Here is a 72,089-nt window from a genome sequence, read left to right as displayed (position 1 = left end):
CACCAGACGGCAGATCATGAGCTTCCCTTAAGATTTCTTTGATTTCTGAACGATCTTTAATGCAGCGTGATGTTCCACCATCTTTGGTTTTGTGATAGAGGTAGTCACCTGCCAACGTACCAACAACAAAAAGTTTTTGTATTTTACATGGATATACACTTTTTAAATATACGTTAGTGGAAAATTAAAACAAAACAAAACATTTATAGATCCATGCTATTATAACAGCCTGGAATACAATTCCCGACAGAGAGAGGGGGTGGGGTGGGGGTGATATAAATTCAAATTGTTATTTTGGATATTAATTAAAGTTTTATAACGTCTATTGTCAATTTGGTTCGCCTTGCTAATCACAGCGTAAGAAAAAAAAGTTACCTTTTATTTCAAAAAGCTTGGCCTTTCTCCTCAAGAGGTTTTTTGCCGTTTTTGTGTATTCTGGTGGATACTCACCACTAAAGATATACTTGAAAATAGGTTCGTAGTCTTCCATCTCGAATTGTCGGAAAATGTGACAATCGTCCGACTTTTAATCCGTTATATACCAGTTATCTAAATGATTCATCGACCATCAAGGGATTTGGCGGTTAAACTTGATAAACGTAATTTCTTGTCTGTATGATAAATTACCTGAGTAACATTGTTGGACAGGAGGGACCACAGTGAATTTGGTTTACAGTTACATTTTTTTTAGAGCTGCTGCCTTTCAAAATAAAATAGAAAGTGGTAATGTTTTAGGGTGGTCACTAGCTTCCTCATTTTCAAGACACACCATCAAATATGAGTTTTTAGTCGCGTGGACGACTCTATAGTTCACTATGTCGGTCGGTCGGTCGGTCTGGTATCACTATGCGTTTTAGCACGCGACTTATGGCTGTTGGCCTTGTTAATGATAAATTATACAGAGTGCAATCTGTCACAGGGGTGCATAACATTCTAGGCAGTCCGTAATATATTGTATCCCCTAAAATAGATAGTAAATTAACTGTTATTATAGGGGGTGCAATCTGTCACGGGGGTACCTAATATTCTAGACAGTCCGTAATATATTGTATCCCCTAAAATAGATAGTAAATTAACTGTTATTATAGGGGGTGCAATCTGTCACGGGGTTACCTAATATTCTAGACAGTCCATAATATATTGCACCCCCTATAATATATAGTTATTAACTGTTATATTATAGGGGGTGCAATCTGTCACGGGGGTACCTAATATTCTAGACAGGCCGTAATATATTGCACCCCTTATAATATATAGTTATTAACTGTTTTATTATAATGGTGCAATCTGTCACGGGGTACCTATTATTCTAGACAGTCCATAATATATTGCACCCCCTATAATATATAGTTATTAACTGTTATATTATAAGGGTGCAATCTGTCACGGGGTACCTATTATTCTAGACAGTCCATAATATATTGCACCCCCTATAATGTATAGTTATTAACTGTTATATTATAAGGGTGCAATCTGTCACGGGGGTACCTAATATTCTAGATAGACAGTTCATAATGTATTGTATCCCCTAAAATAGATAGTAAATTAACTGTTATATTATAGGGGTGCAATCTGTCACGGGGGTACCTAATATTCTAGACAGTCCATGATATATTCTATCCCCTAAAATAAATAGGTATTAGCTGTTATATTATAGGGGTTCAAATCTGTCACGGAGGTGCATAATATTCTAGGCAGTCCGTAATATTGCACCCATTATCATATCAGTTATTTTCTATATTTCAAATTTTTCTTATTCAGATTTTTAGTCTTATATAATTAATTTTACTTTTCTGTTTTTGTTAATAAAATAAATAAATAAATATAATAGATAGTAAATAAACTGATTTTATAGAGGGTGCAATCCTTCAAGGGGGTACCTAATATTTTAGACAGCCCGTAATATATTGCACTCCCTACAATAGATAGTAATTAACTGTTATTATAGGGGGTGCAATCTGTTACGGGGGTACCTAATATTCTAGACAGTCCGTAATATATTTGTAATGTATTGAACTTGATTAATATTACCAATTATTTATACTTCCTTCACCTGTTACCATATATATTATGTTAACCCTTGGCTACTTATGGTCACTAATGGCTAAAGTAGACCCTCTGCTGAGACCACTAAACATTCCACCTTGACAGATAAGTTACCCATTACGGATATTGTTATTATATAGTAGATGTAGAATAAAGAATAAACATTCAGCTTTCAACTTCTCTTTCTCTCTCTCACTTATTTGTATTAAAAACCGGTACATTACAATATTGCTGCACCTCCTATAATAGTTAGTAATTAACTGTTATTATAGGGGGTGCAATCTGTTACGGGGGTACCTAATATTTTAGACAGTCCATAATATATTGCACCCCCTATAATAGATGGTAATTAACAGTTATTATAGGGGGTGCAATCTGTCACGGGGGTACCTAATATTTTAGACAGCCCGTAATATATTGCACCCTCTATAATACATAGTAAATTAACTGTTATTATAAGGGTGCAATCTGTCACGAGGGTACCTAATATTCTAGACAGTCCGTAATATATTGCACCCCCTATAATATAGTTATTATCCTGTTATATTATAGGGGGTGCAATCTGTCACGGGGGTACCTAATATTCTAGACAGTCCGTAATATATTGCACCCTCTATAATAAATAGTAAATTAACTGTTATTATAGGGGGTGCAATCTGTTACGGGGGTACCTAATATTCTAGACAGTCCGTAATATATTGCACCCTCTATAATAAATAGTAAATTAACTGTTATTATAGGGGGTGCAATCTGTTACGGGGGTACCTAATATTCTAGACAGTCCGTAATATATTGCACCCCCTATAATATAGTTATTATCCTGTTATATTATAGGGGGTGCAATCTGTCACGGGGGTACCTAATATTCTAGACAGTCCGTAATATATTGCACCCCCTATAATGTAGTTATTAACTGTTATATTATAGGGGATGCAATCTGTCACGAGGGTACCTAATATTCTAGATAGTCCGTAATATATTGCACCCTCTATAATAAATAGTAAATTAACTGTTATTATAGGGGGTGCAATCTGTTACGGGGGTACCTAATATTTTAGACAGTCCGTAATATATTGCACCCCCTATAATATAGTTATTATCCTGTTATATTATAGGGGGTGCAATCTGTCACGGGGGTACCTAATATTTTAGACAGTCCGTAATATATTGCACCCTCTATAATAAATAGTAAATTAACTGTTATTATAGGGGGTGCAATCTGTTACGGGGGTACCTAATATTTTAGACAGTCCGTAATATATTGCACCCCCTATAATATAGTTATTATCCTGTTATATTATAGGGGGTGCAATCTGTCACGGGGGTACCTAATATTTTAGACAGTCCGTAATATATTGCACCCCTATAATATAGTTATTAACTGTTATATTATAGGGGTGCAATCTGTCACGGGGGTACCTAATATTCTAGACAGTCCATAATATATTGTATCCCATAATATAGATGGTAATTAACTGTTATTATAGGGGTGCAATCTGTCACGGGGGTACCTAATATTTTAGACAGTCCATAATATATTGCACCCCCTATAATATAGTTATTAACTGTTATATTATAGGGGGTGCAATCTGTTACGAGGGTTCCTAATATTCTAGATAGTCCGTAATATATTGCACCCCCTATAATATATAGTTATTAACTGTTATATTATAGGGGGTGCAATCTGTTACGGGGGTACCTAATATTCTCAGACAGTCCATAATATATTGCACCCCCTATAATAGTTAGGAAGTAACTGTTATTATAGGGGGTGCAATCTGTTACGGGGGTACCTAATATTCTAGACAGTCCATAATATATTGCACCCCCTATATATAGTTATTAACTGTTATATTATAGGGGGTGCAATCTGTTACGGGGGTACCTAATATTTTAGACAGTCCGTAATATATTGCACCCCCTATAATATGTAGTTATTAACTGTTATATTATAGGGGGTGCAATCTGTCACGAGGGTACCTAATAATCTAGACAGTCCGTAATATATTGTATCCCCTAAAATAGATAGTAAATTAACTGTTATTATAGGGGGTGCAATCTGTCACGAGGGTACCTAATATTTTAGACAGTCCGTAATATATTGCACCCCCTATAATATAGTTATTAACTGTTATATTATAGGGGGTGCAATCTGTTACGGGGGTTCCTAATATTCTAGACAGTCCGTAATATATTGCACCCCCTATAATATAGTTATTAACTGTTATATTATAGGGGGTGCAATCTGTTACGGGGGTACCTAATATTTTAGACAGTCCGTAATATATTGCACCCCCTATAAATATAGTTATTAACTGCTATATTATAGGGGGTGCAATCTGTCACGAGGGTTCCTAATATTCTAGACAGTCCATAATATATTGCACCCCCTATAATATGTAGTTATTAACTGTTATATTATAGGGGGTGCAATCTGTCAAGAGGGTACCTAATAATCTAGACAGTCCGTAATATATTGTATCCCCTAAAATAGATAGTAAATTAACTGTTATTATAGGGGGTGCAATCTGTCACGAGGGTACCTAATATTTTAGACAGTCCGTAATATATTGCACCCCCTATAATATAGTTATTAACTGTTATATTATAGGGGGTGCAATCTGTTACGGGGGTTCCTAATATTCTAGACAGTCCGTAATATATTGCACCCCCTATAATATAGTTATTAACTGTTATATTATAGGGGGTGCAATCTGTTACGGGGGTACCTAATATTTTAGACAGTCCGTAATATATTGCACCCCCTATAAATATAGTTATTAACTGCTATATTATAGGGGGTGCAATCTGTCACGAGGGTTCCTAATATTCTAGACAGTCCATAATATATTGTATTCCCTATAATATATAGTTATTAACTGTTATATTATAGGGGGTGCAATCTGTTACGGGGGTACCTAATATTCTAGACAGTCCATAATATATTGCACCCCCTATAATAGTTAGGAAGTAACTGTTATTATAGGGGGTGCAATCTGTTACGGGGGTACCTAATATTCTAGACAGTCCATAATATATTGCACCCCCTATAATATATAGTTATTAACTGTTATAATATAGGGGGTGCAATCTGTCACGGGGTACCTAATATTCTAGACAGTCCGTAATATATTGCACCCCCTATAATATATAGTTATTAACTGTTATATTATAGGGGGTGCAATCTGTTACGGGGGTACCTAATATTCTAGACAGTCCATAATATATTGTATTCCCTATAATATATAGTTATTAACTGTTATATTATAGGGGGTGCAATCTGTTACGGGGGTACCTAATATTTTAGACAGTCCGTAATATATTGCACCCCTTATAATATAGTTATTATCCTGTTATATTATAGGGGTGCAATCTGTTACGGGGGTACCTAATATTTTAGATAGTCCGTAATATATTGCACCCCCTATAATAAAGTTATTATCCTGTTATATTATAGGGGGTGCAATCTGTTACGGGGGTACCTAATATTTTAGAAAGTACGTAATATATTGCACCCCCTATAATATAGTTATTATCCTGTTATATTATAGGGGGTGCAATCTGTCACGGGGGTACCTAATATTCTAGATAGTCCGTATTGCACCCCCTATAATAAAGTTATTATCCTGTTATATTATAGGGGGTGCAATCTGTTACGGGGGTACCTAATATTTTAGACAGTCCGTAATATATTGCACCCCCTATAATGTAGTTATTAACTGTTATATTATAGGGGATGCAATCTGTCACGAGGGTACCTAATATTCTAGATAGTCCGTAATATGCACCCTCTATAATAAATAGTAAATTAACTGTTATTATAGGGGGTGCAATCTGTCACGAGGGTACCTAATATTCTAGACAGTCCGTAATATATTGCACCCCTAGAATATAGTTATTAACTGTTATATTATAGGGGTGCAATCTGTCACGGGGGTACCTAATATTCTAGACAGTCCATAATATATTGTATCCCATAATATAGATGGTAATTAACTGTTATTATAGGGGGTGCAATCTGTCACGGGGGTACCTAATATTTTAGACAGCCCGTAATATATTGCACCCTCTATAATACATAGTAAATTAACTGTTATTATAGGGGGTGCAATCTGTTACGGGGGTACCTAATATTCTAGACAGTCCGTAATATAATTATTGCACCCCCTATAATATAGTTATTATCCTGTTATATTATAGGGGGTGCAATCTGTTACGGGGGTACCTAATATTTTAGACAGCCCGTAATATATTGCACCCTCTATAATACATAGTAAATTAACTGTTATTATAGGGGGTGCAATCTGTTACGGGGGTACCTAATATTCTAGACAGTCCGTAATATAATTATTGCACCCCCTATAATATAGTTATTATCCTGTTATATTATAGGGGGTGCAATCTGTTACGGGGGTACCTAATATTTTAGACAGTCCGTAATATATTGCACCCCTATAATATAGTTATTAACTGTTATATTATAGGGGTGCAATCTGTTACGGGGGTACCTAATATTCTAGACAGTCCGTAATATATTGCACCCCTATAATATAGTTATTAACTGTTATATTATAGGGGTGCAATCTGTCACGGGGGTACCTAATATTCTAGACAGTCCATAATATATTGTATCCCATAATATAGATGGTAACTGTTATTATAGGGGGTGCAATCTGTCACGACACGGGGGTACCTAATATTTTAGACAGCCCGTAATATATTGCACCCTCTATAATACATAGTAAATTAACTGTTTTTATAGGGGGTGCAATCTGTTACGGGGGTACCTAATATTTTAGACAGTCCGTAATATATTGCACCCCCTATAATATAGTTATTAACTGTTATATTATAGGGGGTGCAATCTGTCACGAGGGTACCTAATATTCTAGATAGTCCGTAATATATTGCACCCCTTATAATAAAGTTATTATCCTGTTATATTATAGGGGTGCAATCTGTTATGGGGGTACCTAATATTCTAGACAGTCCGTAATATATTGCACCCCCTGTAATATGTAGTTATTAACTGTTATATTATAGGGGGTGCAATCTGTCACGAGGGTACCTAATAATCTAGACAGTCCGTAATATATTGTATCCCCTAAAATAGATAGTAAATTAACTGTTATTATAGGGGGTGCAATCTGTCACGGGGGTACCTAATATTCTAGACAGTACGTAATATATTGCACCCCTATAGTAATTAACTGTTAGTATAGCGGGTCCAATCTCTCACGGGGGTGCATATTCTAGGCAGTCCGAAATATATTTCACCCCTATAATAGATAGTTATTAACTGTTATATTGTAGGGGGTACAATCTGTCACGGGGTACCTCTGACAGTCCGAAATATATTTATTCTTTTATTGTATTATTAACTAGGAGTGAATCAGACGTTCGAAAAAAAATAAATAAATATACAATAATAATTCAATTCAACTTTTATTTTAGACAAACTTTCCATAGCAACAAATGAAATGACAGTACATTTGATTCTGTATCCATAACAACAAAATTATAATAAATTATTCATTGAAGTGAAGTGTGAAGTTTTCTGTGGTCCATCAGTTACACCGTCTGTTATCTGACGAATTAGGAATATTATTAATATTATCATTATAATAAACAAGTAAAGATATAGGCCTAACCTTTTAATACAAGAACTACAATATAGTAGGTTTATTATAGTAAATTTGAATATTCTGTATAGTAAAATACCCGTTGATTTCATTGGGTACGTAGACTACCTATCTAGCCCGAAAAATTATTATCGTATCCTCCTAAATAGGCCTACTAACAGTTATTCCAAGGTGTATGGTGTCACGGGTGGGCCTCCAAATAGCTGTGTATCCCCATATTATTATATTTCTCTAAACGTGTGTGATGCCTTTAATGTTTTGGGCCTGGTTCCTGTTCAATTGGCGTGTGTCCGATTTCCTTCGTAAAATAAAAAAAACAAAAAAAAAAACAATAATGTTATATGGGCCTAAAACAACTTCAGATTAAACATATCATCACAAATCATATAATATATTATAGATAAAATTAGGAGAGCGCTAGGGTGCTTAGAACAGTGCTACTAACATTCAAATCAAAGTCATTGATTTATATAAAAAATAAACAGTAGGCATATACTGTATAACCGTAGTATAGGGCATGACTTCATTAATTATTAATAAATAAATAATAGTGAATAATCATTGTATCATAAATGTATAGGCTATATAGTCCAAGGATCGAGTACAATACAAAGACAATTACTGAACTGAATAAGAGATATAAATGTGCATATATATATTATTATTATATTTATAACAGAGAACTATAATAAAAGTGGGACGAACCCACACAAGACAAAAAAAAGACAATTACTGAACTGTTGTGGGTTTCAGTGACATGATCTCAATGGATACAAAATAAAATAAAGAAAAAGGTAAATCAAAACGATAAAGTAACAGCCAGAACATTTAGCAGAGCTTTTGGAAAACACTACGCCTTCATCAAGTAGGGGGTGCAATTTGTCACGGGGTACTGAAAATTTTAACTAAGCTAAAATATTCTGTATCCCGGAAGCGATTTTTTTTTTCGTACATAAGTTGGGGACCCCATCATGAAACGTCACAAAATAAACATGAATAATTCATCAGTTAAATTTTCTTGTTCCGTGTGCACCCAAGCGTATAGCAACAAGAAGTGATTACACAAGTGCGGTACGATTCTAGGCCTATCTCCGCTGATTTCATAATAGAATAGCGGAGTTTTGTGTGGATTGTCGAAATAATCAGCCTTTAGTTTATGGTGTTTTTAATATAGTTTATTACTAAAGAATTACGTGTTAAAATTATAGTTTCTATTGATACTATTAGGCCTAATTACTAGTCTCTAAACCCCTGTATATTCTAGTAGTAGTAGCTGTGTGGGTGTGTGTGACTTGTGTCTTTGGGCTATGTCCAATTACTACTTAGTTTAATGTTTTGCCTAGCTGTCGATTAGCCTCGACAAATTTTGCATAGTGGACGTGTGTGTGAAGAAGAGTGCGCGAAGGCAATCACGTGAATTGACCTAGAATCCTAGGCCTATTATTGTAGAAAGAATCGTATCGCAGTTGTTGTTCCGTGTGCACCCAAGCGTTCTTGGACATAGCCCAAAGAAAGCTTAGACCCACAAGAATAAAGAATGTGTATAATTTTTGTACTGTATTTTTTTAATTCTGCTATCAATTATCAAACAATATGCAATGTACTCAAAGGAACTTTAAAAATGCGCGTATATGAACACATGAGATGGGAAGATTTGACCCACGAGAATAAAAAATGTATTTTTGTGTAATGTTTATTGTTTAATTTTGCTGACTTATTACTCGGATTGTGTCATACCAAAGATAGTGTAACTATCTTTGGTCATACCTAACACACACACACGTCACACACATCCACACAGCTACTACTAGAATAGACATGGGTTTAGAGACTAATAATTAGGCCTAATAGTATTAATAGAAACTATAATTTTAACACGTAATTCTTTAGTAATAAATTATATTAAAAACACCATAAACTAAAGGCCGATTATTTCGACAATCCACACAAAACGCCGCTATTCTTCAACAGCGGAGATAGGCCTAGAATCGTACCGCACTTGTGTAATCACTTCTTGTTGCTATACGCTTGGGTGCACACGGAACAAGAAAATTTAACTGATGAATTATTCATGTTTATTTTGTGACGTTTCATGAGGGGGTCCCCAACTTATGTACGAAAAAAAAAATCGCATCCCGGAAAAGAAGCGAGAGTTAGTGATGCATAAAATTCGTTGAATAAACATAAAGTAGGCGGAGCATGCAACCCGTTACTGTTGTAATTCGATAGGGGGTGCACTCTGTTACGGGGGTACCTAAAATTTTAGAACATCGTCACGCCCATCGTGATTTGTTCTTGGTTCTCATGACGCAACGGAAGGACATAAACATGTATTGTCCCATTAGACTTTGAATATGATATTTTGTAATTTTAATAAAGTTAATCACTTCTGTAGAAAAAAAACCCGAAAAAAATAATGTTTTTACTTATTAAATGACAAAATAAATGGTTAAATTCAACCAAAAATCCACTGTTGGCTGGCAGCCATTTTGTTTGCTTTAAATTACAGGTTTTTCAGGTATATAATTTTTTTGTCGATCTAAATTTGTTGTCAAAGTGGATAACTATTATGTGACATTAAAATGGCATGTTCAACAACAACAAAAATGTAAAAATTATTTTTCAGGGGGACAATACATCTTAATTTAAAAACAAACATTTTCCTATTTCTACATCCTAAACTACTTTGTCGTATTAACTAATAGTATATATCATAGTATACGATGTTTAATTATATTAGTGTAAATAGTTTGGTAATTTGTTGGATCTAATGATTTTGTACATAGATTAAATATAAAAAAGACAATGATGTGTTAAATAAAACATAATAATTTAACATTATAAAAAGTGTATATAAGGAAGAAAAGCAAAGAGATTATGGAGCGGCTATTCCAGAATATACAATACTAAGTATCGTAGTTTACATTTATACATTTTAGACGATCTTGATAAAGGTCAAGCCTACCACGTTTCGATATTCAATTCAATTAAACTTGACCTTTTTTCTTTCTGTTATTTTTTGTCACGTGTATCTCTAAAATGTGTAAACATAACATTTCGTAACTTTGTCAACATATGGAGATTCACATGAAGTTGTGTGCCTCCTATTTTTTAATGATGTCAGAGTGGCACAATTTGAGTTGCATTCATTTCTATGAATTTCAATTATTGATCATAGAATAAAAACTAAAAGACACTTAGTAAAACTTTAATTCATATCAAGGGCCAACTTTCAGTGAAGTAAAAAAGTTACGCGTTAAAAATTGAATAACTTGGGTCACTTATTTTCATCTTTACAGTAAATGTTAATCTGTTAAAGCTTAGAGTGAAAAGTGATACTCATAAATAAAAAATGTTCTGGAAGGTGTTGAATAGTAGATATGAATTATAAAAGTCGTATTTTTACATCATAGTTCATTACATTCAAAATAGCGCGCATCTATATGCTACGTATCCGAATGTTTTTCCTAAACTGCTATACATCTTCGTGTTTCATTTTGAAATTTGAAATTAATTTCTAATAAACTGTTTCACAATAATGCCGTCACTCTCACAGTACTAAAATAAGAAAGAATTATTGATACATATTATGCATGGTGATTCTTTAATAAGTTTGAACAGAAAACAAAATAATGTGCTACTACGCTATGATAACTATGAATGAAATAGAAAAGAACGTTAGACTACAAGGTCTGAGGACCGGAAGTGGCGTCGTCAAAGCTCCACTAAACAGTATACATAATGAATGTTTAAGCGTGGTTCCCACTAGAACGTAACGCAAGGACGTAAACGCAACGCAAGCGTTTTAACCAATGACAAACTAAGTTATAGACAGTTAACAATCACAAGCGAATAAGTCATCGCTTGTGATTGGTCAATTCATTTGTGTTGCGTTACGTCCTTGCGTTCCGTCGCTAGTGGGAACCACGCTTTATGAGTTGAATGGTGACATAAACCAATTTAAGACAGTTCTATTTAATATTAGAGAGACCTGTCTTTGTCGTATGATTGTCCATCTTCAGCAACCATACTCGTCAATACCACCCCTACAATTGTCATCACCATCGCATTGCAACGTTAAATCAATACATGAATGATCAGGACACTCGTATTTCCCTGGACATCCCCTACATACACTGCTCATCTGACTCATCTGAACCATCTAAACAGTCATCATCTCCATCGCACACCCATATTGTTTTGATGCAGTTATTATTTCCACACAGGAATCCTGAACAATTTTCTTCTGAGCAGTTTCTTTCGTCTGACTCATCATCACAATCAGGGAAGCCATTGCATATGAGATCGCTTGAGATACAGTTATTGTTTGAACATTCAAATGATCCATCGGGGCATGTAGAACATTCTCCGTCATCCTTACATTGGCAAATAAATCGATCAACAACCGATAAGATGTTTGGTCTCGGAAGACATAAACTATTCATGTAACACGTATTATCAGGAGGACATACATTGTCAAATTCTGAAAGAAATATTCATTTTTAAGTTAAAGTAGTATAAGTATGTTACAGTGAGGAAAAAAATAACAGTTATTAAATGAGCAAAGGAGTGAGATACTTTTACCAACAAAACTAAACAGTTGTTTTTGTAAAACATGATGTATGAGTTCTTCTTCTCTCGTCTCGATACAGGTTATTTAAAGTGCACAAGATCCTTTTGTGTACACTAGACCTACGTTTATAGTCTTTATCAGTGAAGACTAATATTGTTCTACCATCATAACCATAGAGCGAGTAAAACTTGGTTCCCACTAGAGACGGACGTAACGCAACGTAAGTGATTTGACCAATCGATGGATTGTTCGAACAATCTCTTGTGATTGGTCAACTTGCTTGCGTTGCGTCTACGTCATGCGTTGCGTCTCTAGTGAGAACCAAGCTTAAGTTTCGAACCCTTATTGATAATAGCTTACGTTTCATTACTGCCCTAACCTTTCTACCACTAACTCACAATTTACAACACATTTCTAGGAAATAGCCGTTCTCTCTAATCTCTAATTGCGACATCTTTACTGGTGATATTCTTTCACAGAATAATATGATGGTGCTGGGTACTCTTCGTTAAGCTTGGTTCCCACCAGGATGCAACGCAACGACGTAAGCATAAACCGAGCGAGTTGACCAATGTCTTTTGTGATTGGTCAAATTACTTGCGTTGAGTTTACGGCATTGCGTCTGCATAGTGGGAACCAATCTTTAGGCATGATTAATTTAATTAATGATTACGTAATGTATACAATATAAAATACAGTCTTTCATTGTTGGTATATTGATGGATTAGTGTAATGTCATATACACAGGACATCATGGTTGTAAATTAAAGTATGAATGAATTTAACTTTTTGTCGTTACTTATAGTACTTTTTGTCGTAAGTGAAAATTCAGAACGGTATAATATGAGATTAAATTTAATGAATTGTCCATCTTCCTAAGTCTAGATAAATAATATTAATAACATCATTGATTACCTGGCTGACGCAATGGGTGAACGATTTTCAAGTCCATTACACTATTCAAATTTGTAATGAATTGTGTAGCCGTCGCAGAAGGATCTAACTTATCTGCAATTACAATACTTTGCAGTGTCCAATCAGTCCAGTACAAAACATTTCCAAAGACTGTGATCGAGAATGGATTTTGTAGGAAATCTTGAGAGGAAAACACTGTCTGTACGTTGCCACCTTCGAAATCGCTAATTCGTATAAACAAATTAGCATCGACCCAATAAAGAGTGGACGCAGGGAAGTCGATGGTCAATGCGTTTGGCCAGGTCAGGTTGCTGACAATTGTCTGTCTAATCGACCCATCAAGTCCAGACTTTTCTATTTTACCAGTTCCCCAGTCTGTCCAGAACATGTATCTAGAGAGAGATTTTGAATAAAATGTTATGTTTCTAATTATTTAAGCGACACGCTAATACTGGCATGCATCGTGCAGGTGTAATTCGTTTGATCACCCACTGTCAATCGTGAAGAAAACAAATGGAAGAGCCAAGTCTATTTTTCAACAGATTCTGCCAAAAACTAAATAAATAACCAAGGAACGTACATTCAATACATACACACTCAATGACATTATTTTCACAAAACATTACAAATTACAGAAACGCATTAATAAATTTGTTATTTCATCCTGTTGCTTAAAATACAGTGTAGTGTATTCAATTCATGACTATACCATATAACCGACTATCAATCAATTTGGTGAATACAATTATGTATTTACCCAATTCCTGGATGTACAACGATCGCTCTGGGCTCAGACAATCCTTCATCTATTAAGGTAACTTTGTTCAAACTATCAAGATCGACCACACCGATGATTTCATTATCCACATCCGTGTAGTACATATTATTGTGTATCCAATCGATGGCAATACTGTGGCTTTTTGTGTTAGTTAGTATGACTGCTGACTCCGAGTTTTCATTAAAGTCAAGTGAAAATCTGTAAAAATAAAAACTGGTTTAATAAAAAAACTAAGAAAAAGGTAACGCTATTAATGAAGGTTGAAAATACGGTAGGTTGCATATGGCCTACTGGAGGTATCATCTCTAGAGGTCAAACAAAACCGGCCTTGGTGGGAAATTTCACTTAGCTTAGACAACAGTGGTGTTGGAGATTCTCGCGGTGAAAGAGTAAAAGCGCTGGTGATCTGCATGTGAGCAGATTAATGGTAGCAAGGCGTGTGCCATGAGTGTTGCTGTTCAGCTTGGTTCTCATGTTACGCTCTAGAACGCAACGCATGTACGTACGCGCAACGCAAGTGAGTTGACAGTTTTCGGATGATCCATTGCGTAGCGATTGGTCAGATTACTTTACGCCCTTAATTGTGTTGCGTCATGGGAGGGAACTAAGCTTATCTGCTAATTAATTTTTGTGTTTTGGTGAAAGTAAGGTTTAGTCGCAGATTTCAAAACTACAATTTTGCTACAATATCGTACATTAAACGCAGAATCTAAATTGAACTGATTGATAACAAATTGAGAATTAATGATATTGACTTGAATGAACCTTAAAATTAAACATAGGCCTACATATAACATCCTAACAATAAACATACCTAAAAATAGATTCACGTGAAACGTCTGACAAATACATATAATTCTGTCTGATGTCATAATCAATTAAGACAATGTTGGAAGCACCCTCAAAAGTCATGTTGTTTATTACAGTATTCTGAGTAGAATCGCCGTCGAAACCTGGATATTCCGATACATTGTTTGTATCTGTAACAACGATTAACTTTGGCTGGACATCGCTGATAATTTCACAAGTTCGATGGTCATTTGCCAGAGTGTACCCTTCGGTGCAAACACACTTCGCCACCCCCTCATCGTCATTGCAAAGCTGGCTACATTCATATCCATTATCTTTACATGATTTTGCCACACATAAGTGTCCGTCTTCCGCTAGTGAAAAGTGAGGTGAACAGCTGCATTTGACTTGGAAATTGGAAAGAGTACAAATGTCCGCACACCCTCCATTATCAATGTCACATGGGCCTGTAAAAAATAAATTTAATTGAAACGATACCGAATCTTAATCACAGTTAGGTCATTCCATGCCAACAACCCAACCTTTCTCCAATTGAAACTAACATCTAATTTCCAATTTCCAGTCTCAAAAACAAACTATATATTTTTTTTAATGTATTAAATTTTTAATAAAGCCATATTTAAAAAAAATACAGATAATAATCTGAATATTTATATGACGACATAATTTTGCTCATAGTTTAATTATTCTATTTATTGTTTGTTTATATAGGTTAGATGAATACTTCCAAGCCGGGTTTCAAGCCTGTCGATGAACATTTAAGAATCGAAATTGGGTGATAGTATGAAAGATCAGATGTGATGCCAGATTTTTTTAGTGTAGAAACTAATGTATTGGTCTAAAGCTGTAGCCGAATCACACTTTCTTGTTAATGATCAGTTTTGCTGCACTATTTTGAAGATTTTTATTTAATTTTCCACCCATATTAATGTGTCTTGATCAAAAGTGTATTTCAAATCAAAATCCACATTGTCACGTTATCTGTCCTGTATATAATATCTGTATTTTGAGAGTACTCTACTCTTAGCTCAGAGGAATGCCTTAAAAATAAAATGTTTTTGAAAGAGAATTGTTTCAGCAATGACATTGAAACTTGCTAAAAAAATCAGATATTTTTTTTCATTTAGGTGCAGAACATTATACGTCCATAATATGCTAGCCATGTTACATCACCATAACTCCATTTACCGTGCTAGAGAACTACGACAAACAATTATTTAGTATTGGCCTTAAAGTGTTTTGTAGTATTCCACCAAAATGAGCTTTAATGTTTAATATATATAGAGGATATATAATATAATCAGATGAGAAAACACTGTTCTGATTTATAGTTTACAAATGTATCAAAAAAGAATCTGGCATTATTTAAAACACATTTTGGTACCTTTGGTAGTCGTTTTAATTATGGAATTCAATATCTGTAAATATTTGTCAACCTACTTCTTTCATAATAGTCGTAAAAATCATCTTCAGTAAATTCTGGTTCATCATTTTCAGTGTAGAGAGTACATTTACTCCATTTTTTTATATAATGAAAATATCGACAAACGAACGATGATTCATCAGTACATAATCTAGCACATTCTTCTGGTGAAAAGTTATATATTTCTTTAGAACTTCCACTGTAAGAAGAACCGTGTCCTGTGCTTCTCTTTAAGTCTGGAAATTTTTTGTATGCTGATAAAGCTAAATCGAAAAAAAAAAATGTTTTCTTCAGTAGAACAAAACGACAGTATGTGGCCTACATGTACTTGTCAATAATTTTTCGGATTGTTTACAATTGAAATAAATCAATGAGTTATCAACAAATTTAACAAATTGTACACCTGATACTACTGACTGAGTTGGTGCTTATGTGACTGACACTAAAAGTATGGAATTGTGACTGGATTGGTAGCAAGCATCTAAACCATCAGACACAATTCCACCACATCATTGTGAATTGGTAGAAAACAAACAAATATTAAATCAGATTTAACCTACCACAATTTTCATATGATCGTCCAACTGTTTCATCACAGTTGTCCCATCTGTCTGTTGTTGTGTAACACCAAGGGTTACCGTAATCATCAGGGTTACGGCAGAAGTTGTGTTTTCCCAAACCTCTATTTGGGTAGTTTTGTGGTGTTCTTGAATGTTCATTAGGCGATTGTGATGTCCATTTTTGGCAAGTTTTTCCAGTATTTGTGGTACTAACTAAACCTCTATAATCTTCACCATCTGAACTTAAATAACATTCTGAAAAAACAAGAGACAAAATAAATGTTATACAAAAAGAACATGGAAGGCAAAAAAAAATTATGGCAAATTAAAGTAAAACAATCTTTCAATAATTTGATGTAATGTTTCGTAAGGCACAATGCATAATCCCTGATATTCAGTACCGTAGGCCTTATCTGACATCCCTCTATAATCAGAACAATCTTTTAAACAGACACTGTCTAACACGCATCATTTTATAAAAATTACACACGCGTCATCGTGTAGTCTAGGGTCTAGACTGCATTTCGACTTAGGCCTAATATTGGTAAAAAGATAAACTGACTGAACCTCTATAATCAGCACCATTTGAAATTTCATAATAATCTGTAAAAAAAACAAGAGATAACGTTTATACAAAAAGAAAAATGGAAAGCAATACAAAAATAATTAAGCAAAAATGTAAAAAAAATATTTCAATCATTTAATGTAAGGGCAATGTGGTGCAATGTGTCGGGTGTTGAACTATTGATCGTGAGTATAGTATTTCAAATTGCTTGCAACCTATATACGCAAGGCATTTCCACGCAGGTACGGTGTACAAAGGCACAACTTTGCGCTTTTACAGCTGCATTATGGGTACGCTTGATCCAAAAATAACCGAGGTAATAATATGTACAGCACTTGAGGTTTCACAATATTAGGCGCTTCATAATGGCAGTATATTATTACAGTATTATTATTATTATTGATGTTTCGTTTTAAGCAAATTTCTGATGTTCAGTATATATCTGGCAATGAACAACCCCTCCCCCGTAATAATGCTTTATTGAGGGAGACTATAGAGTACAGAAATGCAAAGTATATACTGAATGCAAAATATACACTAATTGAAATGTAAACGGTATATATATTTTGTATCTGTTGGCAGATGTGCATTTTAACTAAAAGATAAGATACCAAGTGAGAAAATACTGTAGCATAGCATACTATAATACATTGTAATTGCGCACGCACAAACAATATTTTGACAACTGCTGGATGAGGTAAGATGGTTTTAGCCTAAAAATGGTCACTTGTTTACTATTGTTTTTATTTTCATTTTACATTTTGACGAGTATTGGGAAAACTTTCCAAAAATATTACGTAAGCATCTTACAAATGTGAGAACTATACACAATTTTTCTTTTCAAATTCTGCTACCCTGCATATTTGGTAGACTTGGCTTGTCAAATATACCAAGATGCGTTAACATTTTGGTTAGAAAGATGGATTTCTGCGATTGATTATGTTGGAAAGACAAAATGAAGAGATAAGTTATCTTAATTTTTTTTCTCCAAAATGTATTTGAAACAACGGCCACAACAAATTTGAACAAATTTGAACGACTACGACTAGTACGATTGTACAACCATACCCTTCCGCAATGGAATCTCAGCTTGTATATGGGCGCATATTATAAATAAGACTAACTAAACAAATCCAAATAAATAAAGGGCACACGCACAAATGAAGAAGTTAAGGCAACATCTTAAAACCTCCGTATTTGATTATGAAATTAAATATACGTCAACTTACCTCTTTCATAATGAACAAAAGATTCATCCTGATCATTTCGTCTTGATCCACCAGCAGCCATATCGTTATTTGCATTAATTAAAAAACACGTAGCACCTTTGTCGATATCAGCCACACGCATGTAACCGTCTTTGTAATAATCAAAAGATCGACAAACAAATGATGATTTAAATTTACAGCGTTCAGCACATTCTTCTAGTGAAATGCCATCCACACTAGCCACGTCATAATCGGAACGATAAAGTAAAGAGTCTGATAGTGAATATGCCAATAAAGCTGAATCGAAAATAAAAGAAATGAATCAAAATCAATAAAAAAAAATTGTGATGAAAATAAATTGCCCAGTGACTAAAGCATGTTCCATAGCTTATTTATAGTCCATAACTCGCTGTTGTATAAAAAAAAACTGAACTGAACTAATAACAAGGCCAACAGCCATTAAGTCGCGTGCTACAATGCATAGTGATACCGGACCGACAGACAAACAGACCGACAGACAGACAGACCGACAGACAGACAGACCGACAGACAGACGGACCGACCGACATAGTGAACTATACTGACCGAAATTACTGAACATGTTTAAAAATGTTGAAATGTTTAAAAACATTTATATTTTTTTAATTTACACGTGCGTAGCCTGTCACTTTTGACGTGCTCGTATAACGTAATTTCGAGTTGAAAAGTAAGTCAAGAAAACAGAAATTGGGCAAAAAGAGTGCGCAATAACATTTATCGCGCAGTGCGCGCGCAAAATCTGCGCACTCATGGCAATTTTGTAAACGCTTAAAATTGCCTGAAACGTACTCTTATTTCATCGAAAATAAATTTTGAAAATTTTAAGCGCGCGTACGCATGCGTTACATGCGCTACGCACGTAATTGTATTGCCATATGATGATTTATGCCCTGAAATTTATGAGTACCAACTTTTATTTAATTGTGATTCATGGTTGTTAAGATATGATTACAAACGTGATTTCGTTAAATCGTGCGTAGACCACGTAATTTTTTATTGCGCACCGTGAAAACATAACCACATCGATTCCTGGCCATAAGGAATATTCTGTGAAAAATTGACTTAGCTAGATTAAACTGATATCAAGATAAGGTCAGAAAGCGATAAAACGCATAGTGATACCGGACCGACAGACAGACAGATAGACCGACAGACAGACCGACAGACAGACCGACCGACCGACATAGTGAACTATAGAGTCGCTTCCACGCGACTAAAAATAGAAAATACATGACTTAGCCCTAATAAAATGTGATAATGCATTTGTTTTCGAGTTAAAATTTCAAAAATAAAGCTATGCTGGGGAACCTCGTATTTCACATATTTCAACGAAAACTCCTTAGAACAAGGCCAACAGCCATTAAGTCGCGTGCTACAATGCATAGTGATACCGGACCGACGGACAGACCGACAGACCGACAGACAGACCGACCGACCGACATAGTGAACTATACTGACCGAAATTACTGAACATGTTTAAAAATGTGGAAATGTTTAAAAACATTTATATTTTTTTAATTTACACGTGCGTAGCCTGTCACTTTTGACGTGCTCGTATAACGTGATTTCGAGTTGAAAAGTAAGTCAAGAAAACAGAAATCGGGCAAAAACAGTGCGCAATAACATTTAACGCGCGCAAAAATATGCGCACTCTTAACGCACGCTTAAAATTGCCTGAAACGTACTCTTATTTCATCGAAAATAAATTTTGAAAATTTTAAACGCGCGTACGCATGCGTTACATGCGCTACGCACGTAATTGTATTGCCATATGATGATTTATGCCCTGAAATTTATGAGTACCAAATTTTATTTAATTGTGATTCATGGTTGTGAAGATATGATTACAAACATGATTTCGTTAAATCGTGCGTAGACCGCGTAATTTTTTATTGCGCACCGTGAAAACATAACCACATTGATTCCTGGCCATAAGGAATATACTGTGAAAAATTGACCTAGCTAGATTAAACTGATATCAAGATAAGGTCAGAAAGCGATAAAACGCATAGTGATACCGGACCGACAGACAGACAGACAGACAGACAGACAGACCGACAGACAGACCGACCGACCGACATAGTGAACTATAGCGTCGCTTCCACGCGACTAAAAACTGAACTGAACTAATAACAAGGCCAACAGCCATTAAGTCGCGTGCTACAATGCATAGTGATACCGGACCGACAGACAAACAGACCGACAGACAGACAGACCGACAGACAGACGGACCGACCGACATAGTGAACTATACTGACCGAAATTACTGAACATGTTTAAAAATGTTGAAATGTTTAAAAACATTTATATTTTTTTAATTTACACGTGCGTAGCCTGTCACTTTTGACGTGCTCGTATAACGTAATTTCGAGTTGAAAAGTAAGTCAAGAAAACAGAAATCGGGCAAAAAGAGTGCGCAATAACATTTAACGCGCAGTGCGCGCGCAAAATCTGCGCACTCATGGCAATTTTGTAAACGCTTAAAATTGCCTGAAACGTACTCTTATTTCATCGAAAATAAATTTTGAAAATTTTAAGCGCGCGTACGCATGCGTTACATGCGCTACGCACGTAATTGTATTGCCATATGATGATTTATGCCCTGAAATTTATGAGTACCAACTTTTATTTAATTGTGATTCATGGTTGTTAAGATATGATTACAAACGTGATTTCGTTAAATCGTGCGTAGACCGCGTAATTTTTTATTGCGCACCGTGAAAACATAACCACATCGATTCCTGGCCATAAGGAATATTCTGTGAAAAATTGACTTAGCTAGATTAAACTGATATCAAGATAAGGTCAGAAAGCGATAAAACGCATAGTGATACCGGACCGACAGACCGACAGACCGACCGACCGACCGACATAGTGAACAAATGAAGAAATGTTTAGGATGTTAAAACTGGAAAAATGGAAAAAGGCTAAACTGGTACGGTCATCTAAAAAGACTCACAGATAAATACACCTGCAAAATTTGATCTTAAAGGAATTAAATATAACAAGAAAGTTAAAAGACCCGTTGTAAGACCAAAACAAATATGGACAAAAAATGATACAGGACTTGAAAACAGTATTAAATTACACTAGCCCACTTAAGGCACAGCCGGCCCACAACAGGGATAAATTGCAGAAAGTAATAAACGCCCTATGTCTAACGACGATGTTAATAAAAGCATGTTCATGATAAACAAGTTTGATTAATTCATTTGTAGAACAAAGAGATGAGGCATACATGTACTTGCCAATGAGTTTTCATTGCTTACCATTTTAAATAAATCAGTTATCCAAAAATTTACCTGATGCTACTGACTGAGCTGGTGCCTCTGTTGTGATAGCGTCTGTAACAAAACATCATATTCTTTAATACAAATTACAATATTAGGTAAGTAAAGTAAAAATCTATATTAAATTGAATAATTACACCTAAGTTGGTATCTATGTAAAACAAACAAAAACAACATTGGTGTAGACTGCTTCTGTATGTACACATGATATTATTAGGTAAATATAGGAAAAGATGGGAAGACAATTGTGAAGCCAAGGGGCGAGACCATCCCTATCGTATAGTAGGGTCTCCTTTTTTGTATTGTCTCTAAGTTTATACTAAAGTCTATATAGAAATTGAATAGGTTTACCTGCTGAAGTTGGTGCCTCTGCTGGTATAGAATCTGTAATAATTAAAAATTGTGAAAAAGATTTGAAAAGCATCTAAGGGTAGCGGGACGAATGTTTAACCATAGGATATATTCTGATGAGAAAAACGATTTGTTTGTTTCCCAATGTTTATCCAAAAAAAAACCCGACAACATTAGGCTTATTGTCCTAAACCTCTGTCGGCAGTTTTTGAATAATTATAAAATATTTGTCAACCTACCTCTTTCATAATGGTCAAAAGAATCATCCTGATGATGTTGTCTTAATCCACCAACAACCATATTGTTATTTGTATTAATTAAAACACACTTAGCATCTTTTTTATAATAATCAAAACATCGACAAAGAAACGATGATTCTTTAATACATCGTTCAGCACATTCTTCTGGTGAAACGTCGTACAGACGAATCATGACATAATCAGCGTAATGATAAAAGCCATTGCCTTGTAGTAAAGAGTCTGATATTGTGTATGCTGATAAAGCTTAATAAAAAAATTAATTTTAGTAGAAATTGTGATGAAAATAAATGGAAAGAAGAAAAAATACTGAACTATAATATCTCTATGATGAGGCGTACACGTGGAGTCACTATCTCCAATTATTATCTCTCAAACTTTAATTTGCATGCGCCTCTAGTGCTGTGAAATATTTATGAGGTGTTTGTGTTTTTGTGATGGCATTTGTTGCTTCTCAACCAACAAGTAATACACTTTAACAAGGGCAACATGATTTAAAGAGCATGGTCTCTCATTTTGTATCCAGGTCTGTAGTTTTGAATTACTTAATCATTAATGTAGGCCTGTATATCAAAATTAAATATTACCTGCTGAAGTTGGTGCCTCGGTTGGTGTCTCAGTTGGTGCCTCTGTTGGGATTGAATCTGTGAACATATTTTGATTGTTGATTATTACAATTTGTAAATAATACAATAATGTTTTGTAGTATGCTATCAAAATGAGCTTTTATGTTAAGGAAATTATTAAGACGAGAAAGGAAAAACAAATTGTTCTGTTCTCAGTTGTGTCTGAAAACCGACCTGTAAAAGCATGTTTACTTTTTTTTGCCCTTTGCAATTGTGTCTATTATTCATTGTTAATCTTCATTTGTATTGAAATTAAAAGAATAATTGTTTAGTTAATTTTATTTCTCTGGAAAACTAACTCCAGTTGAAAGAGTAGGGTCGAAAATGGAATTTATTTGCTTTACTATGAAAGTCGTCATTCATTTGTTCGTTCGTTTGTTCGTTCATTCATTCATATGAATTGTATATTTATCAAAATAATCTTCATAGTAAAATTGAATTGTGATAATTTACATGATAATACTTGCAACAACGTAAACAAATATAAATTTAAAAATAGAAAAAAAGACCAATTAACATCAAAACTACAATTGAAATGCCTAGTCACACGGTATGATATATTTGTTTCTAATTTCAACCTACCACAGTTATCTGATGGTGGCCCAACATGACAGTATCTAAAAATTACATCTGAATCTGTTATGAAACACCAAGGGTGAATATCTTCATCCGGGTTACGGCAGAAATTATGATCTCCCAAACCTGTGTTTTGATACTCCTCTGGTGTTATGCCATTTTCATGAGCTATTTGTGATGTCCAGTTTTGGCAAGTGTGTCCACTATTGGTGGTACTAACTGAACCTCTATAATCAGCACCATCTTTTCTTTCATAACATTCTGAAAAAAAAGGAAGCTTTCACTTGCAACAAGTTCATTTCACCATAACTTTTTTTCCCTCATAATTTTGAATGAAATGTTTATGGTTATAATGTTGCATGTTAATATAATCAATGTTAATATAATTCTGAAGAGGCAACTGGAATATTCCATCTAATCTAAACTTTATTTGCAACAAGTTCTTTTCTAAAATTGTCGTTTCCTCATAATTTTGAATGCGCAGCAGTATTTAAAATAATTTAGTTATTGATAGACAAGACCATAATGAATTGTAATGAAAATAAATAAAAAGGAGTTAAATTGCCCAGTCAACTGAAACACGTTTATAAACAATTTATAATTTTTTACGATTTTTTCTCTGTAGAACAAAATGACAGTATTACACTTTTACGTTTCAATAATTTATCAGATTGTTTACACTTTAGGCCTGAAGTGAATTGTAATTGTAAATTATTTACCTGATACTACTAACGGAATTGGTGCCTCTGCTGTGGTAATACCTGTAACAACAAAACATATTTAAACCTTAAAATCTTTAAATTACAATATTCCTCAATTGTCTTTCTTTAGTGAGAAAATATGTTCATTGGTGTGCTGCTCAACAGTAATACGCGTAACGTAAAGGATAACCCGATTTAAAGGGCATGGTCTCTCATTTTGTATCCAGGACTCTAGTTTTTAATTACTTAATCATTAATGTAGGCCTGAATATCAATTGAAATACTACCTGCTGAAGTTGGTGCCTCTGTTGGTGCCGCTGTTGGTGCCTTTGTTGGTGCTTCTGATGGGATTGAATCTGTGAACACATTTTGGTTGTTAATTATTACATCAATGTATGTGAATATGCAGGCGCTGTTTTGTAGTATGCTACCAAAATGAGCTTTTATGCTAGATACATTATTATATAAGACGAGAAAGAAAAACAAATTATTCTGTTGTGTCTGAAAACCGGACTGTACACAGAAGCATTTTCTGTATAACTTAAAAAAAGAAGATAACATTGGAATTGTTGGTGCCTGAACATTTGGAGTGGAAACTATGATGAAAATAAAACAAAACAAGTGTCACCGCAATTATGGTGATAAACTATTATTAATAATTAAATTTCGACTGTTTTTTTTAAAACTTAGAAGGGGGCAACATGATATGAAAGGCAGAATCTCCCTTTTCGTATTAGGTCTCTAGTTTTGAATACTTAAAGATGTATTGTCTCCCAAAAACATGAAAAATGAAGATTACTTAAATCAGACTTTGAATTAGTTATTTTGTTGTAATCGAGTTAATCACTTCCATAGAAAAAAAAAACCAAAAACAAACAATGATACAATATTTGGTTAAATTCAACCAAAAACCATTGGCTGGCAGCCAATTTGACAATTTTTTGATTTACATTACAGTTTTTTCAGGTAAATACATTTTTTTTTCGATCGAATTTTTGGTCAAAGTGGATAACTATTTTGTTACATTAAAATGGCATACAACAAAAAAATTTTTTTTTCAGGGGGACAATACATCTTTATTCATTAAAGATATTGTCCCCTGAAAAACTAATGTTTATTAGATGTTTTAGTTGAAAAAATTTGAACTAAAAATAAATCCGAATTTATTGTTGTATTTTTATAGATTTTTTTTTCTCCATATTTTTATTGTAATACAAACATTATTAACTGTGTGCTATTGCTTTTGTACGTAAAATGCAGGGCCTCAATGGAAACCAGTCCTTAACTGTTTGGGCTACCCTGCTGGGTAAATAAATGTAAATAAAATAAATAAATAAACAGAACCTGAACTACGGTTGGTAGTCTTTGAATAAATATAAATGCAACCTACCTCTTTGATAATTGTCAACTGCACCAGAAGTATAAAAATAATCATATACCGGTGATAAATATCCGCCAGCTATATCTTTATTTCTATCAGTTAGAGTACACTCAGAAGATTCTGGGTAATAATCAAAAGATCGACAAACAAAAGAAGATATTTCAATACAGCTTCTAGCACATTCCTCTGGTGTAACGTCGTCCAGATTAACCTTGTTAAAATCATAATCTTCATAAAAATCATCTGCCATTGAATGGCCCTCATGTTTCGTGAATGATGACACAGCTGAATCGAAAACAACAAATAGAAAAGCCTATATTACAGTTTTTAGTGGAAATTAATGTTTCTTCTGAAGAATATAATATTGGATTGTTTACAATTTAAGTAAATCTTCAGTTATAAATGTTAACAGATTATTAATGCTAATACTAAATAGGGAGCTTTCCATATCCGACAACCACCTACCAACTACACGTCATGTTAATTCAACTACGGCATGCGGAGATATTGGGACGTGTGTGCCTTTCCCCATCCCACATGGCATGGATTTAGACCATGCGATGGACATCTAACAGCAAAACACAGGATAGGAATTCATCACTAAACCCAATTTTAATTGGCTGAAAAAGTATGGAATTGTGATGCATAGATATGAACCAAAGACCCTGGCCACAATGTCACCCAATTTAAATTGTAAATTGGTTAAAAAAAGATGTTAAATCACATATATAACCTACCACATTGTTCATATGGTCGTCCGATTTTTTCACCACAGTAGTCCCATCTTTCGTCTGGATCTGTTGTGTAGCACCAAGGTGAAGGTTCTCCATCCGGGTTACGGCAGAAATTGTGATCCCCCAAACCTTTCCCTCTGTAGTTATCTGGTGTTCTTGAATGTGAATGAGGTGTTTGTGATGTCCATTTTTGGCAAGTTTTTCCAGTATTTGTGGTACTAACTGAACCTCTATAATCGTAACCATCTGTATACATATAACATTCTGAAAAAACAAGATATGAATTTTGATTTTAAAAAGATCATGAACGGCAATAACATATTATTTAAAGCAAAAAATAAAAAAATCTGTCAATAATTTGATTTAATGTTCATAATGTGCAAATGCGGAGCATGCCTTAAACAAAATCTCCATGAATTGAAATTATGGAAAGAAGTAAATATAGACGCTACATACGTCTTCTAACTTCTTCCATTGTATATAAAACTGTTTATTTTTGGTGGAACAAAAATCAACATCGGAATTGTCTAAACATTTTTGCGCGATTTGTAAAGTCTAAACTACTTAAAATTTAGACCTAAACTAGCATGCCATCACATTTGTTTTTATTATTTGTATCGTCACATCATTAAAACAAATGAATATGCAATATTGCAAAAATTAATACATATGAATGGAATAAAGTAAAAAATAAACACCACACCTTTAAATAAAAGTAACTCCTAAAATACTGTCGGTACGAAAAAAAAAGAAGAAATACTTACCGTTAAAGCTACTAGCACAGCATTTACAAATGAACAGATATAACAATGTAGACGCCAAGTAACTCGCCATCGTAGACATGTCCTTCCAAAGAACACTCTTTGGTCCTACTAATCATATAATGTATAATTCCATATTTATAGACCAGTGTGCTGGTCACTGGTCAAAGGTTTATAAAATAACTATCCACTGACCAATGAAAACTTTGGATTTTGTAAAAGCAAGCAATAAAAGGAACAAATAAAAAAACATTTTAAAAATCTAAACCCGTATTTTCCATCCAGGTAGCTTTTTCAGGTGGTTTTTGTAATTACGTAGGCCTAATCCCTTTCTATTTATATACACCAACCTATGAATTATATGGAATTAAAATTAAATCAAATATTTGATCCAAAATAAAAGAACCTCGACCTTATTATATTAACAACCGAGTACATCGGACAGTTTAACGAGAAAAAATAAAAAAACAAATAAAAAAACATTTTAAAAATCTAAACCCGTATTTTCCATACGTATAACTATATTATAACAGTATATATATAACAGTATATATATATAACAGTTTATATAACACCTATATAAATTCCTGTCATTTGATTGGACGAATGTGGGTCACATGGCGTGCAATAGTACGCACTATTCAACGATCGTTAAATAGTACTTTTTGAAACATTTTTGTTTGTTATTTAGATGTTATATAAAACAAATAATGAATGTTTTGTATTCGTGTAATGGTACAAATAATGGCACTTGGTGAATGATGAAAGGTTATATCAACTCGGCTTTGCCTCGTTGATATAACCTTTCATCATTCACCTCGTGCCATTATTTGTACCATTGCACTCATAAACATTCATTATTTGTATAATATTACATAGTCTATGTAAATACGCGAACGTGATTGGTTGAAACTGCATCACATGACTACCGCTGCGAGGATCGTAAATCGTATATATCCTCGAGAACGATGATATTGACTGTGTAATTTTCGCGTAATAATCGTGTCCCCTGTCATTAATCATATAAATTCTCAAGTACGATGATATTGACTGTGTAATTTTCATGTGCAACACTCGAGTTTGCCGATAAATAAACAAAAGTCATCTACTCGATCTTGAACTCGGGTGAAATTGTCACTCTATCGCAAGACAACGTTTCATCCGCTGGGCCACGGAATTTGCTTGAAGAAATTAATCTTCTAAATTTTATTTATTTATTTGGAATTACACCTTTAGATCGGTGGCACACTTAGCACAAAGGTGCATCCTTCACAATATAAAATATAACAATTAACAGAAAAGTAAAAAAAGGCAAAAGCAACTATCAACCCCTATCTTACCCCCCCCCCCCCCCCAATTTACATCGATACATACAGTAGATCATTACTTTACACAATGAATACAAAACAAGATATAGTAAAAGTGTATAAAATAAAATAAAATCAACTGATAAACACAGCTTATTACGAGAAACCCCCAACTCCTCCCCCCCCCCCCCCCCCTTCAATTTACTTAATGTAGCAATGTAGATAACATAGTTATTGAGTCATGGAATTCAGTGAATCATTTCGAAATTGCCATGCTTGTTTTAGGTATCTTTTACAAAAACTATCCAAAATATTTTCACACTCTTCATCAATTAAATTATCTGAGTATCCCAAAATATATTTCAGTTTGTCATTTTCAGGAGAAGTATAAAAAGTATCAAACATATCTTTGCTGCCATTTCTATACATATCCACATATAAATTAAATAATTCCTGATTACGTATATTATTTAAAGCTGGACAATTAAGGATGAAATGATGGATGTCTTCGTCCGAATTGGTACCGCACAATTTACATTTTTTATTATTATCAATATTCCAATTTGCAGTTCTATCATTCAAAGGTAGAGTATTTGAACGAGCTTTAAATTTTAATGCAGCACCTTCAAAATTAGTTTTATCAATTAAGTAATTTTCAAGTCCAGGTTTTGATTTTAATGTTTCATAGATGTGGAGACTAAACTATTTAAAGCAGAAATGTCAACACCTATTTGAGTATTTGTGATGATTGTTTAGGTATAATAAAATATATATTAGGTTTTTTGAAATTTTTTATGCAATTTTTACCGCTAAAATCGACGTTTGAAAATACGATTTTTCCGACCAGTCAGCGTTTAGAGCCAACTCATTAACTTTACAGTCGTGACGTCATATCGGGTTTCGCTATCTTCCCTGAAAACCAGGGAAGAGTTAAATTAATTTAAGTCAGTAAATTTAAGTCAGTAAATTAATTTAACTCTTCCCTGTGAAAACGATCACGCTTGATGAGTACATGAAAAAGCCAATCCTCGCAAAATGTATTCCGATTCCGAAGAAGAAACTTTTCCGTTAGAAATTCAGCCATTCCTATGGAACGCCGTTTACGCAACATTTCGATGATATGAATTTTATGACGCGATATGTGAATGAAATGCATCGATATGAATTAAATGGTGCGATATATGAATGAAATGTTTTGAATTGAATGCTTTGAATTGAATATTTTGAATGAAATGTTTTGAATGAAATGTTTTGAATGAAATGTTTTGAATGAAATGTTTTGAATGAAATGTTTTGAATGAAATGTTTTAAATGAAATGTTTTGAATGAAATGTTTGAATTGAATTGAAAAGTCAAACTATTAGTGGCGTATGTCATTCTCGCTCGCGATTATTTTGCCAGAAAGTGGCAGTTTTTATCTCCAATTATATGGAATGTATTATAAACATGAAATAACAACATAAGACTCATTGTTAATGTTTTTTTTTCAATTTTTTTAATTATTTATTATCAGTGATTGATGTACTTTTTATTAAGATATATAATTCTAAAATTAGTTTAAGCTCTCATCACCAAAATTACCAATATTAGTAAATATAATTACAATCTGATTTAAACAATTTTTAAACTATTAAAAAAAAACATTCCTTTTTAGTATAGTACCGTATATAACAGGTTTCTATTTATCAATTATATTGACTATAATAACCATATAATTATTCGTTGAGCATAACACCAATTAAAATAAAACGAGGTATGAATAATATATTCTGTTAAAATAAACCTTAAGAACATTATTGTAATAAATAAGAAAATAAAAAAAGTTTAAAAAAAACACCAACCAGATATTCATATGTACTTTCAGTACAAGTGGCGAACAGTAGTAATTACTTGTTTACAAAAAGGACATTCCTTGGTGTTAGTTTCCTCAAAGTATGTTGCGCATGGCAAACAAATTGTATGTCCACATGTGATAAAAAAACAACTTTTTTGCCTATCACAGTATATGCCACATAAGTCCTCAGGAGATGTCTTGAAAATAACCTGTATAAATGAAATAAAAGTTGCATATCTTAAGTAAAACGAAAAAAATTTAGAGCTGGTTAAAATGTAAAAAAAAACAAAATTAAATAAACAACATAGCCTTTAATAGTGTCGTTTAATGATTTAAACCATTTTGGTAAAATTTGAAATATCTTTTACCAAATGCATAGAATATACCTTGCCAATGAGGTATTCAAAATAGAATATACTGAAAAAAAATGTTTTATAGAATGTATTTTCGTGCCGCTTCTTTAGGCAGTTATATTCATGAGAACAAAAGCATTAGGAAACAGGTACAATGCGGTAGCTTATAGTTTACTAAGGCTAAAAAAAGGAGTATTTGGATGTGCATCTGGGAATAGAGAGTCTATCTGAAAGAGTGTGCACTTCACTATAGTTAAGTAAAATACAGTGTATATGTTTCTCTTTCGTAGTTTAGTTTTTAAACTGATATTTCTAAATAATGTTGAAATTCATATAAGAGTTTCTTTGCTTAGCAGATATATGGTTATATAAAGATTGCAATATTAGCGTGGATTAATGTAAAACATGTAATACTTTTTTTTTAAATTCAATAATAATGCATTTTATAGGTAGGTCCATGGCCTGGGTAAACACTTAGCAATAAGAAATGTTATAACAATATACATAGGACCTAAAGATGATATTATATTATATTATTTGGGTACATTTTTATACCATGGTGCAGGTGATTTTTTACCAGACTACATGGGAAGGCCTAGACCTATACTTTTCTTAGTTTTGGTTGGTGATCCACACTTTTCATTTGCGTTATGTTTTTAATAATATTAAATAATGCAAAATAAATTTGCCTTATAACAGTATTAATTAGTGTTAAAAGAGGAGTTTAGTTTTTTGGTAAGTCAAATGTCATGTTGTAATTAATTTTGTATATTACTTATGTGTAATGCTGTAAATATTCAAGCGGCGTTTTTTGTAAGAAAAATTTCTTATTGATACTGTATTATCAAGATAAAACAATAAATTTACAATAAAGTTTTACCTTTAACATCAAATCAAATTATCACAACCAAATATGTCATGGCCTAAATTGTGACATGCTAAACAACTCAATTTAAATGAAAATACATACTGTTGGTGTTCCGGCTGGTTGAGTTTCAAGAGGTTGTGGCTTGCAAGTTTCAAGAGGTTGTGGAGTACGAGTTTCAAGCGGTTGTGGAGATTCTGGAGTACGAGTTTCAAGCGGTTGTGGAGATTCTGGAGTGGAGAAAGAACTTGATGGTCCGGCTACAGGAAGATATATAAAATGCATATGCAGATAAGCAACATTTTATGGAAATAAGTAGAAACACAGTTCCTGCATCTTTTAATTAAATATTAGGATTTGACTACAGTAATAGTTAACTTCAATTTAATTAAAAGTAATTATTGGTTCATTTTTGACAATGTATCAAAAGATTTCTATTTCACAATGATACATAGCATAAAGTACGTCCCACCAGACAAATAAGAAAGACAACCCTGAGACAGTCAAATGATTCTCCATCAAATGAGTCAGTTTTGGAAACCTTGATATTTTTTCCATTGCGATTTTTTATGTGCGACTTTTATACTTATACTGTTCATTTTAACAATTTGTAAATGAATGTCCCAAATCAAATTATTGTACTATATTATTGCTGCATTCTGAAAACAAAGATATCGGTTTATATATATAGATACTGCATAAAATATCTAATACAAAACAAGAAGAAAACAAACATCGTGCTATTCAATGTTTCAAACTGTACCCCTGCTATTATTTTGGAAAAAAAGTACACACATGTATTATAATATTTTTTGTTTTTGTATCATATGAAATGAATTAAAAAAATTACCTAATAATCCTGGATCGGGCAGTTCGCTACTGTCACTGCAGCTGCCATCGGATGTTTCAACCTTAAAGGTTAAGCATAAAAATGTATGTAAAATAACTGAAAACTATAATATTGTATGCTATTAAAATGTTTAAATAGATATATATTTCGCACTGAGAAAAGGTAGTGTTCTTACCAATCTCTGCAATTTCGTTCTGGCTGTTTTACTTTATCGTTTTGATTTAGCTTTATTATATAATATATATAACATGTGTTTATTTATATATATTATATTTATTTATTTTTTATTAATTATTCCAAAGGCAAATTACTGAAAAAAATGACAATGCTGTGGGTATCAGTAGCTGGACATAATGAATACAAATAAAATAACCAAAAAACTAAATTAAAACAAAAAAGTCATAATAATAATATATATTATGCTGATAAAAGCACACACATGTATCAACTTGCCAGGTGGAAGAATACATTGTATGGGAAGGCAAGGGAATATTGTATACAAATAGATCATACACATAATTATGATTCTTACCTTTATAAGTTTAGAACAGAGATACAGGCGTACTTTTACACCTGCTTCCAAAATGTTATCTAGCCTCCAATCTTCTGTATCTATAACATTTGCACGATAATCTGCTAAATGGACGGACATTTGATCAAGTTTTCCAAATATGGAATTTCCATTTTGAAAGAACATGTTTGTACCCAACTCAATCATTTCTTGAATCGTTGAATATCTGTTGGTGCGTACGGTTGTAGTTCCTCCCCCTTTGATTGCTCCTTCTTTTTTATGTTGAAATGCAACCAGCCCATTTGTACTGTTACGTCCACAGGTTTTGTTTTTTTGGGTTTTGTTGATTGCTTTGTCTTAAATTTTTTTTTGATATTAGAAATTTTTTGCAGCAGACTCTTTCCTGTAAATAAAAAATGAATGAATAAATAATTAAATGTTACACTAATATTCTCTTAAATGTGTGTTTGATTTATTGATACTTGAAATTGTATATTTAATTATCATTTTAACTTTTTGTTCTGGATGCGTAAGGTTGATAAGCAAGCAATATTTTTATTGCTTTTTTGTCTTTTTAATTTGTTTGGTTTTACAAGATATTATGTATTTCAATGAAGAATGAAAATAAATTAACATTTTCCTGTTCTGAATATACATTATATAATAGTTATTATAGTAACCAACACTAGAACATTTTTAAAGTTTAGACTAATATTTAAATAAACATCTTATGGTTACCTCTTTCATCATCAGAGGATGATGATGCTCCTGCTGCTCTTTTACTGGGTCTTTCTTCTGTAATTTACAACAATAATAAACAGACAAGTTAATAACATGTAGGCCTACACACACATTGGTGATTGGTTTGGTAACCTCTTGGGTTCACTTTTGTGTCATGGTTTATTCCTCTGATTCCTGAATTTTATGTTACAGTTACTGATTGAAGAAGGCCATTCATTTTTCCATTTGTAATGCCTACCTGAACTGATGAGTGATGAAATTTGTATATTTTATGTTTTATGATATAACTTCTCATCACATTAAAATTTATTAATGTTTAGGTTCTTACCCTTTTCAAACATTTTCAGGACTGTCTTTTTGACAATTAAGGTTGTGTCACCTATATCAACCCATTCTTCAAACTCATCATCAAAAATTTGAAGAAAAAAGCTTTCTGTCTCAGGAAATAACTGAAATAAAAAACATAAAATAAATGAAAATAATATTAATAATTAAATAATTGTTACCCAACAACTTTTGATTTGGCTGTTAATTTAATTTCTTTCCCCATTTATCTATATATACCTGTTTACATGTTATCAATTGTACATCATATGCAATTCAGTTTTACTAACTGCCAGTTGTGATTTAAATGAATGAATTGCATCAATTTACTAATGTATTAGCCCTCTTCCCTCTTGATTGACTGTATGATTGTTTATGTTACCATGAAAATTTAATTTGGGTAACCAGAAGAAGAAAAAAATGAATAATACAGTATCTCTATTAATAATAGGAAATCAGTACAAACAATAAAGTACAGGGCAAGCTAGCCATGGTACACAGAAGGTGGCCTACGGTTGTTTAAAGTTGTTTTCAGTTAGACCTGGGAGGATAGGGTCACCCAGGATAGATAGAGTATAGCCTAGGCTAGCTAGGCCTAGGCCTCCTAGTTAAGTGAGAAATTGCAAATAACAAAACAAAACATAATCAAGAATAAGCAACAAAAGACGCTTAAATTTTTCCTTACGTACCTCAGCACATTTCTCCAATATCTCCATTTTCCCACTACTTTTTTTTACAAACATTTTTTTGGCATGCTGGCCAAAATGCACAAGGACAGGGATGTCTTCACCTTCCATCATGGTGGTTGGTTGTCAATGTGGTGGCGAGTAAAAAGATTTTCCCACGTGTGTCGCGCGTTGAGCATCAACTTGCCAAGACATGTTCTGCTTGGCGGCAACGTATCTTTATTCTGCTGTTGTTTCTATACCTATGTCGATATACACTCTTGTGTGAAGTCAACTTAGCAAGATAGTCTAGCATGTCATGTCGACATAAACTCTTTGGAAAAGTCAACTTGGCAAGATAATCTAGATGTCGTCATGTCGACATGTATTTATGAGGAAATCAAGTTGGCAAGATAATGTATCTCGTCATGTCGACATATGGTTATTATGTCGACATAATAGCCATATTTATGTCGACTTGACAAGATAAATTATCTCGACAAGTCGCCAAATGGATGGCACTTGGACGCTCCAAGTGTCGAAGTATAGTCAACTTGGCAAGTTAATCTATCTAGTCTAGTCGATATGTAGTTATTAGGAAGTCAACTTGGCAAGATAAACTATCTCGCCATGTAGACATATAATGGTTACTATGTCGACATAATAGTCATATTTATGTCGACTTGGCAAGATAAAATATCTCGACAAGTCGCCAAGTGAATGGCACTTTAACGCTTCCGTAACATTCGTTATTGTACAGTTTGAAGGTTGTGTCGTTGTGAATTATTTTACAGTGTCCTCTTTTGACGCGATTCCTTTGATTTCCTCGTTCAGTTTATCTACTCTACCTTGATGTTCCATAACATCTTGTCTAGGACATATTGTTGATAATATAATGGATGTGCTGGGCGATTTCGTTTTAACATCCTGTATTATTTGTGCGAACTCGTTTGGGGCGTTGTTTGGGATACCAGGTTAGATATATATAAGAAATTACCAACATTACCCCAATAATTAGCCTATTTGGCTTTTACATTGATAAACTAGTTTATTTGCTTATCTAACTTCAAATACATATAAACATATAATTATTTGTGTTTATCTCGATTTTTGTAAAAATAATCACGATTATGTATTATTTATACTTTTGACCTATTGTATCGTTATACTGTTATCCAATTGTTTTTTAGTTTTATTTTCTATGTATAAGTTTGTTTTTTTTTTTTGTTTTTTTTTCAGTCAGACATTTTAGCTTATTTAGTTTATACATTGATAGACCAGTTAGATATACCAATAACTAATCATTAAACAAATAAAATCTTGTACTTGCTGTTTGCTATATCTATAATTTCAAGTACATAAACATATAGTTGTGCTTATTTCGATTTATGTAGTAATTTTATCATGATTATGTATTATTTATACTGTTCACCTATTGTATCTTTATTCTGTTTTTTTTTTTTTTTTTTTTTTTTTTTTTTTAGTTTTTTTTATTTACTATGTATAAGTATTATTTTTTTTCTGTCTGACATTTTGTAAGTAGGCCCAAATGTGTATTTACTACTGACCTATTGCATCGATTTATTGATTTGCTCGTTATACAATTGTTTTTAAGTATCTACTCAAGTGTGCAATTACTACTGTACATTTGTTTTTGTCTTGTTTTTTTTTTTTCAATGTAAGTTAATTATGTAAGTTTTATCATCATTTACCTTTTATATGTTGTTGTTTATATTTGTATGGACGCACCACCGAAAGGTGTGTGCCACTGATTCGAAAGTGAGTACCAATAAATACTGAAATACTGAAATAGTTATAAGTCCATCCTAAATGTGATGAAACACCGTTTATGATTGGTCAATACTCACGGTAGTAACCTAGTAACTAGTACGCGCTGAACATCCGGTGATTCGGCTCCTCGAAGATCGAGAAGAAGACGAATTGTTTATTTGGCCTACCTGATTATAATATTATTATTAATAGGCTTATTGATGGAAATTCTTCTGTTAATTTAAACGACCTAGGCCTAAGTGAATATTTTATTGCCAAGGAATCATTAATTATCTGTTTTTATTTTTGTTTTTCATATATATATATATATTTTTATGTTTTTTTTGTAATTATTATTTTATGTTTATTGCCGAAATGAATAAAATAAAAATAAATAAAATAAAATCTGTATATTATTCTTCGCAAATACTATAGGAGGCCTAGGCCTATAGGCTAGCCTAGCTTCACCCAACCCAGCAGACTTGTTCTTGGCTATATAATATAACAGATATTGCCTTTTATATCGGTTATTGGCGCTTCGGGAAATATTTATTCCCTCGAACTTAATATCATTCCCTCGGGGATGTCAAATCTTATATTTAACCTCTAAGCAGTCAATATCTGTATAATATAATTATATAACAGATGAGGGCGTATCAATTTGATCTCTGTTGCGCGTGCGTACAACTGAGGACTAGTGCTGTTCCGCCGTACCACGCCGAGAATGTTAAAGAGTCGTTATCCAATCGAGTTCGAACAATACCATGAAAGCCCCAGTGGTCTAATGGTTAGGACATCTGCATATCAAGCAGGCGGTCCGAGTTCGAGTCTCGGTTGGAGCGACTTTTTCTCATTCTCACAGATTTCCTCATCTATATCGTTTCAAATTAATTAATTAAAAATTTCAGTATATCACCGGGCGGTTTAGAATTAATGTTCTTTGCCTCTTGTGTTTACTGTTATATATACTGTTATGTATACTGTTATGATATCCAATGACGACAGCAGGTACGCTTTAAGTACGTTAACGCAACTCTAATAATATGCAGACGAGTAGAATGTTGACGTCATACGTTTACGTGCTCATGCGAAATTCATGAGATTTTCGCGCTAACCAAACATTCCTTTACCCTACGGGTGTAATCCGTTGCCCGATGTTTTTGGGAATCAACCTCGAAACAGACCCTGGACAAACATTTGAACTCGGAGGACGGAAATCATCATGGACAGAATAAAAAAGTGATGACCAATAATTAAATAAATAAACCACTCTGGCCAGACTGAGGTATTAAAGTAATCCGTGAATAAACCCATCGATACGGCGGGGGTGTATTTTATTATATATTTTTTCTCGTTAAACTGTCCGATGTACTCGGTTGTTAATATAATAAGGTCGAGGTTCTTTTATTTTGGATCAAATATTTGATTTAATTTTAATTCCATATAATTCATAGGTTGGTGTATATAAATAGAAAGGGATTAGGCCTACGTAATTACAAAACCACCTGAAAAAGCTACCTGGATGGAAAATACGGGTTTAGATTTTTAAAATGTTTTTTTATTTGTTCCTTTTATTGCTTGCTTTTACAAAATCCAAAGTTTTCATTGGTCAGTGGATAGTTATTTTATAAACCTTTGACCAGTGACCAGCACACTGGTCTATAAATATGGAATTATACATTATATGATTAGTAGTATACTGTTATATATACTGTTATATATAACAGTATACATAACAGTATACATAACAGTATACATAACAGTATATATAACAGTATATATAACAGTATACATAACAGTATATATAACAGTATATATAACAGTATATATAACAGTATATATAACAGTATATATAACAGTATATATATAACAGTATATATAACAGTATATATAACAGTATATATATAACAGTATATATATATAACAGTATATAATTATATAACAGTATATATATATAACAGTATATATAAATCAATTTTATAAACGTACTGTATTGCATTAATTTATAAGCATATTGTACATAAATAGCATTTAAATAAATAGCATTTACAATAAAGTTATTATTATAAATGGTCCATAATTACAATGCCACATTAAGGGACAAAAATGCAAATTGAATACTGATAATAAAGTCCACGTTTGAAATGTAACGGTATATCTCGTGGCTGTTGCAACGTGGACTTGGCAGATGGGCATTTTCAGTATAGATAAGATAGCAAGTGAGAACACATATAAAACAGTATACACAACGTGGACTTAGCAGATGGGCATTTTCACTATAAGATAAGATTATAAGTAAGAACAAATATAAAACAATACATTACAATTTCGCGCACACATAATAACATGTTGGGGATCGTATTGTTGGTAACATTGACAGTAACACTGTCATTTAATTTGGCGACTGCTAGTGGAGGTAAGATTCAAAACGGTCACTTAATGTTCTTATTTCCATTCTTATAAATGTGACAATTGGCTATTTTTTTGTTATTTCTTACTACCTCATTTCTCTGAAATGTCAACGATCATTGGACACTACGCAAGTAAAGGACGTGCGCGCAACGCAACTCTTCAAAGTTTTTTACATGTAGTTCAGGAGAATGCATCAACAAAGAGTAGGCTTTTCATTGTTTTCCCCCTTTCTTGTTCGTAATTTTAGTCTAACACGTTTAATTCGTTCTTTAGTAGGCCTCTCTAGCAACTGTCCAGACAACTACTTTCAGTGTGCCAGTGGCCCAGTTTCTTGCGTGCCAGACATTTGGGTTTGTGATGGGGATGATGACTGCTGGGATGGTGGAAGCGATGAGATGAATTGCAACGGTGGTGGCGGCGGCGGTAACAACACTCCACCACCGAGCGGATGTGACTCTTCAAAGTTTTTTACATGTAGTTCAGGAGAATGCATCAACAAAGAGTAGGCTTTTCATTGTTTTCCCCCTTTTTTGTGTCTATTCAGACAAAAAAAAATGGGAATAATTAAACCGATTGGAAGTTTTTATAAAAGCATATCTAAACTATAGATGGCGCTATACTATTTTATAAAAAAATAAATCAAACCAGAGGACGCTATTAAAATAATTATAATTCCCTTTTGAAATATCTTCGTACGGCGCAAACTTGTATGTCTGAAAAGTAGTGTTATCATTTCCGTCAATTTTACTTTTGTTTTAGTTACGTATGTGATGCGGAGAAAGATTGCCCGGATAACTCAGACGAGGGCGCTACGCTATGTAAAGATTGTTATGAGGATCAACATAAGTGTGACGTTGGAGTGTGCATTCCGCGATCGTGGGTGTGCGACGGCGAGAACGACTGTAAAGACGGTACGGATGAACGAAGATGTTTTGGATAAAGAGAACGTTACTTGGATAACTTAGGCAACTATACAATAATTTGAATAATTTACTTCAGTAATACAGTTACAACAAAATAAATATGTTAGGCCTACAAACAATTGATTTCAATATTTTGCTATGACAAATTTAAATGAAATTGGCATGTCAACATTTCGAATGCTATTAATTAGCAAATATAAATATTAATATCATTAAAGTAAATAAAATTAATACGAATAGGTACCATAGGGCTTATCATAAAAATACAGTTGAATGTTTTCAACTGTTTAAATTTCTGATTATTTTAAAATGAGGTGTACTAGTCTAGAGAGTTCATTCAATAAAATAGTAGGCCTAGGCCTATACAAAAAATGAATGTTTAGTAGTTGGATGGTGAGAATATTTTATGAGTTGAAAGACCGACTGCTCTATTTTTAACGAGGTGGAATTAATATTATAATGCATGATATTTATTGTTCGTATTAATATCCAATACTAGTCTCCTTACTATTTACATGCCTGTGTACATGTATTTTGTACTGTGGCGTGAGAAGAAAACCTATTTGTGTTTTTAAAGGAAGAAATAGTCAATTCACCCAAGGTTGATTTGATTTGGAATAGATATCATTTATATGAACGGGAAGTTATCTTGCTTAAAACGCCATAACAACATAATCATGTAATCGCTATTATTATTATTAGTGTTATTATTATTATTATTATTATTATCATGGAGGATATATTTCCTCCATGTTATTATTAACTTAACCGCCTCAGCACCTCAAATCAAATCAAGAGAAATCAAAGATTTTTCCGCCAAGAGCTTACTTCCAAAATTAAAAATGATTAGCTTCCCAGCGTACTTCTAACGTTGAATGTACGTTTGTACTTTAACGGTTCTATGGGAAACGTTGAATCGTGAAGTTCTACAAACATGTATACAAACATTCAGTTTACGTTATTTATACGTTTGCACTACAAAACGTTTGTAAATGTCAAAACAACGTTATAACAACGTTATCAACATAACGGTCATAAAACAACGGATCCAATCAAACGTTTACTTGCTATCTGGGTAATCCTCTCTCTTGAACGATTTCCACGATTTGTTTCCATAATTTTGTTTTGACAGGATGGTTTCTAATTGTGCATGCTAAATGTTTTTATTTTGTCTAATGTATTAATGTGTATATTGTTTATATATAAACATTATGTAGTTTCCGTTGAGAAGGAAAAAGTCATTTCATCATCTTCCCCCGGCCTAAAAATGGTCCAGAATTGGGATCTGGTCCGGATTGCCTCCACAATGTCTTCCGTGACCATATCAGTGCAGGTGGCGCCTGGCCAAACAACCCTGATGGGGAGGGGTGGGGGCATGCGCGGGTGGGGTCGGGAAGCGTTAAACATAGCTCTTACCATGGACCTCTTACTACACTACCAAACGTTATGTGACAACCAAATGTGACGATGATGTCATAGCATACGATACTACCATATTTGGGCATATCACACTTTTTGTCAACTGATAGATAATTGGGTTGTTAGGCCTATTTAGTTCTCTAGTATCGGTATGTTGTAAGTTTAATCCCCATCATTTTACTAAATTCTAATCCTTGCATGATGCATACAAAGAAATAAGGTAAATACAGGTGGTACCAGATTGTGTGCGTGTCTTCTTTTTTTTTATTGATCTTCACCACCTTTGTTTCACCCCACACAAAAGGTGACCTTTTACTTATTTAAAACATTATTTAACCTTCGGAGCATCCTTCGTACCCTGCCGCGCTGAAAAACAGGTAGAACCAGGCACCAAGAGGATGCAATGTAACCGGATCATGAGTATCGAACGGTTATAAGCAGACGATTCACTGAAGATCAGACGATACAGTAATTCGACATTATAGGACATGATGCCTAAGATGAGTTACCTGGCGTCTACATTACTATTATTACTTGCGCTAATTTACCAATGTAGTGCTAGATTTGTTTATTACCGTAAGTATTATTTCTTTTGATTTTATTCTTACCGACAGAATTTCATATTTAATGCAGTAATTCTATAAGAAAACAGTTCTTATGAAGAAAGCAAACACATATACCTATTCCGGGGTAAGATGATGACCGGCATTGAGACCATTAGGTACCACCAAGTTTATGTAAAATGTTGCAAACATTAAAACAATCTCAGCTATGAAGAAGGAAGTAATTTACAGATTGTTATAAAGATGATGATCTCACAATATGTCAATTTGAAAAAGATATTTATATATTTTTAAAAGTGATTAGTAATTAGTGATAATCGGTTATTACTACCGTAAATCTTCTAATTGTAACCCTGTATTCTTTGATTGTTTTTTAGGGTGGGTTACTATTAGAGTAGTGGGTTATACTATATATTATATTATATATCACTATTACTAATCTTAAATTAGGTACCTGGAAATAGTAACCCACCCCCAACTTTTCCGGTCAGCAACTCATAACAAAATAATAAAACAGTACGAATAAATAAATTTGGTTGAACTCTAACTTTATTTTATATACTCAAAAACACTCAATCCTCCACCACTCTGATCAACATGCATTATCTCCTTATTTTCAAAATACGGCTGCATCATAAGTTTGTGTGACTCTATAATAGTAACCCCCATGGGTTACTATTAGAGTAGTGGGTTATTATTATAGATTGACTTATAAGGTGGGTTACTATTAGAAGATTTAAGATTTACGGTATCTGGAAGCAATGGCTATTGAGTTGTATAATTAGAAATAGGCATAGGCCTACATATATTTTTTTTCCTATTTCTTTACGTTGTTGCTTCATAATTATTATAATTGTTTTAGTCTTAATGTAAATTTTATTTATTGTAAATTTTATTTATAATTTATTTTATCATTTACATATATACTATATCCTTAATATAATAAAGTAATTCTTTTAATATTTTAACTTTAAGTCATCATCTATATTATTTATATTATTAGTTATTTAGTAGTCACTGGTTGGAGATACACACCTAATTGGTAACAGTGGCTTAGGCTGCTTTTGTGCTTTCCTGGCAGCTAGTGACTATGGTTTTATATTTCTTCTTGAGTCGTGTTTGTTTAATTTGTTGATTTGTATTATATTTTGTAAAATGCATCTTTTGCCTGAATAAATAATAATAATGCTTTTAATTTTTAATTTTAATGATAGACTATGTACTGTAATTATAGTTGTAGCCTATATTTATTTATTATATTATATATTACAACTGACGTACAGTACGATAGATTTAAGATATATGATTTAGGTCCCATAATGCAATGCAAGAAAAGAAACAAAAACAGCAATTTCAGTTTTAAAGAAATGTTTATTGAAATAATATATGCAACATATAGGCCTAATTATGATAAAGTACGATGAGGCATTATCACTACCATATTTGGGCACATCACACTTTTTTTTGTCAAACTAGTTTGATAGTGTAGACAGAGCTTAATTCTCTTTCGATGCGTCGTTACGTTGCGATGCGTCGTTACGTTGCGATGCGGCATGATTTTGTATGAAACTGAGTTTTTCAAAGTTGACTGGTTTACACTGGCATAAGTTGGAACACCTGGCTCGAGATTAAAAACTAAATCAGAGTAGACTAGGCTTAACATAATAAACAAGACAAAGTAGACAGGATTAATAAACATAAAGTTTGCAGTTATTAAAATACTTTTATATTCAGAGTGTTTTGAAAGAGAAGATGGTTCCGATTATAGAGGATATGCCAGATATACAAGGTCTGGGATTTTGTGTCAAGAATGGTCGTCACAAACGCCTCACGCGCATTCCGAAACGCGGGAAAACTACCCGGATGACAGTCTAACATCTAATGAATGCCGTAATCCAGATGGGAAGGACACCGTGTGGTGTTACACAACAGACCCATCTGTAGTGTGGGAGTACTGTAACATCGGAAACCCTCGTGATAGTTGTGGTAAGTAAATATATTTTCTAAATTTTAATAAAAATTTGTTAAGTTGAATCACAATTTGTATTTCTCTGAGTTATTAAAATCATATCATATGTAGGCCGCCTATTTATGTTAAAAGAAAACTCTTTTTGCAGTTGCTATGTTTGGTTTTACAGTTATTGCCATTTCGTTTAACTGTATTGTTTTGTATGTCATTTTTGTGCCGAAATTGTTATACGGGATAGTTTTTGTAAAACTAATTTACATCATAAACATACATTTAGGCCTACTACCATGAGAATTCCTTCTTTTTATGATTTTTTAAAGAAAATTGATACATGGCCTGATGATGTGTAGATTTAAATTCTCAACGATAAGTAGATAATGATACTCGTAATACAAATATACTCCCCGGGTGGAATAGCACCCGGATGATCGAGAACGCGTATTATTGTATATTGGTCACTATTAGAGTACCGTACGCTAACTTATAACATCTATCTACCGATTCTCGGTATTGTGTCTATTTCCGTGTTTCACATATATCAGTAACCTAACCCTCAACCTAACCTTACATGATAAAGACGCTAAATGTGATGTAAATGAGAACTTGTACTGTGTTACCAAATATTCCTATGATACCTTGGAAATAGATAGTATGTGGAGCTACAGCTTGTGACCGGACTAAAAAATAATAACGTTTTTTCTCGCGCATCTCTATGCGTTTCTTCGTGAAGTCACGACAAAATACAAGTTTGATTTGTTGCGTATTTCAGATTTGTCGTCCTGGTCGCTCAGCAGCAGCCCAGACTTTTTGGAAAGAGGTAAGTTATGGACAAAATAGGGTGATGAGGCAGCATAATGCTATGACTGTCTTCTTTCAGGAGATGGTATTAATCTAGTAATTAAGCAATGAATGTTTCTTGTATTGAAGAACTGTTCGTATAAGATGTGAAGTCACTGTGTCATATACGGCGATTGGTTGATGCTCAGATGATCCGCATGTTATTTAGCATATGATTCGTTTTTGTTAAAAACTATATCATTGTTTTAAATTATCCACAAAAGTAGTAATTATAGTAGTAAAGATAATATATCAATTTCAGTTTAAAAAATTAGTTCAAAAGATAGGTCATTAGGTCTTTAGCCTATATTTTATATTGCTTGATCAGTTGTAAAGTTCCATGTTGATCACGAATGTAAATATTATGTGTGTATTGTTTTGCTTGTGTTTTTCTGCCAAGAAAACAATTATTATTATACTATGTATGAATGACTTAATAAATCGAATCTGAATCTGAAACTATCATCTTCTGGTAGAATGCTACGACAGAGTAGATGCTTCTGATTATAGAGGTACGGTTGGCGTGACCAAATCTGGCACTGCTTGCAAGAAATGGACGTCAGCATGGAACTTCGATATCGAAGACTATCCCTACGGAGGTTTGGGAGATCACAATTATTGCCGTAATCCAGATGGAAAAGCTTTCGCTTGGTGTTATTCAACCGATTATTATATTACGTGGGAATTCTGCTTTCTCGGGATACAGAAAGATGACTGTAGAAGTCTAGCAGCAACAGTATCAGGTAATATTTGGGTTGATAAGTTTACCTATTTAAACATTGAGTTTATGAAACATTATGGTATGAACAAAGATTATATCACGATTCTTAAGACAACTAGATGATGAAGATTGATTTGCGATCGTGATCTGTTTCGTAAACTCATTGTATTTTAAAGTATATTAAAAATAGTAAGGAAAAAATAGCTATAAGTTAACTCACCGTAACTCAAATGTATTTTTCTAATGATAGTAGTCAATGTTATTATTTTGTATGTATTTTCTAAATGATTTTTCAAATCAAAGATTCAATTTAAAGTGAATTCTTCCACTTTTTGAACCGATGTATACACTACAGGCTAACAAGGATATTAGGCAGTCATAAACACAATTGTATCAACATTACACCTCCCTCATTCACTCACTCTATGTAAATTAGTTTTTGGAAAATTGGCCGCGTTTACCTAGTATACAATTAATTTAGTTTCCATTTTTTAGATACCATTTTATTAGATTATACAAAACACCCGTACGCTGCAATATACGGCTATAACAACCTACATTACTACGATGTTCTACCAGAAGAATGTGCCCAACACTGCAACCAAGAGACGTCGTTTGTTTGTCGATCGTTTGATTATGACGTCAATAATAAGGAATGTAACTTAAGTGAAAAGGATAAGGACATGGTTGGTGGTTTAAAGACAGATTATGTTTCTAGCCATTATGACTATTACGAAAGAGGTAATTAGCAGCATGCAGCGTATACATTTACTTGGACCAAAACAAAACCAAATTAATAAATTGACTCGTTTAAAGTCTCCTTTTAACTGTTCGTCTTTCTTTATGTACCCCTTTACAAATTCAGTTGTTAAACATGCAAATACGGAGGAGACGTAGCGTATTGGGCCACTGACTGCACTAGGAAGAGATTTATTTTTTTTTAAAGTCCCCAATATCATTACATTTAAAATGAATGTCGTTGCATTACACATGTTTATTGAGTACTACCATGTAAAAACGAAACACTTTATCAAATATTTTTTACAGGTAATATCACAAGAGACGAACCAGTTAAACCAGCACCTTGTAAGTATATGGCAATGTGTATGTTGTTTTTTTTATAGTAGAAAATGAAAATACGCATCATCACATGCCCACAGTGTTGCTTATGGATAGTAGACCTTTCATCGACCTGCCACAGGCACCGCCCGATTTTAAAGTTATATAACTCAATCTTAACAAGTGTAAAAGTATGATGACATTTCGAAAGGTTTATGAACTAATTCATCCTTTATTTTAGGGTTATAGACTTCTCTTTAAATCATTATTTTGCACGTTTCTTCATTTACTGTAGCTGTGCCACAATATTTAAGATATCCAGACTCTGCCATATATGGTCACAACAACATCCACCTGAACAATGTTTCTGCAGAAGAATGTGCTAAACACTGTAATCAAGAAACATCGTTCATTTGTCTATCTTTTGATTATTACAAAGAAGATCGGGAGTGTGACCTAAGCGATAAAAATAAGGATATGGTCGATGGCTTAAAGACAGATTATATTGGCAATCCGTTTGATCATTACGAAAGAGGTAAGATATTGTGGTATGGTATTCATTTTAACAAAGAAAACAAAAACAAATTGGCTTGTTCAACAACATTTCTCTGAACACCCACATTTAGGCAGGTTTAATTCTGCAAACCAGCCAAGTTTGACCATCAAAGCAAAGTTGGTCAGATTGTTATACCCAGTACAATAACAAATGTTACTTTCTACCTTTTAGATTCAGCTTTACTAGATTACACAAGATATCCAAACTCTGAGATATATTCTTACAACAACATACAACTGAACAATGTCTCACCAGAAGAATGCGCTAAACAATGTAATGAAGCATATACGTTTATTTGTCGATCATTTGATTATGACGTAAGCAATCATGAATGCAGATTAAGTAGATATGATAAGGAGACGGCGGTTGGTGGCTTAAGGACAAATGTTGATCATATTGACCATTATGAAAGAGGTATGTATATTCAAAGTATTTAATTCAAGAAAAATACAAAATAGCCTGCTTTGAGTCAAGTTTCTTTGTTTAAAATCATTATCGTCGTCGTCTTTGTAGCACTGAGATAGGGCATATTAGTTATTTCATCCTTTTCCGCTTAAAATGCGTATGGCTTGCGGTAAAATATGGGATTATGTATCCTTAATCTTCTTGTAAGAAAGTGGGTAATTAACAACGCTGATTATTTTCACATTTTGAAGTAATATACTTGGGTCATTACATCTCCTTTCATTGCAATGTTCGCATTTAATACTCATTTTTAATTTTTTTATTTCAGACTCAGCCTTATTAAACTACAGAGTATATCCCGATCACGCTTTACCTGGTCAGAACAGTATGTATTTGACGGGTGTTTCGATAGACGTCTGCGCCAAAAAGTGTAATGAGCAAACGTCTTTTACTTGCCGCTCTTTTGAATACTACAGAGAAGATAGAAACTGTGAATTAAGTTCAGTAACTAAGGATATGGTTCGTGGTGGTTTAGAGTTAAATTATTTTAAAAATATCCCGATCGATTATTATCAGAGAGGTAGGTTTAATATATTTATAATTAGCCTACTATGAGTTTTTTTATGTATGTTATTCATTTCATGTAAGTATTTCTATGTGGAGACCTCTCGACGGTTATATTTATTTATAACTTTTAGGTGATCCTGCCTCATTGATTTACTTTTGTAATGTTTTTATATTTTATTTTGTACTGTATTTGCAACAAAAGTCCAATATGACATTTTTTATGGACACTGGGTATTAACTATATTTATATTTATATACTTTTTTTACAGTTTTCATCCCAACGGAAGCACCAACTGCAGGTAATCTTTATTTCTCTATGGGTCATTTTCATTTAACATATTTGATTATTAATAACAATAACCGATCTGAAGTCTAAATAAAAACCATATTTTGTTAAATAAAGTACCATTTTATGAACGTGTAACAATTAATCATTATAAATACCTCTCTACAATCTTTTCAGCAGGTACAACCATGACTGAAGCAGAAACAACACAATCCGGTAAGGTTTCACTTGATACAGTTTATCAAGTATAAACTTCTTTCTAGATGTAGTGCGGTATATCTATTAAAATAAAAAGTAAATATTAGATTATTAGTGAAATTGAATAAAACATTCTTCAACTTGAACTGCACAAGCGAAAGAATACTGTATGACTAGGTTTGCTAATTTATCGTTATTAGATGCTCATCAGAGGCATGTTCATATAGGACGATAACGATCGCGCTGAGATAGTTTATCTTTGAAGGAGATCCATACAGAAGTATTTCTATTGTGTTCAGAATTAAGTATAATTTATATATAACGACCTTATTTTACTTATACGTTGCACGCTAAAGCTTGGTTCCCACTAGCGACGCAACGCAACGCAAGGACGTAACGCAACGTAAGTGATTTGACCAATCACAAGCGATGGATTATTCGAACAGTGGCTTATCATTGGTCAACTCGCTTGCGTTGCGCGTACGTCCTTGCATTGCGTCTCTAGTGAGAACCACGCTCAATTAGGTTTGTAGACACATATACAGTACATTTACAAATGTTACTTTCCACTTTTTTTAGATTCAATCTTATTAGATTACACAAGATATCCAAACGCTGCAATATATGGTTACAACAACAAAGATCTGTATGACGTTTCACCAGAGGAATGTGCTGAACGATGTAATCAAGAAGCAACGTTTGTGTGTCGATCTTTTGATTATAAAGTTGATGAGGGTGATTGTCACTTAAGTGAAAAGGATAAGGACATGGTCGGTGGCTTAAAAACAGATTATTTTGGCACTCATTACGACCACTATGAAAGAGGTAGTTGGGTATTTTTATTTGAACTAAAATTACACACAGTACTACTTCTTTATTCGATTATAAAAGTGTGTTGTGAGGAAAATCATTGTTTATTTAATATGTAGGCCTATGTAGGCCTATTGTACAACTTTCTTATTAAAAACAAAATGAAATATATCGATACTTAACAACATTCTACATAAGCGTTGCATTTGAATTTTGTGTTAAATATAACATTATAACTATACAAGAGTTATTAATTTAAGTGATTAAACAGCTTTACTCCTGGAGGTACCTAGATATGAGATAGAACGTTCTAATACGGTACCTGTCTCCGACATGAACTATCCGGTTAGAAATGGTACGAACGTGCACCAGGAAATCGTACGAACGTGAACCAGGAAATCGTTGAGGAGATTGTTTGAAGGCCAATTTATTTTTAGCGATGGTATATTTAATTATGCACCTGTAGTTTTCTGACATGGTTAATATTTACTATATCTGTGACTAAAACTCCCAATTATAGTTTATTTAAATAAGTTTTAACAATGTAATTTTTGCTTCACACTGTTTTAAATGTGTTTTTTACAGGTACTATCACAACAAACGAACCAGTTGAAATAGAACTTGGTAAGTGCCGTATTCCTATGGTACCATTTGCTTTAAAATGTCAACTCAATTGGCAAGTTTAAAGGGCAGTATAATAAATGATAATACATTAAATGTACAGTTTTAACAATAATATAACTATAAATTGTGCTGTACAGTATAATATGTATATTAACATTTAAATTGTTTTCCTTTTTTTATAGATTTGCCAAAATTTACAAGGTATCCAGACTCTGCCATATCAGGTCATAACAACCGCCACTTATACAATGTTTTCCCAGAGGAATGTGCCAGACGCTGTATTGAAGAAACATCGTTTATTTGTCGATCTTTTGATTATTACAAAGAAGATTTTGACTGTGATCTAAGCGATAAAAATAAGGATATGGTCGGTGGCTTGAAGACAGATTATTATGGAAATCCTTTTGATCATTATGAATTAGGTATATGAATTCAAATCGATAAACTTAAGTGGTATCTACATCTATATCATACGTAAAGTCCGAAACTCAATTACGTAAAATGTTAAATACATCTGTATCATAACTCTACAAAACCAAAATTAACTGTTTTTAAATGCATACATTTGCATATATTGTATTCACATTTTGTTATTAAAATGTTATTTTACAGACATTCTTACCACAACAGAGACAACGACAGTAGTTCAGCCAGCTTCTGGTAAGTATGTGTGTGCCTCAATTATGGAGATAAGATCCATTAACACAACTTTAAGCTGCATTTGTCAGACTCAAAGATAACATACTAAAAGTATATTTTCTCATCATTCTTGGTTTAAATCAAAATATCAATATTCTATATTATGATGTTGTAAATGGTATCTTGCAAAAGAGGTTAAAAGATTTTTATTGGCCAAAATAGATGTTTGTACTCATACTGTGTACGTAATTGTGTATTTTTAAGAGTGCTACGAAAGAGTAGATGCTGCTGATTATAGAGGCACGGTTAGCGTCACAAAGTCTGGCAAAACGTGCCAAAAATGGACATCACAGACGCCTCATGAACACACAGACACTCCCGAAAAGAGTCCCGGTAACGGTTTAGGAGATCACAATTTCTGTCGTCATCCCGATGGTTATTCTGGATTCGCTTGGTGTTATACAACAGATCAAAACACAAGATGGGATTTGTGTTATATTCCCATGGAAAGCGAATGTGGTAGGTGGAATTTGATTTTGTAGCGCAGTGGTCAAGTTGACACTAATCCTACTTCTGTCCAACAGCAGTAGCGCAGTGGTCAAGTCTACTATCCTATCCTACTTTTGACCAACAGCAGTAGCGCAGTGGTCAAGTTGACACTAATCCTACTTCTGACCAACAGCAGTAGCGCAGTGGTCAAGTCTACTATCCTATCTTACTTCTGTCCAACATAGAGGGTATTGTATAGTACCTTGATACAATTTTCAAGGACATGTATTCGATTCTTTTAGATATGATACCATGCGCAAAAAATATGTTAAACAAGAGTATGATAGCAATATCCTATTAGATGGAGAATAGAGCAATTTACATCAACTACGTATGTCAGTCTTCTTAGTAGATAAGTGCGCAACAGTTTATGTATCAGTGGCCAAACGTTTCGCCTTTACTGGTGTCGTTGAATAGTTTATGTTACGTAGCCTTCTATTCTTCTTACCACTATACTAATTATAACGCTAATATTCACGTTGATCTTTACTCAAATTTAGCTTCAGCTTTATTAGAATTTACAAGATATCCAGAGTCTACGGTAAATCGTTACAGCACACTTAAAGTTCATTACTACGATGTATCACCAGAAGATTGCGCTAAACGTTGCAACAACGTACAATCATTTACTTGTATATCTTTTGATTATGACAAAAACAATCACGAATGTGTTTTAAGCCCTAAAGATAAGAAGCAGTCTGGAGGATTAAAGACGGATTATGGTTTTGACCGTTATGAAAGAGGTGGGTTGGCGTCATTTTCATTCATTCATTCATTCATTTATTTATACAAAGCAAATTTCAAAATATGTTGACAAAGTATGAATCAAGTTAATATAAATGCATTGTATCTGGAGAAAACACAAATAAGCTCAAAGAGCTTTACGACAGGTTCCACCAGGAAAAAAGTTGTATAAAAAAATTTGGATCAAATGTTCATAGACAGAGACAAACAGGGGTTACAGACGGTACATACACTACGCAAGAGACCAAGTATAGACAAAGACAAGACAAACAAACAAATAAATAAATAAGGGTAAAAGAGGGTTTGAAATAGGTCAAAATTTGGGTGAAATATTAATTTGTTTAACATAACATTACATTTGTAGTCTCACGTAGCCAATTCGCGCTACTGTTGTATCTATAATTTGTCCCGTACGGAAAAGGTTGTAATACTCATCTGTAGAGCTTGTAATTATTGGTTTGTACTGATGTCATTTTTATTACATGCTAAAGGGAAGGAAATTAAGCATCCAAATTTACATTAGAACATTAATTTTTTTTACAGGAACTGGCACAACCGATCAATCATCGACTCGGGCGGAACCGACTCCAGCGGAACCAACTCGAGCGGAACCGACTCGGGCGGAACCGACTCGAGCGGAACCGACTCGAGCGGAACCGACTCGGGCGGAACCGACTCGGGCGGAACCGACTCGGGCGGAACCAACTCAGACAATACGAGGTAAAAACAAGTTATTATACTATATGCACATCATTGAACGGCTTGTGATACATTGATATTTGAACATGTTTCACAAAATCTTTTTTTGTTTTATACTAAGCATATACATGTTATTCAAATTTGTATTGATTAATGAATTTACTAGAATTTGTGCAGTATACCTATGGTACCATTTGACAGCAGCGATATCCTACCAGCTACTACTTAATTGACAAGTTTAAAGGGCAGTATGATAGATGATTAAATGCGCAGATGCCCAGTTTTAACAATAATACATTTTAAATTGTACTGTATATAGGCCTATAAAATTAAAATTAAAATTTCCATTTTTTGTTGTAGATTTGTCAAAATTTAAATTGTATCCAGACTTTTCCATTGATGGTCATAACAACCGCCAATTAGAACATGTTAACCCAGAAGAATGTGCTGAAATATGTATTAAAGAAACATCGTTTGTTTGTCTATCTTTTGATTATGACAAAACCACATTAAAGTGTTATCTAAGCGAAAAAAATAAGGATATGGTCGGTCACTTGAAGCCAACTTATGGCAATCCGTATGATTATTATGAATTAGGTAAATGAATTCAAATCAATAAACTTAAATGGTATCTACATCTGTATATCATACGTAATGTCCGAAACTTAGCTATGTAAAATGTACATCTGTATCATAACTCTACCAAAATTAACTGTTTTGAAATGCATACATTTGCATATCTTGTATTCATATTTTGTAATAAAAAATGTTATTTTACAGACATTTCTACCACAACAGAGACAACGACAGTAGTTAAGCCAGCTTCTGGTAAGTATGTGTGTGCCTCAATTATGGAGATAAGATCAATTAACACAACTAAGCACCAGAGAAAAATCCTTGGATAACTAAGGTCTAGTTAAAGATGTATTGTCCCCCAAAAACATAAAAAATGAAGATTAATTAAATTAGACTTTGAATATGTTATTTTGTAGTTTTAATAAAGTTAATCACTTCCATAGAAAAAACCCTGGAAAAAATAATGTTTTCACTTATAAAATGACAAAATAAATGGTTAAATTCAACCAAAAACCAATTGGCTGGCAGCCAATTTGACCATTTTTTGCTTTATATTACAGTTTTGTCAGTTAAGATACATTTTTTTTATCCAATTTTTTTTTGGTCAAAGTGGATAACTATTATGTTACATTAAAATGGCATATTCAACAAAAACAGGGGACAATACATCTTTAGGCCTAAATATATCGATAAATAAAAACACAAATTATATACAACATTTCTTACATCTAAAAAACAAAAGAACAAAGATAAATATGTTAAATATCAAAATGTACTTACCAAAATCTTCCGTACTGCTCAAAAAGAATAATACAGTGACAAAATTGATCTTCATAAAAACAATATTTAAAAAAAATTGACATACATACATAACAGATTTTTTTCTTTTTAAACTAAAAACAAACTTTTATTTAAATGCCAATATGGTTTCAGAAAAAATTACTCAACAGATTTTGCCTTAGATATCTTTGAAAAAATTACAAAGTAAAAATGAGAAATTACGGTATCAGAGGCCTTCCTTTAAAACTTATTAAAAACTACCTTTCCAATCGTTTTCAGTTTACTTCTCTAAATAAGTTTAACTCTTCCCATTCCCGTTTAACTTGTGGTGTTCCCCAAGGATCGATTCTTGGACCACCATTTATTTTTTATTTTTGTTAATGAAATACGTAATAGTTCTAAATTACAACATTTTATTTTATTTGCTGACGACACAAATATTTGTTTCTGTCATCCAAGATTAAATACCTTATTTAAAATTGTCAATGATGAGTTACTGAAAGTTTCAAAGTAGCTTAAGCATAATAAATTAACTCTTAATACATCCAACACGAATTATATAAAATGTTTCTAAACGTAAAATTTAAAATTATTAAAATGAACATATGTACATTGGTAATAAATCAATACAGCGAGTTCTAGAAACACAATGTCTTGGTGTAAACAAGGATAAAGACATGGTTGGTGGATTAAAACCGATTATTTTGGCGCTCATTATGATGACTATGACAGAGGTAGTTTGGTATTTTTATTTACTATGTCTGATTGAAGAAATCCCAATTATAATGTATTTAAATGCATGCCATGTTGTAAAGTGTTAAAACGGGTTGCTTTGCTTCACACTGTTTTAAATGTGTTTTTTACAGGTACTATCACAACAAACGAACCAGTCGAAATAGAACCTGGTAAGTGCCTATGGTACCATTTGCTTTAAAATGTCAACTCAATTGGCAAGTTTAAAGGGCAGTATAATAAATGATAATACATTAAATGTACAGTTTTAACAATAATATAACTATAAATTGTGCTGTACAATATAATATGTATATTAACATTTAAATTGTTTTCCTTTTTTTATAGATTTGCCAAAATTTACAAGGTATCCAGATTCTGCCATATCAGGTCATAACAACCGCCACTTATACAATGTTTTCCCAGAGGAATGTGCCAGACGCTGTATTGAAGAAACATCGTTTGTTTGTCGATCTTTTGATTATTACAAAGAAGATTTTGACTGTGATCTAAGCGATAAAAATAAGGATATGGTCGGTGGCTTGAAGACAGATTATTATGGAAATCCTTTTGATCATTATGAATTAGGTATATGAATTCAAATCGATAAACTTAAGTGGTATCTACATCTGTATCACACGTAAAGTCCGAAACTCAACTACGTCTGTATCATAACTCTACAAAACCAAAATTAACTGTTTTTAAATGCATACATTTGCATATATTGTATTCACATTTTGTTATTAAAATGTTATTTTACAGACATTCTTACCACAACAGAGACAACGACAGTAGTTCAGCCAGCTTCTGGTAAGTATGTGTGTGCCTCAATTATGGAGATAAGATCCATTAACACAACTTTAAGCTGCATTTGTCAGACTCAAAGATAACATATTAAAAAAATATATTTTCTCATCATTCTTGGTTTAAATCAAAATATCAATATTCTATATTATGATGTTGTAAATGGTATCTTGCAAAAGAGGTTAAAAGATTTTTATTGGCCAAAATAGATGTTTGTACTCATACTGTGTACGTAATTGTGTATTTTTAAGAGTGCTACGAAAGAGTAGATGCTGCTGATTATAGAGGCACGGTTAGCGTCACAAAGTCTGGCAAAACGTGCCAAAAATGGACATCACAGACGCCTCATGAACACACAGACACTCCCGAAAAGAGTCCCGGTAACGGTTTAGGAGATCACAATTTCTGTCGTCATCCCGATGGTTATTCTGGATTCGCTTGGTGTTATACAACAGATCAAAACACAAGATGGGATTTGTGTTATATTCCCATGGAAAGCGAATGTGGTAGGTGGAATTTGATTTTGTAGCGCAGTGGTCAAGTTGACACTAATCCTACTTCTGTCCAACAGCAGTAGCGCAGTGGTCAAGTCTACTATCCTATCCTACTTTTGACCAACAGCAGTAGCGCAGTGGTCAAGTTGACACTAATCCTACTTCTGACCAACAGCAGTAGCGCAGTGGTCAAGTCTACTATCCTATCTTACTTCTGTCCAACATAGAGGGTATTGTATAGTACCTTGATACAATTTTCAAGGACATGTATTCGATTCTTTTAGATATGATACCATGCGCAAAAAATATGTTAAACAAGAGTATGATAGCAATATCCTATTAGATGGAGAATAGAGCAATTTACATCAACTACGTATGTCAGTCCTCTTAGTAGATAAGTGCGCAACAGTTTATGTATCAGTGGCCAAACGTTTCGCCTTTACTTGTCGTTGAATAGTTTATGATACGTAGCCTTCTATTCTTCTTACCACTATACTAATTATAACGCTAATATTCACGTTAATCTTTACTCAAATTTAGCTTTAGCTTTATTAGAATTTACAAGATATCCAGAGTCTACGGTAAATCGTTACAGCACACTTAAAGTTCATTACTACGATGTATCACCAGAAGATTGCGCTAAACGTTGCAACAACGTACAATCATTTACTTGTATATCTTTTGATTATGACAAAAACAATCACGAATGTGTTTTAAGCCCTAAAGATAGGAATCAGTCTGGAGGATTAAAGACGGATTATGGTTTTGACCGTTATGAAAGAGGTGGGTTGGCGTCATTTGTTTAACATAACATTACTCATTTGTAGTTCCACGTAGCCAATTTGCGCTACTGTATCTATAATCATACTCATCATCTGTACGGCTTGTAATTATTAGTTTGTACTGATCTTCTCTGTCTTTCATTTTTAGTACATGTTAAAGGGAAGGAAATTAAGCATCCAAATTTACATTACAACGTAAATGGTCTTTTTACAGGAACTGGCACAACCGAGCAAGCACCGACTCAGGCTGAACCGACTCGGGCGGAACCGACTCAGACGGAACCGACTCGGACGGAACCGACTCGGGAGGAAACAACTCGGGCGGAACCGACTCGGGAGGAACCAGCAATACCAGGTAAGAACATTTAATATACTATATGTACATCATTGAACGGCTTGTGATACATTGGCATTTGAACATGTTTCACTTAAAATCTTTCTTTGTTTTATAATAAGCATATACATGTTATTCAAATTTTTATTGAATAATGAATTTAATAGAATTTATTGCCGGTTTTATCACCAAACAACAACTCGGACAGAAAGCAAAATGATTTGATATAGAATATGTTTGATGTGTTTTATTGTCTGGAATTATTAATCTCTTGTTTCTTCAGAATGTTATGAAAGTGAAAATGGTGCTGATTATAGAGGTTCAGTTAGTACCACAAATAGTGGACACACATGTCAAAAATGGACATCACAAACACCCCATGGACATTCAAGAACACCAGAGGCGTATCCAAACACAGGTTTGGGAAACCACAACTTCTGCCGTAATCCTGATGAAGATATTCTCCCTTGGTGTTACACGACAGATCCAAATGAAAGATGGGAATTCTGTGATGCTACAGTTGGACCAGCATCAGAAAACTGTGGTAGGTTAAACATGATTCAGCATCTGTTCAGCAATTAACAAAACAGTCAAATGTATTGGTATTGTGGCGTGTAGGTTGACATGCTTCATTACCAATCCCAGAGTCTTTGGTTCAATTCATGTTACTATTGGCCAATACAGTGCCACTGCCTAAGCTTATAAAATACTTGTATTGCTTTTGAAAGCTATGTTGTTTCCCATTCTGTATTGCTATTGAAAAACTCTTATTTTATTAAAGAATTTGGTTAGGTTCAAATAAGTAATGTACAGTTTCAAACATGACTAACAGCTAAATAAACAATTTACAAATAATTTGTATTAAATAATATTGTTCACGGGCACTATCACATCAGAGGCACAGACAGATGTTGATACCATCCTGATAGACCAGCATCACCACTGTCATCCACACATCCTTTAGATTCATTATTGGTTTTTACTACTCTTTCCATCCCTAGAGTTTATCTTTCTTTGTCTTTATATTACATATTGAAAAGAAGGAAATGAAATATCCAATTTACATTTATTACAATGCTTTTTACAGAAATTCGCACAACTGAGCAAGCTACTCGGGAGGTACCAACTCAGCCAATACCAGGTAAGAACAAGTTTTAATATACTATATGTACATCATTGAACGGCTTGTGATACATTGCCATTTGAACATGTTTCACATAAAATCTTTCTTTGTTTTATAATAAGCATATACATGTTATTCAAATTTTTATTGAATAATGAATTTAATAGAATTTATTGCCGGTTTTATCACCAACAACTCGGACAGAAAGCAAAATGATTTGAAATAGAATATGTTTGATGTGTTTTATTGTCTGGAATTATTAATCTCTTGTTTCTTCAGAATGTTATGAAAGTGAAAATGGTGCTGATTATAGAGGTTCAGTTAGTACCACCAATAGTGGACACACTTGCCAACAATGGACATCACAATCACCCCATGGACATTCAAGAACACCAGAGGCGTATCCAAACACAGGTTTGGGAGACCACAACTTCTGCCGTAATCCTGATGAAGATATTCACCCTTGGTGTTACACGACAGATCCAAATGAAAGATGGGAATTCTGTGATGATACAGTTGGACCAGCATCAGAAAATTGTGGTAGGTTAAATATGATTCATCATCTGTTCAGCAATTAACAAACAGTCAAATGTATTTATCCACAACGTCAGATAAGACATTTAGAATCTTAAAAACGAACAACGCCAGTTTATATTTTATACGTTTTACTGCTCTTTCCATCCCCAGGGTATATCTTTCTTTGTCTTTATATTACATCTTGAAAAGAAGGAAATTAAATATCCAATTTACATTATTAAATTACATAAATGCTTTTTACAGAAACGGGTATAACTAAGCCAGCAACTACTCAAGAGGTAACAACTAAGGAAGTACCGACTCAGGAGGTACCGACTCAGGAGGTACCGACTCAGGAGGTACCGACTCGGCCAATACCAGGTAAGAACAAGTTTGAATATTCTGTATGTACATCATTCTAGGAGTTTTGATATTGCATAATGACCTTTGTTTCTCATATAATCTTATTTCGGGATACACTAAGCTTACATTTTATTTTAATTTAATTTGGTCCATGACAAACGAGGCACCAACTCTTAGGTAAGCAAGCTTGAATTTGGGTTTTCTATAAAAGTAACAGTAAACATTATATCAGATTTTGAAGGGAATAGAGATTTTCATTTGTTGCCTTAAATTGTTTACTGTGTTGCTGTCACGGAAACCTGCACTTGTATTTATTTATCGTCCGACTGCCTGGTCTCAGCTCACGAACTGATGATGACAAACACGTATTTATGAAATTCATTGATATGCCCTTCGATGTTTTGTTATTGTCTGGATTTTATCTCTTGTTTCTTCAGAATGTTATGAAAATACATTCGGTATTGATTATAGAGGTTCAGTTAGTACCACAAATACTGGAAAAACTTGCCAAAAATGGACATCACAAACGCCTCATGAACATTCAAGAAAACCATATGTGTACCCAAATAGAGGTTTGGGAGATCACAACTTCTGCCGTAACCCGGATGGAGGTTTTCACCCTTGGTGTTACACGACAGATCCAAATGAAAGATGGGAATACTGTGATGATAAAGTTGGACCAGCATCAGAAAACTGTGGTAAGTTAAACATGATTCAGCATCTGTTCAGCAATTAACAAAACAGTAAAATGTATTGGCACTGTGACTTGTATGCCTGATTACCAATCTCTTTGGTTCCAATCCTGTTACTTTTCTTCAATACAGTGCAACTTATAAAAGACTTGGTTTTAAAAGGGTTACCAATCCGCTATGGATATGGTTGGTAGCTTAAAGACAGATAACGATGGCAATCCTTATGACCTAGGGATGTCATCACTTGAATGCTACTAAAATAGTGTTTTGTTATCTCCTCTTCTTTTAGTAGTGAAATATGTAGTAGGTTGATAGACGGTAAACGGCATTATTAAAAAAGTATCCAATTCAAATCAATCACCGTATTACATTTTACATAACTTAAGAAGATTATAAAAAGTCCTGATATTATAACTCGGTAATAGAAACAGAATAAAAGTAGAAATAACATTTGAAAACATCTAAAGATAATGATGATCACGACGATGACAATAACAATAGTAATATTATAATAATAATCTAATCTAATGTAACAAAATGTTGTATTTTTCTGGAAATATTCATGTTTAAAAATTGTTGCAGCTTGTCCTGGCGAGTTTCCATGTACTGATGGCAGCTGCATACCCACATATTTGCGATGCGATGGCACCGTCAACTGTATAAGCGGCATTGATGAAGTTGATTGCCCAACAAATCAAGGCTGTGAGGAGACTGAATATACATGCGACGGTGGTACAACGTGTATACCATTTAGGTTAGTTTTATTTAAAATTACAAACCTTGTTTACTGTTGAAGACAAACACTCTCAATACTAAACATTCTATTACGGTAAAACTCGGAAAATCTACAACCAAACTTGTTTTATGGTTAAAAAGTTCCAACATATTTTAACATTTATTGACACTTTCTTCTTTAATTCTTTTTTTGATTTTTTTTTTGGTTTTTTTTGCGTATTTGATTTAATTTATTGTCTAAATATAGTGTTTATTATAAACTTATTTTAGTTAAGAAATGGGACTTTTGTAGGTATAGTAGTTATAGTTACAGTAATCTTATTTACTTTAGCAGTCCCTGACAAATGTATGGTTTGTTAGTCAAATAAATAAATGAAATGAACATAATTTCTGGAATTAAACAATAAAGTTTATATATATTGTGCAAAGGCGCGAACTTAAGACATGTGCATCTGCAAATCATACACATGCATATATAAATTACTAGCAATTATACCCGCCCCAGGGCGGGTTTCAAAATGAGTTTAAAGCCTTCTCAGTACATAACACCCGACGCCAGTATCTCCGTATACGCACCAACCTCCACTCCTTAATAACACCCCACACTCTTTACAGTGAAGGACAAATTCAATTAAACGTTAGCTTCAAATTGAGAGGGCATACATAGGTATGATAGGCCTATGGCTTAAGTACGTTGTAACCTGTGTAAATGAGTAGGTGTCATATTGGCTGATAATTAAAATATATAATGTTGATACTGCGGTTCCCCCGGCCTTCTTTCTCCTCTCACCAGTACAAATTATGTTAGCCATCACTTCCAACCCATAATCCCTCAGTGGCAGTTTTCAAATGTAGTTTTAAACATTCCCAGTTTCGGTCATGTATCTAATTTAGATACTGCGGTCCCCAGCCTTCTTTCTCCTCTCACCACCAGCCACAATCAACAAACCTTAACTCTTCCCCTAGACAGTTCAAATATAGTAACTTTTCCTAGTACAATTCCAAGCATATAGGCTACTTCATTACGCCATTACGTCACACTGGGTGATGTGTTGAAGACGGTTCCAGTACAAATTATGTTATTATCACTCCCAACCCATAATCCCTCAGTGGCAGTTTTCAAATGTAGTTTAAAACATTCCAAATACAGTTTCGGTCATGGTGATAGGCCTACATCCCCACCCCAAACTCCCAGCCGCTTTCCCAGGGATAGTTAAATACTTTAACATTTCCAAACACAATTCTGGTCTAAGCAAAATCCCCACTATCCCTGAACCCCAACTCCCAAACCCCACTCTCCCACAATGGACGTTTTTTCCTTGGAGGCATGGTGTGTAGTTGTACACAGTAACAGTAAAGAACGTGTGTATGTTCACACAGGAAATGGATGTCTGTAATGAGACAATCCAAGAGACTGATACATAGCTGGATATGGTTAAATACTTTGCTAAATGTGTAATTGAATAGGTGTCATATTGGTTAATGAATAAAATATGTATATCTATATCTATATCTATATTTCCCCAAACGCCTTGCTGAGGATAATTCAAATACTGTAAAACTTTTGTGGTGTAATTTTACAATTCGATAGCCTACAACAACCCCCAGCCCTAGCAAAAAATGACATCACAACCCCCCCCCCCCCCCCACAAAAAACCCCAGGAGTCGGGGGAATTGTTTTAAATGTAGTTTAAAACCTTCCGGGTACAATTGCCATCATTTTGATACCCCATACGTATGGTTACGTGCAGAAACAGAAATTTGTATAACGAACAAACATCGAAAGTGGGGGTTTTGACCACATTTTGGTCCCTAACTTGGATCCCAGATGGCGGATGATGTTGAAATATAGCTTAGAACATTCCCGGTACAATTGCGGTCATTTAGATACCCCATATGTAAGATTACGTGCAGTAACAAAAATTTGTATAACGAACAAACAAACAGACAGACAAACTCTCTCACTTATAATATAGATATTGAATGAATTGATATACTTTTTACTTATTCCCAACTGTCACGAACAATATATTGAGATACAGCTGTAAACTTTTTTTTTTTCAAATGTTTTTTTTTTGCAGCCTTGTATGCAATTTTGAAAATGATTGCAGTGATGGTAAAGATGAAGTTGACTGCACACAGGAAACCTGTTCACCATATCAGTTCCAGTGTGATAATGGTCATTGTATTCCAAGTAGTCAGAGGTGTGACGGCTCAAATAACTGTGAAGATAACTCTGATGAGACTGACTGTACTTCGCAGACATGTTTTTCACAAGAATTTCAATGTTCAACAAACGGCAGATGTATACCCGGTGGATGGAGATGTGATGGGGCCGATGATTGTGGAGATAATTCTGATGAAGTTGACTGCTCTTCGCCAACATGTGCCACGGGCCAGTTCCAATGCAATAACAATCAATGCATACCAAATGGGTGGCGGTGTGATGGATCCGATGATTGTGGAGACAATTCTGATGAAGTTGCCTGCACACAGGAAACCTGTTCACCATATCAGTTCCAGTGTGATAATGGTAATTGTATTCCAAGTAGTCAGAGGTGTGACGGCTCAAATAACTGTGAAGATAACTCTGATGAGACTGACTGTACTTCTCAGCCATGCGTCCCACAGGAATTCAAATGTACAACAGACGGCAGATGTATACCCGGTGGATGGAGATGTGATGGAGCCGATGATTGTGGAGATAATTCTGACTTAGTTGGCTGCGCTCCACCAACATGTGCCACAAGCGATTTCCAATGCAATAACAATAAATGCATACAAAATTGGTGGCGGTGTGATGGATCCGATGATTGTGGAGATAATTCTGATGAAGTTGACTGCACACAGAAAACCTGTTCACCATTTCAGTTCCAGTGTGATAATGGTAATTGTATTCCAAGTAGTCAGAGGTGTGACGGCTCAAATAACTGTGAAGATAACTCTGATGAGACTGGCTGTACTTCTCAGACATGCGTCCCACAGGAATTCCAATGTACAACAGACGGCAGATGTATACCCGGTGGATGGAGATGTGATGGAACTGATGATTGTGGAGATAATTCTGATGAAGTTGACTGCTCTCAATCAACATGTGCCACAAGCAAGTTCCAATGCAATAACAACCAATGTATACCAAATGGGTGGTGGTGTGATGGAGCCGATGATTGTGGAGATAATTCTGATGAAGTTGACTGCCCCCCATCAACATGTGCCACAAGCAAGTTCCAATGCAATAGCAATAAATGCATACCAAAGTGGTGGCGGTGTGATGGAGCCGATGATTGTGGAGATAATTCTGATGAAGTTGACTGCTCCCCATCAACATGTGCCACAAGCAAGTTCCAATGCAATAGCAATCAATGCATACCAAATGGGTGGCGGTGTGATGGAGCCGATGATTGTGGAGATAATTCTGATGAAGTTGACTGCCCTCCACCAACATGTGCAACAAGCGAGTTCCAATGCGATAACAATAAATGCATACAAAATGGGTGGCGGTGTGATGGATCCGATGATTGTGGAGACAATTCCGATGAAGTTGACTGTACTACTCCAAAATGTAAAGCTGATGAGTTTATATGCGGTAATGACCAATGTGTGCTAAGCATATTTGTATGCAATAGTTTTGATGATTGTGGTGATAACTCTGATGAAGTAAGCTGTACTCAATCGAATTGCAAATCTGATGAGTTTGAATGTACTGACGATGAGTGCATACCGACAGTGTGGGTTTGTGACTCTGATGATGACTGTTCCAATGGTGCTGATGAGTTCAACTGCCCGCCAATTACATGCGATACAAGTGATTTCTTATGCGATGGCGTCTGCACTACCAACACGTGGCTTTGTGATGGAGACGCTGATTGTCAAGATGGCACCGATGAAATCAATTGTGACATAACATCAACATGTTCATCTCGTGAGTTTGCATGTGCTAATGGTGACTGTGTACATAATTCTTGGAAATGTGATGGGGACGAGGATTGTCTAGATGGATCAGATGAAAGCGACTGCGATTCCCAATGCCTTTCAGATCAATTTGCGTGCGATATTAACCGCTGTATTCCGAAATATTACCTGTGCAACAACAACTATGATTGTAATGACAGATCAGACGAAGCATCTTGTAAGTGTAACGCCAAATATTGTACTGCAGTAAAAAGATTATTTGCAGCATTACATTTCACATGTTTTTGTAAAGTTTAGCAAAATGTAGCAAAATATTCAATTGCAAATGTAGTTGTTCCAAATTATGCATGTTAAATTGTTTGATATTTATTCATATTCTGCATATGTGTGGAAAATAATTTACTAATTGCTATTTATGTAGGAAATGTTTACGTTTTCGTATAAACTTATGTCAGTTTGGTAGCAATCCTTTGGTGACAGTTATGTGTTCAGTTGCTCTGAGCGCTTTTGTAGTAAATTCTTCAGTTGAGTAGTTTAGTTTAGGTAGCCTATGCCACCTACATTTAAGAACTTAAGATTAATCATTATATAAATGACATGCGCACAGAAAAGCCATATTTAATATTGTAATGATTGAGCATTTCTTGTATAAGGGATGCTGCAACCACGTCTTTAAGATTATGGCTTTTCATCTGAACTCATTTTTTTTTACAGGCCCCTGTTCAATTGATAATGGAGGGTGTGATGACATTTGTACCGGTTCACTGGATCAACATGTATCATGTAGTTGTTCACCTGGCTTTTCACTCGCGGAAGACGGACGGTCATGTGTTTTGGCAACGGCATGTGTAGACAATGGATATGAATGTAGCCAACTTTGCAATGACGATGAGGGGGTGGTGAAGTGTGTTTGCACCGAAGGGTACACTCTGGCAAATGACAATCGAACTTGTGACATTATCAGCGATGTACAGCCAAAGTTGATAGTTATTACAGATAGAACCAAGTTATCAGAATATCTAGGTTTCGATGGTGATTCAACAAATATTCCACTTAACAACAAACAGATTGAGGCTTCCGGTCTTGTCTCTATTGATTATGACATCAGACAGAATTATATGTATTTGTCAGACATTTTACGTAATTCTATATTTAGGTATGTTTTGGTAGACCTTCACTTCAGTATCTTCAATTTCTAGAATCTAGAAATCTGTTCAATTCGGATCCACTGCAACATAGTGCTGCATTGAATAATAATGTATGATATGTCTACAAAGCAAGACAATAAACAAAGACACTTAGGCAAATTCATTTCCCACTTTTGATGATTGTAAATTTAAAGCCACTCTAGTCCAAGCTAATTTAAATACACACCTACAAAACTGATTTAATCTTTCAAGACGAACCCCAGGCTAAGTTTGATTTAACTGAAAATAAAGTTGGTTAAGAGCTTAGGCTAATCCCAATAACATTAATTGTGACAGTACTAAATAGAAGCCGGTTCACCTACACATCTGAAACATTTTTGTGGTGGGAGAAATTTTGCATTTTCGCAAATGTTACGATCTTATTTTGAGAATTCATTATTGCTGGGCGCTGGACGTTTTTTCACTTCATATTGAAAAATTATAAATTCAATTTTGTTATATAACAATTATCATTTATAATTTTTTACTACAGAATATCACTTGACTTTGATGACAAGTCAGAGGCAGAAGTAATAATAAGTAACACAGGAACATGTGACAGTATTGCCACTGATTGGATACACAATAATCTGTATTACACAGATGTGGAGAATGACATCATCGGCGTGGTCGATCTTGATAGTTTAAACAAAGTCACCTTAATAGACGAGGGATTGTCTGAGCCCAGAGCAATCGTTTTACATCCAGAAATTGGGTATTTAATTTTATATTTTTTTATTCTTTATACTGGGTGACCTCTTTAGTCAAGACTGTTCTCTATGGCCTTGTGTACCGGACTATGATGAGTAATACACTATGTACCACACTATCTATATAATACTATAATGAGTGATGATGAGTAATACACTACGTACACACTATCTATAATATAAATAAAAAGATTGCATTTCTTCAATCTAAATATTCTTAATCATTATGGCATACAATAATTAACATCAACTTACTCAAAATCTCTCTCTAGATATATGTTCTGGACAGACTGGGGAAATGGTAAAATAGAAAAGGCTGGACTTGATGGGTCGTTTAGACAGACAATTGCCAGCAACCTGACCTGGCCGAACGGATTGACCATTGACTTCCCCGCGTCCACTCTATATTGGATTGATGCCAAGTTAAAGTTTATACAAGTTAGCGATTTTGATGGTGACAACGTACAGACGATATTTTCCTCTCAAGATTTCATTAGTCATCCTTTCGCGATCACAATCTTTGGAAATATTTTGTACTGGACTGATTGGACATTGGAAAGTGTTGTAACTGCAGATAAGTTAGATCCTTCAGCGACGGCTACACAATTCATTACAAATTTAAATAGGGTAATGGACTTGAAAATAGTTCACCCGTTGCGTCAGCCAGGTAATAAATGGTGTTAATATTATCTATCTTTATACAGATTGACAACATCCAATTTAATCTCATGTGAGTTAATTAGTAACAATGTTTACAGGCATAAATTTCAGATATATAGTATTTGGTTACAGAAATCATGGCAAAATAAAGCTATAAAAATAAACCAGACTTTTTCCAATAGAATTTGAAATGAGAATGAATGTAGGGGAATGATCGTTGAGCTAGCTCATTGTACACTAAGCCTTGGCATTATGTGGTAGGGTGGCTTGCCACACCGCCGTATCATTCCTAGTATTTCAACCAGTTACTACTTACAGCTGAGTGGACTGGGAGGAGTTGTCGAGAATTTAACCCGAGTCTTCCTGTGTCATAAATAAGGTTAACCTTTCTAATACGCAACTCTTCTCATATATCGGATAAAAGTGCCTTATAACTTTAAAATGAACATTTCTTTCAGATTTTGAGAATGTATGTCTTGATAATACATGTGACGAGAATAGTGTATGTCTTCCGAGACCGAACTTCTTATCGGTTGGTCGATTTATTTGCCGATGTAAGGATGATGGAGAATGCCCTAGATGCCCCGATGGATCATTTGAATGTTCAAACAATAGGAACTGTATCTCAGACGATCTAAAATGTGATGGCAGCGCTGATTGTGATGATGGGTCAGATGAGAGCAATTGCGTACCGCCAACATGTTCAATGACAGAGTTCACTTGCGAAACTGGCAGCTGTATTGCAGCTGCTTTAATGTGTGATGGCAATGATGACTGCAGTGATGGATCGGATGAATTTGAAGAGATATGTTCTGAAAGAGGTTGGTGTCATTCAGTCAATCAAATATACTGCACTGTCTCGAACATGTATGGCACAATAGAATACATTACTACATAGTAAATCCATTTTCTCAACTCACAATTTCTTGTATTCACCCTGTGTTTTACAATTTAAAGCAAACTTATATTTATTTTGTCTTAAATTCTGATTTTATTTAGTTATGTGTTATGTTAACAACGGTGGTTGCGAGGATCTTTGCATCGATTCCCTCTGTCAATGTTCTTCTTTTGGCTACAAGTTAGCTGAAGATGGAACATCATGCGTTCAGATAACCTCATGCGAAGAACTTGTTAGTGAATTTTGCAGTCATTGGTGTGAAGATTCGTCAGGCGTCGTTGAGTGCGCATGCTCTGTTGGGTACCATTTGGCCAAAAACATGCATTCTTGCGTTGCTACCAGTGATTTAAACGCCAAACTATTGGTTATTGAGAACCACATATCCATAGCATCATATCCAATCTTTGATGGGACAGAAGATATTATTGGAGTAGCAGAGAATCGAAAAGAATTTAATGGAACTATGATGGCAATCGACTATGATATGGAGAACAGATTTCTCTTTTGGAGTGACGTCACACAAGAAACAATATTCCGGTAGGTTATCTCTAATAATATCATTCTGATGAGAATGAGTTGTTGTTACTAAGGACCTGAAACCAACGATTTGGAAGATGGTATTACAGTAATATTCATCTTAGTCTAGCGCATGCAATGAACAACAAGGCCTGAGATGGACCAGTACACCGAGGTAACCACCTACTCCTTTGAAAGATACAGATATAAAGACAGGACCACTAGTTTTAAATCTTTATCCAAGTAGACTTTTTTAATAATCAGTACTACAGTACGGTCGGGGAGAGCTTTCAACCTCTGCTGATTATTATATTGCTATACAGTTTGCGTCGGCGCCCCTGCCTGCTTGGCCATACAAATCGACATACTACACATCTAATATCATACCATGTTTGTGTTTGATTCTAGCCTGCCACTGGATCTATCAGAAGACACCGAACCGGAGGCTTTGCTGACAAATGCAAGTGATTGCGAAGGCATTGCACTCGACTGGATTCACAACAATCTCTACTATACAGAAACTAAACGACAGGTTATCAAGGCTGTGAACCTTGACAGTCTACAAGTTGTTTCAGTGGTGTACGAAAATTTAGAAAAGCCGCGAGACATTGTTGTTCATCCAGGAATTGGGTATTTATTAGTTTACATTTATGCAAAAGATCACTTTTCTTATAACAAAAATGATATTCATCTACAGTATTTCATTGTGTTTGTCCTTGTGCAAACTTGATTCTAATCTTAAAGTTTACAGATAATAGAAATACATTTTATGGAATTGTTTACATTGATAAAAATAAGTAGAAATGTACATTGTGATGGTTAGTAATACAAACACCCCTTATACATGAAGACAACAAAATATGCCAGTTTTCATTGCTCTGTTTAATATTTGAAAACCTCCTGAGCATGTTGCTTCCTTCTTTCATTCCATATTTGTTGCTTCCTTCTTTCATTCCATATTTAATCATCTATCCATCGATGCATTGAATTGAAGCTTCTAACTTAGCTTTCTACCCAATTTCTATTTGCAGCACTACATACATCTCACTAATCTTTCTAGTTCTTTAATTTATTAGATATATCTTCTGGACGGATTGGGGTAGTGGAGTCGTTGAAAAGGCTGGAATGGACGGCTCGCACCGACATATCATTGTTGAAAATCTTACCTGGCCCAATGGACTGACAATTGATTTCCCGACATTTACTCTCTACTGGAATGACGCCGGACAAGACATGATTCAATCAAGTGATTTTAATGGGGGGAATCTAGTAACTCTTCTGTCAGAGTCGCCTATAATTAGTCATCCGTATTCATTGACAATTTTTGGCGATCAACTCTATTGGACAGATTGGGGTCATAATAGTGTGATAACTGTCAACAAACTGCATCCCACGATGTCTGCTTCAATGAATGCCCCTATCGGAGAACAACCAGCAGTGTTGACTGGCATTACAGCTGTACATCCAATAAGACAACAGAGTAAGCTTTCTACTACTCTTCTACAACAGTTAATAAACCTATTGGTATTACGTAGTAAACATTTAACCACACCTTCCGTTCCCAGCTTCCTTAAAATAGTATTCGTTTTCAGATCCATCACTGGTTATGTTGTTCAAGTCAAAGTTCAAATCTATTGTCAAATACAGACCACGTATCGTTTAGGCCTAAATTGAATGAATGATTATGACGCGCGTTGTTGTCGTTATTCTTCATCTCATTCTATTATTGGTATTTTGCATTTTTTCTTTCTTTCTAGAATATGATAACCAATGTGGGACGTGTTCTGAAAATGCTGTTTGTCTTCCAAGACCTGTTGGTGTGTCTTCAAACTCTTTTATCTGTAAATGCTCAGACGGGGAAGACTGTGACCAGGAACCAAAGAGTAGGTTGTTTTTTTTCCAAATCCAATTTGGATTCTATCTCTACTGGTTTTGATGTTGTCAATTAGTGTAAGCTGTTAGGTGTATGCATATACGAATTCTATCTCTACTGGCTTTGATGTTGTCAATTAGTGTAAGCGTAAACCACATATGCTACATAAATATTGTTTCAGTCCGGATTCAAGTGTTTCACTTACTTTGAGAAGAAACAAGAACAAGCAACATTGAGAGCTTGTATCTTAATAGTTAAACAGAGCTCATACATATGATATGCCCTAAGAAATTAGGTCTACATAATTATTAACAAGACGATACAATAACCATGGCAAAGCGGTTAATTTGTCCTATTTTCTGCTTTTTAGAACATTGGATATGGACTTGGCTTGGCTGGAAAGGGAAAGAACAATAAGCAAGACAGTGTAGGAGGAACTAATAGACCATTCAACTTACAAACATGCACAAGATATATAAACAAGACTTACGAACAACAATAAACGTAGGTGTTGGGAAATAAAATAATTGTTAAAATTTCAATCTGCAAAAAAAAAAAAAATGATTGAAATCAAAGAAAAGAATTGTTTTGCCCACACACACCAGTTTCAATAAATCTGTTATGTTGTTTATGATGTTATCACTGTGTCACAACGCTTTTACTAAATGTTGATTATTATTTCATAATTGGTAGGCCTATTGATACTTGAAGACAATTCGTGTGCGTCAACCACTGTTAGGCATATGCCTTTCTTATTATTGATTTGAAGACTAATAAAATGTGTTTCTTTGAATTAAAACCTTCTTATTTTGTTCAAATATAGTATCATATTTTTATTATCCGAACAAATCGGCAAGAATCATAAAAGTTGCCCAATCATCAAGGTTTTTTTGGGAGATAGAAACTGCTTTTACTTGCAACACAGTAGAAAACTAGAAAGCCACTCCGAACAACTTGAAGACGAACAAATTAATGATGAATGACTTAATGATGAACAACTTAAAGATGAACGACTTGAAGACGAATGACTTGAGGACGAATAACTTAGAGACAAATGACTTGGAAGAAGAACGACTTAGAGACGAACGACTTTATGATGAACGACTTGAAGACGAACAACTTAGAGACGAAAGACTTTAGGACGAACGACTTGAGCACAAACGACTTAACGATGAATGACTTGAAGACAAACGACTTAACGATGAATGACTTGAAGACGAACGGTTTGGCTTGGTCATGAAACAAATAGCTTCATGATGATTGGTTTGGCTTTACGGTGATTTATCTGGCGATGAACACTTTGACTTCATAGTGAGGGTTTGGTTTCGCGATGAACGATCTGGTTCCCATCTGGTTTCACGATAAATGATTTTTCGATGAATCGTTTGACTTGACGGCGACCGATGTGACTTTCCGATTAATGGTTTGGTTTGGCAATGAATGATTTCACGTGACAATGCATGGCTTGACAATGAATTGTTTTACTTGACAATGAATTGTTTTACCCAGTAGAAGGTGTTAATCCGGATTTAACCAATGAATTGTATAATCAGTTATTATCAGAAGTAATCAGAATAGAGAATAATGAGAATGACCCATGTATACTACTTATGGGTGATTTTAATGCAAGAATTGGCAACATAATACCTAATGGTGACTCCACTATTAATTCTAATGGGGAAAGACTTTTAGAGTTTCAAAATAATGCAAACCTAACTATTATAAATTGTACAATTTTTTGTGACGGAAAAATAACTTGGTGTAGAGGAAATCAACAGAGTACAATAGATTATTTTCTCTGCTCTTAACAAACAAATTTGGATTAGGAAGTGATCATAACCTCTTATTGTTGACTCTTAATGTAAACTTAAATAAACAATGTGTAAATAAGGGTAAATCAAACCCCCATATGGGACATTAAACATAGTCAAGATTATACTGCTTATCAAGAAAATCTACAAGAACA

The 72,089-nt window shown here is 34.0% G+C and overlaps 3 protein-coding genes and 1 long non-coding RNA gene across 4 annotated transcripts; 1 reads left to right on the top strand and 3 right to left on the bottom strand.

Annotated features, from left to right (window-relative positions):
- Positions 1 to 11,815: 11,815 nt before the first annotated feature.
- Positions 11,816 to 27,309, bottom strand: LOC140051088 (uncharacterized). The gene is made up of 13 exons (XM_072096184.1): positions 27,240 to 27,309; positions 26,479 to 26,739; positions 25,910 to 26,026; positions 22,201 to 22,233; positions 21,862 to 21,903; positions 18,542 to 18,817; positions 17,315 to 17,350; positions 16,748 to 17,002; positions 16,205 to 16,450; positions 14,769 to 15,210; positions 13,934 to 14,152; positions 13,177 to 13,568; positions 11,816 to 12,171 (listed from the first exon to the last, which is right to left on the bottom strand). The coding sequence occupies exons 1-13, from the start codon at positions 27,307 to 27,309 to the stop codon at positions 11,816 to 11,818; spliced, it is 2,745 nt and encodes a 914-aa protein (XP_071952285.1).
- On the bottom strand, positions 22,602 to 25,845 carry LOC140045540 (uncharacterized). The gene is made up of 6 exons (XR_011844589.1): positions 25,751 to 25,845; positions 24,648 to 24,716; positions 24,379 to 24,420; positions 23,666 to 23,920; positions 23,045 to 23,101; positions 22,602 to 22,703 (listed from the first exon to the last, which is right to left on the bottom strand). It is a non-coding gene; the product is annotated as an uncharacterized lncRNA (long non-coding RNA).
- A 2,800-nt stretch (positions 27,310 to 30,109) lies between the features above and the next one.
- Positions 30,110 to 34,926, bottom strand: LOC140045532 (uncharacterized). Its single transcript, XM_072090483.1, has 7 exons — positions 34,711 to 34,926; positions 34,026 to 34,146; positions 33,695 to 33,751; positions 32,978 to 33,359; positions 32,446 to 32,506; positions 31,701 to 31,855; positions 30,110 to 30,586 (listed from the first exon to the last, which is right to left on the bottom strand). Exons 4-7 carry the CDS (start codon positions 33,161 to 33,163, stop codon positions 30,404 to 30,406), a joined length of 585 nt encoding a protein of 194 aa, XP_071946584.1. The 5' UTR covers positions 33,164 to 33,359; positions 33,695 to 33,751; positions 34,026 to 34,146; positions 34,711 to 34,926; the 3' UTR covers positions 30,110 to 30,403.
- Positions 34,927 to 41,672: 6,746 nt separating this feature from the next.
- Positions 41,673 to 70,926, top strand: LOC140051079 (uncharacterized). Its single transcript, XM_072096173.1, has 42 exons — positions 41,673 to 41,786; positions 43,508 to 43,759; positions 44,512 to 44,559; positions 45,056 to 45,322; positions 45,796 to 46,041; positions 46,348 to 46,386; positions 46,655 to 46,894; positions 47,087 to 47,329; positions 47,649 to 47,900; positions 48,157 to 48,186; positions 48,351 to 48,389; positions 48,951 to 49,196; positions 49,767 to 49,805; positions 49,988 to 50,227; positions 50,418 to 50,465; positions 50,709 to 50,963; positions 51,494 to 51,736; positions 52,281 to 52,457; positions 52,797 to 53,033; positions 53,217 to 53,264; positions 54,659 to 54,697; positions 54,873 to 55,112; positions 55,287 to 55,334; positions 55,580 to 55,834; positions 56,363 to 56,605; positions 56,819 to 56,959; positions 57,222 to 57,482; positions 58,026 to 58,079; positions 58,341 to 58,601; positions 58,842 to 58,958; positions 59,378 to 59,638; positions 60,215 to 60,386; positions 62,449 to 64,496; positions 64,994 to 65,435; positions 65,960 to 66,181; positions 66,449 to 66,843; positions 67,295 to 67,657; positions 67,836 to 68,271; positions 68,659 to 68,880; positions 69,327 to 69,730; positions 70,008 to 70,133; positions 70,494 to 70,926. Exons 1-42 carry the CDS (start codon positions 41,699 to 41,701, stop codon positions 70,538 to 70,540), a joined length of 10,074 nt encoding a protein of 3,357 aa, XP_071952274.1. The 5' UTR covers positions 41,673 to 41,698; the 3' UTR covers positions 70,541 to 70,926.
- Positions 70,927 to 72,089: the final 1,163 nt, after the last annotated feature.

This window comes from Antedon mediterranea, chromosome 1, assembly GCF_964355755.1.
Source record: "Antedon mediterranea chromosome 1, ecAntMedi1.1, whole genome shotgun sequence".
Taxonomy (NCBI): domain Eukaryota; kingdom Metazoa; phylum Echinodermata; class Crinoidea; order Comatulida; family Antedonidae; genus Antedon; species Antedon mediterranea.
This window is presented reverse-complemented; position numbering and strand designations above follow the sequence as displayed.

Excerpts from the sequence above, each read along its gene's own strand:
- LOC140045532 (XM_072090483.1), bottom strand. The coding sequence starts at position 33,163 with ATGATTGAGTTGGGTACAAACATGTTCTTTCAAAATGGAAATTCCATA. Across the intron at positions 32,507-32,977 it reads TCTGTTCTAAACTTATAAAG|GTTGAAACATCCGATGGCAG; the intron begins GTAAGAATCATA and ends TTAACCTTTAAG. Across the intron at positions 31,856-32,445 it reads GCCCGATCCAGGATTATTAG|CCGGACCATCAAGTTCTTTC; the intron begins GTAATTTTTTTA and ends ATCTTCCTGTAG.
- LOC140051079 (XM_072096173.1), top strand. The coding sequence starts at position 41,699 with ATGATGCCTAAGATGAGTTACCTGGCGTCTACATTACTATTATTACTT. Across the intron at positions 45,323-45,795 it reads TCTAGCAGCAACAGTATCAG|ATACCATTTTATTAGATTAT; the intron begins GTAATATTTGGG and ends TCCATTTTTTAG. Across the intron at positions 60,387-62,448 it reads ACAACGTGTATACCATTTAG|CCTTGTATGCAATTTTGAAA; the intron begins GTTAGTTTTATT and ends TTTTTTTTGCAG.
- LOC140051088 (XM_072096184.1), bottom strand. The coding sequence starts at position 27,309 with ATGGCGAGTTACTTGGCGTCTACATTGTTATATCTGTTCATTTGTAAA. Across the intron at positions 21,904-22,200 it reads AGAGGCACCAACTTCAGCAG|ACGCTATCACAACAGAGGCA; the intron begins GTAAACCTATTC and ends GTTTTGTTACAG. Across the intron at positions 16,451-16,747 it reads ACGATCATATGAAAATTGTG|CTTTATCAGCATACAAAAAA; the intron begins GTAGGTTAAATC and ends TTTTCGATTTAG.